Here is a 72,089-nt window from a genome sequence, read left to right on the forward strand (position 1 = left end):
ACATAGTGTTCGAGTAAATTACGAGATAATGATTACATACAATATTAACAGATGACTGTTTTCACGGGTCCTGGGAGGGTCCTGCAAGCGTTCTCTTCCTCTATATGATGAGGGACACATTTTAAATTTTCAAAAGTAATGTTTTCTTATATGAGAGCCATAAAATGGTTTTCAGACCAACTTAACAAAAAGTTTTCATACATAGCTACAATCGAACCTGGAAAATCATGGAACAACAATTATAATGACTATACAGGAAAAAGCTTCTGAGGAGCCATTAGGGACCATTTTAAGAAGAACTATTATTACAAATAACACAGGCCTACAGAAAAAATTTTTTTCTTGGTGCCTAAAATTTTAGAGCTGATTTTAACTATGTGTGAGGCGCTGAATCCAATAATGTAAGCAGTTTTTTTCTATCAGCTCTACTTTGGTAGATACAGGTTACTGTACCAGTAGTGTTATTTACGTTACAATGTATGTGGAAGAAATATTACAATCCAAAATAAATATGTAAATTATAAATGATGTAACCACTATTTCTGCATGCTTCTTGCAATAGTATACAAAATAAGCAAAAGAAATACAAATATTCTCGTAATAACAAGTTTGAATATGATCTTATAAACTCTGCAACTCAAATAAATCCTACTGTGCTCTATAGAGATTTCTATTTGGAAGAACGGCGCTCTTTTCTCATTAGTGCTGCTATCTGTCGGTACTAAACGGAAACTAGTCATATAGTAGTTCCAGGAACGTCCACTAGATTGCATTGGTATTCTACTTGGCTAGTGGATCGTAGTTGTTGTCTTGCAGGTGGAGTGACATGTTGGAACATGTGAGTTTTGTTCTGAAATCATAACTTGTATCGCGTATACTAAGGCTTTATATTTAACATCCGTGTTAGTGGCCTGAACATAAAATGAGTTCAAGTCGAAGAAGTTGTGTTAACCATCCTGATGTGTTTTGCTACATATGTGGTGAGTACACATTTAAAGATAATAGAAAACATATCAGTGACTTTGTAAAAAAAAGCATATCATGCATATTTTGGTGTACGCCTAGGGGACCAAGATAAAACGTGGGCTCCACATATTGTGTGTAAAATGTGTACTGAACACTTGCGACAGTGGACAACTGGAAAAAGAAAAAGTCTTAAGTTTGGTGTTCCAATGGTTTGGAGGGAACCCACAAACCATGTTGATGACTGTTATTTCTGCCTGGTAAATGTTACGGGTATGAATAGAAATAACCGGAACAAGTGGACATATCCTGATCTGCCTTCAGCAAGACGTCCAGTTGTTCATTCCGATGAAATACCAATCCCAACGTTTCACCACTTGCCAGAGCTTTGTGAGACTGAAAACGAACGTAGTGAACATTCTTGTGACATGGATGATGGAAGTGACAGTGATTATGAGGGAATGTCAACAATTCCTCAACAGTTTAATCAAGATGAGCTAAATGATCTAGTTAGGGACCTTAATCTTTTAAAAGAATCGTCTGAATTACTTGCTTCCAGATTGAAGGAGAAAAACGTACTAGAACAAGGAACTAAAATCACATTCTACCGAACAAGGGAAAAGGAGTTTTTACCATTTTTCACTGAAGACACAAATCTCGTATTCTGTCACGATGTTAGAGGTCTCCTAGAACACATGGGTCTTCCAGAATACAATCCAGATGATTGGCGCCTGTTTATTGATAGCTCCAAGCGAAGTTTAAAATGCGTCCTTCTACACAATGGCAATAAATATGGCTCAATTCCAATCGCTCATTCAACACGACAGAAAGAAGAATATGAAGCAATTGCTTTGGTTATGGAAAAAATTAAATATCAGGACCATCAGTGGGTGATTTGTGTGGATTTAAAGATGGTGAACTTTCTTCTTGGACAGCAAAGTGGCTACACAAAATATCCTTGTTTTCTATGTCTGTGGGATAGCAGAGACAAAGCAAACCATTGGTCAAAAAAAGAGTGGCCGCAGAGAGACGGCATGGTTGTTGGTAAGAACAATATTATTAACATGCCTATTGTTGAGTGTGACAAAATCATTTTGCCACCTCTACATCTCAAGCTCGGTTTGATGAAGCAGTTTGTAAAGGCGCTAAATAAGGACGGGCTGTGCTTTGCTTACATGGGAAACAAGCTACCTCAGATCAGCACAGAAAAATTAAAAGCTGGAATATTTGATGGTCCCCAAATAAGACAACTCATGAAAGATCCGGCTTTCGTGGAGTCCATGAATGAGACTGAACGTAGAGCTTGGACCTCATTTGTAGAAGTTATCAAGAATTTCCTTGGCAATAATAAAGCTGATAACTATGTTGAGCTAGTGAACCAGATGCTTAATGCATTCCAAAAACTTGGATGTAATAAGAGTATCAAAATTCATTACCTGCACAGCCATTTGGACCGTTTCCCAGACAACGTAGGCAGTCTGAGTGAAGAACAAGGTGAAAGATTTCACCAAGATATTAAAACAATGGAGGACCGCTACCAAGGAAGATGGGATGCCCATATGATGGCAGATTACTGCTGGAACCTAAAAAGAGACTGTGCAAAGAAACATTCAAGGATGTCACGAAAACGAAGCTTCCGAAGTGTTGAATAGATCGTTTTGAACAAATTATTTGATTTTTTATTCATAAAAACTATTATAAAATGTAGTTACAGAGTTATTATGTACTTGATGTTTGTGTTTATATGGTTTTCATTATTTTCAAAGTGTTCCAAATAACAGATTTAAATGTTATAGTTTTCTTTTCACTTACAGTAAAACAGCACCTATGCAATTTTCAACGTTGTAGCAGGTCAGTCTTGCAATTCCTATATCTCAAAAACTAAAGCTGTTAGGGGAAAACTAACGCCATATTTGGATTCAGCGTCCCAATTCTACTTCAAATCAGCTAAGAAACACCCGGCACCAAAACCACTGTAAGCCAGTGATAATACGAATGAAATAAAAAAAGACTTGGGGCCAATCTCCACATGGGGGCAGGGTCCTGAAACCATTTGGTGGCATTCTCTGCTTTTTCGTACATTCCAGGGGCACATCTTAACAACACATTTATCATGTATAAAAAACATTAAAAGCTTCTGGGAGCCATAGGATGTCCCTGGATGCTACGGAGCCCTTCTGTAAAACAGGGGCACTCTTCTGAAGCCATGGACCATACTTGTAGGGACATGAAAGTTCATAATCCTTAACCCAATGTCATTCAACCTTCCAGGAAACAGTGAGACCATATTATACGGCCAACTAATTTACACTACAAGACTTTCTCTTCCTTGTAAAACGTTTCAAAATCATTAGTACATACTACTTAACTAACAGCTTTGTCGGTATCTTTTGATATATACGATTCTGAAAATTTTACTGTGAAATTTGTCTTCAGTCTGCCTTATTAGGATACCAATATTTTTAATCGCAATGTAGAGAAAATAAAATTTTAGATAATCCCTATATATATAATATATACCCATATATAATGTATTTTTGTTTTCAGGATTACTTTACGTCATATATCCAAAACTAAGCAAAACCTTGAGTTGCTTATAAGTTTAACGTCCCTTTCAGCGGCGATGCTATATGAGATACTTGTTAACATGGAATCCGAACCACATGAGCTCCCGCCGGGAATCTAACCAGCGTCTGCCACGCCAAAGGCGCGTACGCTAACCGCTTAGCCACGAAGGAGCTCCGAAGCAAATTTGTATGTAGTTTTAATTACTATACAGAGAATAGTAGAAAGAACATACAAAGAAATAAGGATCACACGCAAATTCAATGTCCACCCTCCACATAGCTGACGTCATCTTCAAGAGCGAGGTGACAGGTACAAAACGGAATTGAATTAAATTTAATTACAGCAAACTGGCATCTTGGCTTATGCTGTTGGAAAAAATGATGCAAGTTAGCTGCCAGGTCAGGGTTATTTTAATATAGGTACCATCCCGATATCGACTCGTAGATGAAAAGAGTGTACCGTCATTTTCCTATGTCAAATGAATAGTGTCAGGAGAAAGTACTGCAACGCGCAGAAAAAGATAACAAACTCATATTTTACTCGTCAGTCCTTTATCTTATATTTTTCAACAATTCGCTTAAAAGAAAAAATAGGGCATGACTTCAACGGTCAGTTGTGACAACAAAATACATTAATGTTGATAGTGCATTTTCCAACAATTTTATAATAGACTTTTATGTCTGAAACACAAATAAAAATATCGTATAATGCACCTTACTGTTTTGTCTTTTGTTGGTTCACCTAGAAAATCAAATCTAAGCGTTGTGATAGCAAGTAAAACTGTTGAAAGTTATATTAAAGTAATATACAATAGGAATATTGGTGAAGGTTACAAGCATATTATTTGAAGTGCGGGGATTCAAGAGGTCCCAATCCTTCCACGATCCCCCGCGCCGAGTCAAGGAGTTTTCGAAGTCTGTTCTTGTTGAATATTAACTTCTTACATAATGTAACGTTTGTCATGCCGTCAAGTCTAGGAAACATAGTAGTGGCTAAAATTCCGCTCAAGTTGTTTTTCCTCAGATGCAAGTAGATGTGGGATGGTACATTTACAACAGGCCAAACGGTTGTTTCTAATTCGTTCTATTCTATTGAGTGTAAGGAATGTAATCTCTCTCTAGACTTCAGAAAGTATATTTAGGGTGCAGTCTATCACGCAAATAGAAATAGGGAAATAATTGACAAAAGTGAAAGTGGGTTATGCTGCAAATTATTTTAGAAATTATTGTAAATAAAGCATAAATTCAATCATATATGTACTACGTATTAAAATAAATATGAAAAAGACGCCCCTATAAATTAGCCCTAATGCGAATTGAATTTCTCTACCCTCCTCCCGTATTAAATCTATGTTATATTTATATACAAAATATTAGGTTAATAAAATATCAAAACTCGATACACTCCACGTAGGTATAATACATTTACAATTTTTTCTGTTGAGTGACAAATTTCCAATTTAAAAAATGTTGACAAAATTATTGATACACAAGCATATATCCTATATCATAGTGTAATAGATCAAGGATACGAACATACGAAAAGTGTTGTTACTATCAACATTTTCTATTGTCAGACGAAGCCATGAATTCAGAGTTCTTAAGGTAGAAAATAAATAAATAAAAATTTTCTAGCTTTACATACCATAATTATAAACTTTGGACTAAAAGGAACGACTGAATGAAGAAAGTGAATTATTATGAAGAGTGCTGGGATGAGAGTATAGGAGCTCCCTGAGTAAACATATGGACACCGTGTTGTCCGCCAAAAATTCACATGGTCTGGGCTCGAACCAGGCTCCTTTCGCTCTAGAAGTGAATACTTTACCACAGAGCCACCTTATCCCATCCCTCATAAATCAATATGAATCATTATATGATATATAAATGATATGATAAGTACAGAGGAAGTGTTTACACCACTTACTCAAAACTAATCGTGGGTACGCTATTGATAAAGCATGCAAGCAAATTGAAATATTTTTAAGGGTAACAAGAAAATTAATCGTTCTGAGGTGAATTTTCAGGACACTTGTCCATCCAAATAGCAGAATACTACGTATTTCCTTTTTCGTTTGCCTTGACCTCATATATAGTCATTTATTTATATTTCTGTTTGAAGTATTTTACGGAAGTGGTGGAAGGTAATTTTCTCTCAATGAAATGCGGGAACGATCGAGTCGAAGGCAAGGTCAATGGTCTTTGGGGATGTTGGTTTATTACACATGTCCACCGCCCGCTCCTAAACGTACTCGTACAATTGAAAATGGACTAAAAGGAACGACTGAATGAAGAAAGTGAATTATTATGAAGAGTGCTGGGATGAGAGTGTAGGAGCACCCTGAGTAAACACATGGACACCGTGTTGTCTGCCAAAAATTCACATGTTCTGGGCTCGAACTATTCAAACAGAAAGAAAAATAAAAAAGTGGCTACCTGGCTTGTCATAAACATGTCGGAGTACTTTTAGGATACCTCTGACTGTGTAGAAAATGCGCCCAGATGAATTTGATATATCAACTCTGTGGTGAAAACTCGTTTGTCCTCTTGGTTAAGAAAGGGAATATTTGTTTCTCTCTTTTTCACCTACACGCTATGAAACGATATCATTACTATTGATGATACTACTACTACTACTACTACTACTACTACTACTACTACTACTACTACTACTAATAATAATAATAATAATAATAATAATAATAGAACATGTATAAACATATCTGAATATGTAACAAGATGGACTGGCGTGAATTTTTAAACCAACCCTCGTATTATTCCAACATCAATTCTTGGAAATGAAATGCGACTAATCAACAGTTAGAGAAGAACAATGCTCGGGAATTTTTCACCCAAAAGGTACCTCACTTATCCAGACAGCTCTGCTTCCTCCCGTCAGCCCATATTAAGAAGAAAAATTTTGCTACCCTCGAGAGAAACGCCCACGCATAAGTCCTTATGATGATGACAGAGTTTTACGTGACAATGTGAAGTCTATCAATAATCGTCGATTGTACAACTTATTCGAACAACCAATGTTTTTAATGTGATTTTTATTAACTTATGAACCATTCATTATATATTATTAACATTGTAATAATGCAAAAACTTCATGTTTTCTACGAACTATATTTTAGTTTTGTCAGTGTATTCTTGCGCTATTAACTGGCAACTGTTCGACGCATGAAGAGAAGCGTGTGTGTTTTCCTAGCCACCATGTGAAGCACAAGGTACAAAGTTTCTGTCTTCACTTAAAGTATAGACATACGTAAAGTTTCAGTGTCTAACTTCCAAAATAATGTAAAATAATTTGTGGAACACAACGTTCGAATTTAAACAAACAAATTAGTGTCTTTTCACATACTAGTGAATAATGAAAACCACATAATCATACTACTCCAATTCACAAGTCGCAATGTCAAGGAGAGCATCAATTTCTGCAAAACGACACGGACTGATTAAACAAACTCTCATGTGGAATTAATCAATTGAGTTGAATACTTTATAATAGTGCTACACCAAATTTGTATATTTAACAGTGGTGATACTGTGAAATCAACTATGTCTTTTATTGTATTATGGTAATGAACATCTTCACAGTTAAAATCAACGAAGAAACTTCTCTTTGATTCGTCGTGCATTGCAGAAATGAAACCATCGAGCTGTTATCTTCAAGTAGCAATGCAAACGAAATCTTCCTTATGAACGTGTATGGATGTTCGTTGTTACGTCCGTCTATATCGTCGTGCGCGTTTATAGATCGTCGCGAAATCGCGCATTAGGGCCAATTTATCGTTGAACAAAATATTATTTACAATTTGCAAATGTTATTATTCTTGAATCATATGTAATCCGTACAGTGAAAGTGAATGATAATATAATGTTCGATTACAATTCTTGTTATTTTTTTTAAAAAAATGAAGATAGTGTTAACCAAATGTGTTTAATAAGTTATTTTTTTCTTTTAGCGGTTCAAATGTGTACAAGTTAAAGTGTATGCGGCATAAAGTGTTTGCCAGAAGGTAAGGTATCAATAAGCGGTGAAGGGCAAATATTACTTTCGTCTCCCACTATCCATCTGGCGTAAATCATCGCATGGCCGTCCTACCTTGCACTTTTTTTACAGGTATTGACCAGTGTATCTTGAAGCTGACGCAGCAGCGACGGTGGGTATACGGCAAATGTCTCTAGTTAGTGTAACGCCCGAATCCTAGGACCGTGGAGGAGTGAAGATACTTGTTTATTGCCAGTCTCTTACGTCACTTTACCAATTTGTGCATTTGAATGATGTTGTAAAGGAGACTTTGAGAGATCCAAGGTTCGAATCCCAATATTATTATTATTATTAGTCGGTCTTCTCGAACTGGAACAAGCAAGTATCGAACCCCATTCCCTTACATCTGGCGCTTCGAACACGGACATCCGGAACTCGAACCCAGGACCGGCACTCCCCTTATATCTGACGCACCGAACAAAGACAGATGCTTTAGTGGGAAGAAAGCGAATTTTTGATCTTCACTGTTTTATATTCAATGCCACCCCAGTGATTTTTGTGTTGTGTTTTGTTGTATAATATTTTACAATGTCAAGTCATAACGAAATGGAAACACTGCTTGAAGCAGTACAAAAGTTGTCCGCAGATTTAGCTAACACTAACCAAGTGATAAAAGATAATCATAATGAGTTAGTCAAACAAGGTAATAGTGTAAAAGCAGAAATTATAGAGTTACGTGAAAAACATGAATTTTCAACTCAGGAACTTACGAATGGTATACAGAGAGTAGAAGCTGAGTGCAATGCCTTTAAAGTAGAAATTAAAGTTGAAATTGAAAATTTGAAACATGAAGTTAGGGATTTCAAGGCGGAAGTAAATGATCGCTTTAATGAAATGAAAATTCAAACGAACAATCAGCTGATCGAGACACGGAATGAGTTGTCATTAGTTATCCAGCAGGTTGAAGCCCAAAGTTGTAGTTCACTAACTCAAATGAAGCATGATTTTCAACAGATTTCTAACACGTATGAGTGTAAAATCTCACTCTCTAAAATCTAAAATCTCAATCTTGAGGAGAAAATACGTAGCAACCGAAATTCATTGGTAGACATTGAAAGTAAAATTCAAGCTCACCAAGCACAGGTAGTCCAGTGCATGCAAAAGGTAACTGTAAATGAAAGTAGTGTAAATAATTGCGGCATGGAAATTGATCGTATTAATCAATCGTTACTTTTTCTCAAAAATACAGTAGATCGTTGTAACAACAGTGTAGTAGAATTAACAAATGATAGGGAAAAAGAATCAAAACAGTATGTTCAGATCCAGAGTACTGTTTTGGAGGTTAAAAATGAAATTGGTAACCTCAAACAAGAACTGCAAATGTTACAAGCTCAACTAACCTTGACACAGAAACAAATTTTGAACTTGCACGTAGAATCTAGACCTAGTAGCATTGCTAATACTCGTAGTGTAACTAATTCACTATACAGTAGTGTAGCTAGCACCTCATCAACTCGAAGTTCCACTAGTCGTAGTAGCAGTAGCGGCACTAACACAAGTTATGAAGCTAATAGTAAACCAAAATCTAAAAGCAAAAACCGTAGTCGCATTCATCACAGAAAACCAGTTCAGATTACGAATGCTAGGCCCATTAAGCGTAGTGATATTGAATCATTTGAAAAGTTCTTAGGACACGAAAGTGAAATTACAGCTTCAAACTTCTTGGAACTGTTTGAGAAAAATGTTAAATTAATGCAAATTCCTGAAGAGCAGTATTTAGATATTTTAGATTTTTTGATGCAAGGATCTTCCAAATCTTGGTTCCTTACTCGTAAACCTGACTTTAGATCATATAGTGATTTTGTTTGTGCTTTCAAGCAACAGTTCGAATCTCCGCAAGTCGTAGCTGGCAAAATGTCAGTATTGCAATCCAAAAGGTACGACCCCAAAGCTGACGGTACAGTTTACCAATTCGTAGCAGATCGCTACCATAAAATTCGAGAATTGAATGAAAATGTTAGTGAAGCTTTTATTTTGAATACAATTAAATTGTTATTGCCTAATTATTTTCAGAAACAATTGGTTTTGTTACCATCTTTGGATTTGCAAACTATGTTAAATGTTGTTCAAAATCTTGAAACATTGTCAAAAAACAGTGACAATTTTAGAACAAATAGTGGATTTCTTAAGAAACAGATTCGTGTAAATCAGGTTAATGTCCAAGAAAATGAAAGTAATGAACATAACCTTAGAGAATCACAACATAAAAGCAAAAACAAAGGTAAAAAGCAACCCCACAGCAAAGGTAAAAATCAACATCTTAAAAATAAGAACAAACCTAGGAACATTCATTCTCAGCGTAACCCTGAAAACGATAATCAGTATGATAGGCAAGAAGGTATACATTACACTGAGACTAGGCGCGCTGATGATGGTGGGCATACGCCTCAACCATTTCCAACTTTTTATTCTGGTAACCAACCACCTTTCATTTCAAATTTTAATCAACCTCGTACCTTCCCTCCTCCTACATCATCAGGTAATCAGAGTAGACAAACACCGTTAAACTAGAAACGCTCTGCCGAGAGAGTGCTTCTGGTAGAGCTTATGAAAACTTTAGTAATAGTCACGATTTTAGTAACGAAGATGCACTCACCCCAATTTTTCTGTGGAATATGTAACGTTGAGTAAAAACATTAATAATGTTGTTAATTGGAACTTAGATATTTCTGAAGATGAAATAGAAATTGATGAAAATGTAAGTAAGGGTAATAACACTCGCACTGCAGAAATTTTTTGTAAAGTATTAGATACTCAGTTGAAAGCATTGTGCGATACAGGGGCATCAGCATCCCTTATCAGTTTTGATGCATGGATACGTATTTCTTCCGTAATTTCACATCCGCAATTAAAACCTGCACCACATATTCTCTTGGTAGATTATTCTGGTAAAAGAAAAAAGCAGGTTAAGGGTGAAGTAAATATTTGTGTGGAAATAGAACACTTGATGTTCGACATAAGAGTTCTGGTAGTAGATGAATTAAACACAGAATGCTTGTTAGGTCGTAATTTCCTCACAGTCGCCCATGCGATGATAGATTTTTCGAAAAACGTAATTACTTTTTCTGACGGAAAAGAAACTGTTGTTGTTCCCATGCTCATTGAAAAAATACATAATAAAGAAAATAGTTGTTGTCAACCTAAGAAGATTTTGACTTATGCTGATCGAATAAATAAACCTCTTAATACTGAGTTTAGTATTTCTGTAGAAAATATTAACTTGTCAGATGACAGTTCGGAGTTCGAACCCAATCATGACTATACATCTTCAGCATGTCCTGTAATTAATAACTTGGTTTCACAAAAAGGTAAATTAGAACAAGAGTGCAGTGGCGGCGTAAGGAAAACTGGGGCCCGGGGCCAGTGAACTAGGTTGGTGCCCCTTTCGTGATTCATTTACATAATCATTCTTTCTCTTTGCTCCTCCCCATTTCCCGTTGGTGTGTGTGTTTAGATCATTATAATCTGGGATATATTAAACAAATAGGGCTGACATTCAGCATCCCTGTCTATTTTTTTAAATGCTTAGAACCGCCTTCAGGCTGGTATCTACAAATAAAACTGGACCACGATTATCATTGAATATTTTTTTCCTTTTTATTCCTTTTTATTCATTTTAAACAAAGGACACGATAGAAAAATGATGAGGAATACAAGCAGGCCGGTAGCCAGCCCAAAAATGTACGGGGGCCCGATCCAGTAATATTATAGTTCATCACCATATTATAGTTCATTTGCAAGCCTTCCGTGAAAATTTTAGGGGGGGCAGCAAAAAACTAGGGGGGCGGCCCTTCTAGATACGGGGCTGGATACAAGTGTAACGGAAACTACAACCCACAACAGAAATAACAATCTTAAGAACAAACAAAACGTAACAATCAAGAATCCAGAATTTATCCTACACTTATACTATCGTAGTATCAACGCGTACTGATAATACAGTTAACAGACAAATTTACGTACAAAACGTAACAATGAGCTATTGCAAAAATTGCAAATAATAATATGACTGATGCGATTTTTAAATGTAAGCTCTATGTTTTCTAGAATACTTTTGTTCGGTTCTCGCTTTGATGTTTCTCCTGCGCAAATTTTCACATGGTTAAGTTTATTCATGGTTTCTCCCTTTGACTGAATTTACATTATATGGGTTTTATTTTATTAATTTTTCTTCTTACAATTAGCTCCATTCACTTTAACATTCGGTTTCTTTCCAGTGATAATGTACGATCTATTTAGTCCCGCTGCTTTTGCCGAAATATCAATGAATAGTTAAGCACTAGAATATTTCTCTCCTGATTGTCTTTTTTACTATTGTTTCCAGATTTCGCACTTGTTTTATATTTAATAATTCAGTCATGTTTATGTTCTGTCACTATGACTATTTCCATTACCATTTACTAACATACTTAGTATTAGAATATATTATAACAAACAAAATCCTGAATATATTGAATAATTGGTGATATTATAGATTAAATATGTGAGCACAGAATTCTACTATGGGTTATCCCATCCTACTTTTCATTACCAGTCAATTGACAAATCTTGACAGTTTTTTTATTACTCTTTTGGTACTTTTGGGGGCGCGGTGGCTCAGTGGTAGAGTTCACCTCCGGTGCTTGGGGTCCCGGACTTTGTGGTGGACAAACATCGTGCTGGTGGGTTTTGCTCCCGTTTCTTCCCACTTTCTTCATTCCACCTTTTCATTCATTTCTCACCATCACCGTCCCCTTTAGCCTAACCGGCATAACCGTGGGACGTAAAACAAAGATTTCATTTTCTTTTGGTTTCTTTTGGTTCTTTTCTTTCTTTGTATTTTTATTACCTTTACTTGAAACATGAAACTACTTTCGACAGTAGTTCCATTACCATATTAGCATATGTTCCACCAACATTCAGAATGATACCTTCCATGCTTTGCTAGCAGCGAAAGTCTCAACTATATTATCAAAATTCACTGGATGCTATTTCATTTTCGATAGAAAGAATGTCTAGATTCTTGAATCTTTCCTGATATTGTGGAACGCAAGTATGATTTTATCAATTTCATTTTGGTGAAAAACCTTTCACATGATGCGACAGGTACGGGCAGTGTTATCAAAATCTGAAGAACAATTCCCAAACTTTAGTAAATTTCAAGCCCCATTGAAGATACATATTTCAGGATACTTTGTGGTGAAAAGTCAAGTTGTTCTTTAGCTTTTTGAGCACACCTTAGTGAACGGATTAAATCCTTACAATCCTGAAATAATAATAAGCCATCCAGGTCATTCGAGTAGAACAAAACCAAATCAGAACAACATGCTTTTAGTCTTTCCTCACTCTCATAATCTCGCTGATGCACAAAGTTGGCGATAGAACATAGGAATCCAAATCTGTCGTTCAAGTCATGCATCTGAGTGAAATGATCATTTGTTGTCTCATCTCATCTAAAATTTCATTGATAGAGAGCTTCACTTCGGCCTATGAGTTCAGGGGTTCATTCTTTGCTTCTCCAGGCATACATCTCCTTCTACTGTGTGTACCCACAATTATGTTCCATGCCCTGCAACTTCTTTCAGTTGTGATTTCCTTGTCCAGCTCAAGTCTCCAGATATTAATGGTGTTAACCAGGCTCTGTAACTGAATAAGATTTTGATTGAAACTCATATCCTGAGATTGAAGGCATTTTTGAATCCGATCAATATATGAGAGATTTGCAGACCAGAAATATAGTAAAGCGATGAAGTTAAATGACTGGGTGTTTGTAAGAAGAAGACCAGCATCTCTTGTAGTATCAAGCGTTTCAATCGAAGTGTCACGCAGATCTTCCAATGGATCAATTACTTCATCCAATTGACTAGAAATGCCTTTAAAGCTTCTGCTTTTGATCTCCATCTAGTGTCATTTTCACGTTTCAGACCAATCTTTACGTGATTTTGCAGCACATTCCATCGGTGAGTAGATCTAGAGAAGAATACCAACAAACGTTCCATTGCTCTCAACAAAGTCACCGACAGAACGTTAACGTGCGCAGCATGTAAGCCACAAGGTTCAATGAGTTATTGTTACAAGGAACGAAAATGGCCAAAGGACTTATATTCCGTATGGAAGTTTGAACTCCAGAATATTGCCCGGCCATTGTAACCTGATTATCACAAGACTGGTCTCTGGAATCTTAATACCAAGCCCATCACATTGAAGTTTCTTCTTCAGTATTTCAGCAGAAATACTCTAAGCAGTCTTTCTTTCGACAGAAATGAAATCAATAAATGCTTCCCGAACTTGGAACAGAATCACGTTGTATGTCAACAAATCGAATGATTTGTGACAAGTGCTCCATATGAAAACAATCAGGAGTTAAATATAATGCTGAAGTATTTTGATTATTTGAACACTTGTTTTCTTATTGAACATTTTCTTCACTCTAAATTTGTGGGTTGAAATGTTAATTCATACGCCAAAAAACAAGAGCAGAAATGGGGAAACCATGTAAGCAAAAGGGTTTCGCTCGCTGAAAATTCGACTTGTAAAGGACAAAAGAATAAAGACAGAACGAAAACAAGTGAATCAGCGACTATAGCGTCTGCACCAAAGAGCTTTTAATTAGGAACAGAATGCTAGTACCCTAATAAAGCATTATATACGTTGATCTCTTCTTTCTACCCTTCTCTTGAACTGATATACGAATAAATAAATAAATAAACAGTGATAGTTTGGGAAGCAGGCCAGCAGACGAGGCCCCATTACTTGCATCATAAGACCTTAGAATGTAAATAACACAATATACTTTGACTTTCATTATATTTTAATCTACACTCAGCTTTTCCTTTAAATTTCTCTGAGGTCATTGAACAGAGTGAAACTTTTATTTTAATCATATTTTAATCCACATACATTTTTTCCTTTAAATTTCTTTGGGGCCCCAAGAGAGTAAAACTTTTATTTTATTTATTTTTCACCTACATTCAACTTTAAAAAAAAAATCTTGGGGGCCCCAGAAAGTGAAACGTCTATTTTATTTTTTCGCCTGCATTCAGCCTTTTCCTTTAAAATTGTTTGGGGGGCCACCAAGAGTATGAAACATTTACTTTATTTTTCACCTATATTCAGAGCTTTTTCCTTTAAATTTCTTTGGGAGCCTCCAAGATAATGAAACTTTATTTTATTTATTTTTAATTTACATTCAGTTTTCCTTTAAATTTCTTTCGGGTCCCAAAGAGAGTGAGGCTCGAAGTTTATAGTTTGTTTAGCTTATACGGAAATCCAGCACTGATTAGCTTTATTAGACAGATATTTCTGTTGTTTCATCCGTTGTTTGGCGTAATATTGATTGACAATTAATTCCGTTTACATTTAGGGAAGGTGTGGATTACAAACCTTGACGGCCCTTGTACGGCTCATGCTAACAAGGTTCCTTAGTAATTATTTTTTACCTACCGTCGGGGGCCCCCACAAAGTGGGGCCCGGGGCGGAGGCACCGCTCGCCCCGCCCTTACGCCGCCACTGCAAGAGTGGATCCGTGTTTTACATGAACGAGATCAGGCGTATTCACAGTTGAGAAAAGAGTCGAAAGATTTTCGAATAAAAGATCTTAACATAAATCAAGCAGTAGAAGAAAATTTTTTACTCGAATACTATGGTTTACAAATGTCAGAAATTGATAATGAGATTCAAAATGCTCATGGTAATAGCCAAAGTAAACAGGAAAGTTGTGGGGATAAGGTATCAAATGATAATGTTATTTTTGAAAATGTGTGTGCTGTAGCAACAATAAACGAAGTTAGGGAAAAATTCATTCCTCAAATTGTAATTTTGTTAAATTATTCAATTTCAAGTAGCTTAGGTGTAAGCCCTGCCAGCTTGCATTTGAATGTAAAACCTTCTGAATCAGTATTTAAGCATTTTGGTATTGTGGTTACTGAAAAGGACGCAGATGAATATGTTTTGTGGGATAATAAATTAGTTATGGCAGATCTGAAAAGAACTGAAATAATTCGTAAAAGAAATGTTAAGCATAACCTGAAACAAGAAAGTAAATATAAGGTAAAGGAAAATGATTTAGTTTTCTTGAAGCAAACAAATTTGAGTTCAGCCATAGACAAAAGAATCTCAAAATTTCTTTATCTGTACAAAGGTCCCCTGTTGTGTTCTAAAAAGGTCTCAGAAAAGGTTTTTGAGTTAACGGATCCACTCTCCGGTAAATGTTTAGGATTACATTCAGTTGATAGGTTAAAAGTCTGGAAACCTACTAAAGAAACAAAGAGCATTTGGCTTAATTTAGCTACTAAACACTGTGGTACCAAAAGTGATGAAATCCTAAAAGAACAGAGTAAAAGCTCAGAGTTGAATAGTTGTATCGAAGAAGTGACATATGATTCCATCAATGCTGTAATGGTAAATCTTTCAAACCAATGTGATTCCAAAATTAACTCCAATAGAATTGCCAAAATCCTTGATGAAGTTTTAGAATTAGATTCATATTTAAAATATCTCACTGAATCATCATGGTGTTACGTACATAACTTAGAGTTTGCATTGACAAATTTTATTAATCCTCTCGTTTTGTTTAATTAGCATTCTGGTAAGATCACAGTGATCAATTTGGAATGACTGACTCCTACTGATGTGGTGGGCTACCGCAGCCTTGTTTTCCAACTAAACACGCCTACGTGGTGAACCACTGAGTCACAAGCGGGAGAATTAGAAAAAAAATCACAGAATCAATGTTCAAATGCAAATGTGAGATTAGTAAAATGAATACTTACATGATAATTGTTAGCAACTATTGTTGCATTCACTGTGTATTAATCTTTTCGTTGAATACGAAAATATTTCAAGTAGTACTTGAAGACATTGAAGCAAAGGTCCCTCCACTATTATGGGTTATTCATATTATGTAATGCCCGGAGTAGGCAATTTTCTTATTAGTCCCCTCTATATTATTTTTAAATTTTAACCAAACGTTCTATCTTTTCACTTTGCTTCGGGGATGGAAACATGTTAATTAATAATTGGGGTAGGGTCTTGTGAATTTAATGCAGGCAGTATATTTTCATATACTTCGAGCGTGACGAGCTCGCATATGCCTAGTTTATTTCATTTCATAGTAAATGAAATATTTTTAGTGTTATATTTACTTATGTGCTTTTACCATGTAATTTTAATAAAATATGAATTTGTTTGCACTATATCATATGTTTTAGTTGTGTTGAATTATTTTGAATATTCTTGATAAATATTTTGTGTTAATATGTCAATGAAAGTACATTTTTGAATTTTATGAATAATGTTGATGTTTTGATTGTAATAAATTTTCTACACATATAGTAGGAAGGAGTATTTTATCTTTATGAAAAATAAAATCATGATAAGTTGAATTATTTGATGATATATGCTATTTTTGAGTGATATTATGTGTTTTATCTTAGAATTAAGAAGTATTATTGCAGAATCTTAAATCAATTTTACTATTTTAAACTTATTGGTATATTACTTATATTTTACTGTGCATTCTTAAATATGGCATTGAATACAATACCTTACCAAACCTAACATGTTATTAAATATGATGTTTATTCATTATTGCATTGAATATATTAATATGTTTGTGTAATTTGATTTGTATTTTGAAAACATTATGAAGTACAATCCTGAATAGTATTTTGAATTACAAATAACTATTGATTTATATTCAAAAATTGAAATTATATTTCTGTTTACATTTCAAGGAATAATTGAAATAAATGAAAAATATAAACAAATAATAAAAATGAAAGGACTCAAAAGACATTTACGAAATGGCCCTCGCGTTATCGTAAATGGCCCTCACGTTCGTTATTCTTCGAATTTCGCGATTATGTGCGTTCGAGTGAAGCTATAAACTGTTATTCTTCAGTGAAAACGAACTTCAAATGATATTAACCCTCTATGGACTAATGGAATGCTGTGATTGCTGTTGTGTTGCAATGTGGTTAGGAAGATTTGGATTCCAGGGTTCTTGCCCACTTCTGTAATACCTTCAGTGGACAGTCCGTTCGGCGCCATCTGTAACAAGATGGATTGGCGTGAATTTTTAAACCAACCCTCGTATTATTCCAACATCAATTCTTGGAAATGAAATGCGACTAATCAACAGTTAGAGAAGAACAATGCTCGGGAATTTTTCACCCAAAAGGTACCTCACTTATCCAGACAGCTCTGCTTCCTCCCGTCAGCCCATATTAAGAAGAAAAATTTTGCTACCCTCGAGAGAAACGCCCACGCATAAGTCCTTATGATGATGACAGAGTTTTACGTGACAATGTGAAGTCTATCAATAATCGTCGATTGTACAACTTATTCGAACAACCAATGTTTTTAATGTGATTTTTATTAACTTATGAACCATTCATTATATATTATTAACATTGTAATAATGCAAAAACTTCATGTTTTCTACGAACTATATTTTAGTTTTGTCAGTGTATTCTTGCGCTATTAACTGGCAACTGTTCGACACATGAAGAGAAGCGTGTGTGTTTTCCTAGCCACCATGTGAAGCACAAGGTACCAAGTTTCTGTCTTCACTTAAAGTATAGACATACGTAAAGTTTCAGTGTCTAACTTCCAAAATAATGTAAAATAATTTGTGGAACACAACGTTCGAATTTAAACAAACAAATTAGTGTCTTTTCACATACTAGTGAATAATGAAAACCACATAATCATACTACTCCAATTCACAAGTCGCAATGTCAAGGAGAGCATCAATTTCTGCAAAACGACACGGACTGATTAAACAAACTCTCATGTGGAATTAATCAATTGAGTTGAATACTTTATAATAGTGCTACACCAAATTTGTATATTTAACAGTGGTGATACTGTGAAATCAACTATGTCTTTTATTGTATTATGGTAATGAACATCTTCACAGTTAAAATCAACGAAGAAACTTCTCTTTGATTCGTCGTGCATTGCAGAAATGAAACCATCGAGCTGTTATCTTCAAGTAGCAATGCAAACGAAATCTTCCTTATGAACGTGTATGGATGTTCGTTGTTACGTCCGTCTATATCGTCGTGCGCGTTTATAGATCGTCGCGAAATCGCGCATTAGGGCCAATTTATCGTTGAACAAAATATTATTTACAATTTGCAAATGTTATTATTCTTGAATCATATGTAATCCGTACAGTGAAAGTGAATGATAATATAATGTTCGATTACAATTCTTGTTATTTTTTTTAAAAAAATGAAGATAGTGTTAACCAAATGTGTTTAATAAGTTATTTTTTTCTTTTAGCGGTTCAAATGTGTACAAGTTAAAGTGTATGCGGCATAAAGTGTTTGCCAGAAGGTAAGGTATCAATAAGCGGTGAAGGGCAAATATTACTTTCGTCTCCCACTATCCATCTGGCGTAAATCATCGCATGGCCGTCCTACCTTGCACTTTTTTACAGGTATTGACCAGTGTATCTTGAAGCTGACGCAGCAGCGACGGTGGGTAAACGGCAAATGTCTCTAGTTAGTGTAACGCCCGAATCCTAGGACCGTGGAGGAGTGAAGATACTTGTTTATTGCCAGTCTCTTACGTCACTTTACCAATTTGTGCATTTGAATGATGTTGTAAAGGAGACTTTGAGAGATCCAAGGTTCGAATCCCAATATTATTATTATTATTATTAGTCGGTCTTCTCGAACTGGAACAAGCAAGTATCGAACCCCATTCCCTTACATCTGGCGCTTCGAACACGGACATCCGGAACTCGAACCCAGGACCGGAACTCCCCTTATAAATACTAAAAAATATATTATTTGTTTACTGGTTAACTGCCGGTTTCAGTCATCGAGAAGTCTAGGAGGCAACGAAGGACATCGTTCACGAGGTTCTGGATTTGAGTTTCGGAGGAGCAACTATTCGGGCTCAAGCCAAAAATTGTTATAAGTTACAAGGTGCCAGCCAAGCATGTTCAAAACTGATCGTCCCGGGTTTAGGGTTGTCAATGACTCGAGCGGCTCGGCTCACTATCTAGCCCGACCGAAAAATGAGCCGAACAAACAGCTCACCCAACCGAGTAGGTTCGAGCCCGCAGAAGCTGATCTAAAAAGTTCGCTTTCAAAAGCTTTTAGTATCCATTCTTATATTAAACGTACACAGCACTACAGGCAAAATGATTGTTTTATGATTTTAGTGTTTAAATCCTTAGATAGTGCCTTGATTTGTTAACATTTTCATTGGAGAAAATATATACCAATGACAATTAACCAACAATTTCTTTTCTCTTATTGAACTCTGCTGGCCTGTTGGATTTAACAGTAAAAGCGTTTAATCAGTATGAATGTGGGAAACAACGACACACTGAGGTTTTCCTAGGCTTCACAGGGTAAGCGTTAAATTCATAAATGATCATAAATGTAATTGATTAGAAATTGAGTAATTTTGAATATGGGCACATTAAAAACAAAATGATAAAATATTTCTTTGATATCAAAATATAATTTGACAGAAACATGAAATATCTTGTCTAGAGTTCAATCAGCTGATTAAGTTACTTTTAAAATGTAACGCGTTATTTTGTCACCAACTTTTCCTTATATAAAGTATATGACGCAAATTACACAAGTTGATAGTTGTTATTAATATCATTCACGTTCAAGTAATGCTGCCTCTTTGCTGTCAAATGGCGAATATACTTGCCTTCTATATGTGCGGTCCCGGGTCTATTCTTGGCGAGTTTGCTTGCCTCAGTTTTAACAAGCAGTAAGACCAAATTTATTAATCTTTTAGTCGATTTTCTGTATGTATAGAAAGCTTTAAAAGTTAAGGAGACGATTTAGGGTAACAGCGTCATACCCAAAGGAGCGGCAAGGAACCCATCGCCCCACCCACCTGAACCAATGAAAACTACTAAACACTGATTCAATCCGTTTATTTTTCAAGATAGTTATACGAGAAATATATCGAGTTGGAGATTCACACCTGACTGTACAAGAACTGAGTTTGTAATAGTCTTCTTTACAGTCAAACCAAGGATTTCTTTAAACGAGAATCCAGATACAAGAAACCCACTGAACCGGATATACAGTAATTTCCCAAAGCCTATAACTGACCTCTAGCGAACAAAATTCGATCCATTTTATCGAATCATAGCAGGTTTCTTTGTAATTTGTGTCTGCCATGTTGGATCCGCCATTTTGATTTGTCAACATTTGATGTCAGATTCGTATTCAGCTACCTTCCAAACCTACACATACACCACGTCTCGAAACAATTACGTCATAGCTTTTTATTTTATCCACGTTATTTTGTGTTTCTCAGCAAGCCTTGTTCTGAACTTTAAATGGCCGCCACGCCCCCTAGAGGCCCCATTCAAGCGAGATATTCCACATGTAAAGTATACTCGCTGTGTTCTTTCCAACGATATATACCACATGCAGATCCCCGCGTACCACTTCATGTACTTCCCTAGTAAGTTAATACGTGTGTGGAAAATAAATTATATAAAATGCCATTAGCCGATCAGTACTGGGCTGTATAGCCACTTTTGAGCCACCCTGTATTGTTATTATGCTCACGATATTTGAGGCTGTCTCATTATAAAAATCTGTTGTTTCTCGTTATCGAGATGAGACGAGATGCGAGCAGTGTTCCCTCTCATGAGCAACACTAAAAATATTGTACATTACTGCTTACATTTCTCATGGCTGTCGCTTTCCAGTCTAGTCAGGCCATGATTTCAAAACGAGTTAAAACGAGCGAGCCATTTATCAAACTCGACTCGACTCGAAACTCAACTTCAAAAACAGTGATTCGACTCGAGAAAATTACCTTTGTCTCGACTCGTAACTCGACTCGAATTGGAGTCGAGTCGAGTTTTAGCTCTACTCGTGCCCATCCCTAGACAAAATCAAAAGGTAAGTGGGCTACACTAGGACACTATTTTTGATATATTCAGAATAACAATGTAGTTTTTCGTAGGTCAGAGGTAAGGGGCTGTTTGCCAACTTCAAGGGAGAGAAAAAGCCCCTCGAAAGTATACCTGGAAGAAGATTTAACTAACGGATAAATCAAGTATACTGTCCTAGCGCATTTTATGTATCGTTATGTAACATGTACAACACCTCGTGTTCTATTCATTTTTGTTGCTTCTGTGCACTGAAGTATCATATTCCACAGAATTACATATTACGAGGAGGAAACCATTTAATGCAGCTTACGTTTGTCCAATATGTATTCACGCAATATTTTGGAATTCCTGTCATGTGGAGAATCCCTTATACACTCGTTCATCATATATGATCTTTGCATTTTTGAATACTACAGATGGTGATCAGAAAAATGGAAACACCTGAACGAAATTGCAACTTACCACATTAATATGGTGTCGGGCCACCTTTCGCCTTCAGAATAGCCTTGATGCGACGTGGAATGGAGGCATAGAGGTCGTGAATGGTAGCAAGTGGAATTTTACACCATTCCTCGTGCAGGGCATCGGCCAGTTTTGTGAGAGAATATGGAGGTGGAAATCGTCGCCGGAGTCGTGTTTCCAAGACGGATCCCAGATGTTCAATTATGTTGAAATCTGGGGATTGGGCGGGCCAGGGGAGGTGTTGAACTTCATCCCGATGTTCCTCAAGCCACGCTGCAACAACGCCAGCTGTATGGATAGGTGCATTATCATCCTGGAAGATGGCGTCATTGTCCGGGAACAACATACGGACCATAGGATGCAAGTGGTCTCCTAAAATTGCGACATAATCGTTGGCAGTGATTCCTCCGCTAAGTGTGACCACAGGACCCAATGAAAACCATGATATGGCGGCCCACAGCATCTATTAACCTAATCTAACCAAATATAAATAGAAAATCGCAAAAAAACACAATTAAAAGCCTGCCCCCCCAAAGCTAAACAATAGCCTAAGATTTTTATGACGGACTATTTATTCTTAATCAGTGCCCCAAACTTACAAAAGTTACTCGAAAATTAACTGAATTAGACGAAATTTAAGCATCAGAACAATAAATAGAATATAGATTCATACCTATTTACTGAACAAAAAAGGAACCATGAAAATAAGGTTTATTTAGGAATAGCAATAAAGGAGGGAAATGAGACAGAAGTAACTGTGAATAGTCATTCCATTCATTTCTACAACCTTGTTCATTATAGTTACTACCAGCAGGTGCCACCATAAAACTCACATATACGTTCATGTAACCTAACAACTGAATCAAGAAATATAAACAATTGACCAATGATATTCACCTTTATATTTGATCGCTTATAATGGTTGCGAAAGTTTTACCTAACTTATTTGACCAATTTACCGTCAAAGAAGAGTTTGATACAATATTTGATAGAAAAGTTTGACGATGTATAAGAGTCTTTAGAGATAGTTATGGTAGTGTGCGAAGGTCACATACCACATCCATTGTAACAAATGGTAATTCATTACCCTGGGACAAGCCTGCCACAGAAAAATTATAAAAAATGGGACACAATATGAAGTGTCGTAGTGTGCGAGAGGCCTAAGTGTTTAGGACTGGTGGGTAATTTATCCATTTTTCTCACATGGTTTTTGACATAAACATTGTTTAGATTAAAGTCTTAGTTCTGTTTCCTACTCGTGTAACATATTTGTAGTGCTGGTTTAGCGGGAAATCATGGATGTCTATTGGCAACACTGATATGCAAGTTCTGCTGTTCCGCCATATTTAGTGGACATGTGTGCCGTAGTGTAAAGAGGGAGAATTGTTACTGCTCATTGGACCGAAGTTAACGGCACTACATATCTACGAGCTCATCACTAGAGGAAATGGCATAATTATAAGCATGAATCAAAATGAGGAGCAGGTAAATACTGGGAAATTGAACCTACACCCACTACACGTTTTTGGACCTATCAGCTATCATCCAAGCTGGACTCAAGCTCATCCTATATTACACACTAGTCTAAGAATTCAAACCGCCGACTATCAATTAAAAAAAAAAAAAAAAAAAACCGCCGGGGCCTTAGAGACACTCCACTGTGCTATTGTCAAAACAAAGTTGTAACCTCGGATCACCTATGCCTGTTTTTTCATACAGTACTATCGACCAGTATTTCTTACTTCCTTGCACTCCCTGTTTTTATACAGTCCAATTCAGTGGTCATCTTCTTCAGCTCGTAAATTGTATTGACCGGTAAGCAATCTACACAAGCCTCCTCTAATTTCATCAGTGCCACGATTCCTTAACGTACATTACTCAATTACTAAACGATACCGTACGCGCCATTTTTCTTAATACTTTCCCTCTTTTTAAACTATCTTTACAAACGAACGTAAATGGGTGAACGTTCGCTTATCCTCTCCCTCGTGGTTCCCACTACCCCACAAAAAAACAGGAAAAAGTAGATCCGGTATATAAGGAAATTGATCAACCAACAGACATTTTTTTATATTTTCTTTTTATTGAAATATCTTATTTGAACAAAATATTTGGCTTCATATCGTAAGTTCTTATAATATTGCAGCAATTAGAGAAACCCCAGTGCAAGTTTTAGCACCCAGTCATTTCGACACAGTAAACAGTGAGTAATTACGAAAGGCTCAACATTTTTTATTCCAAAAAAAAAACATTATATATACAGTCATAACTAATTGGTTTCTGTGACTAATCTATGTGCACGAATCCTAGTCTGCTTTGTCTTTTTCAAATTGTGATTAGAATTTTTGCTTTACAAAATAACATTTTAGTGTGCAGTCCCTGTTCTGGTAAACATACAATCTAGATATATTCATTATTACGAATTTCACAGTTTTTAATTTAGTATTTCTTAAGGGACAAGTTGCATTAATGGGTAGAGACTTAGCTCGAGGACAAAATGGCAGGATTCTGTTTTGAGCTTTAATAAAGAAAGGAACTAACCTACCTACATCATTATGCACGTTCCAGCATTCTTCAAGCAATGACGTTAGAACGACAGTGCGAAAAACAAACAAACCTCTTATAAGTACCGGGAAGCAGCGCACGTGCTATCTAACGGAGTCTGAACAGAAACGCAGCAGGGGTGCATTCATAAGTAGAAGGAGGTTAGCGATCGTGATTATCGGGGATACTGAAATAACATTATATATAAAGACACAACTCTTAGGTGTGCCAGAGTTTTGTGACACTTCTATTTTTACATATCGTCAGTACGAACAATTCGTACACTAGTTTTATATAATATTTCACTTCATCTACACTTCCTTATGCGATATTACATGTGAAAGAACATACATTTCGTTTTATACTTCTACGTTGTTATATATGTGAAAGGTAAGATTTTGATACATTGGCCTTCTTAAGTAAGATAACATATTTCTTCATTTAATTTTACAAATCTATGTTTACTAAAATTTGACTGGAGCAATTTTAAAAAGAATGAGCACAAAATGCCCCATGCAGAGGCGTTCTGAGCATTGTATTAAGAGCTTCTCTAACGCATTATGCTAACTTCCGTATTTGGAAACATGTTCGTAAAGTTAACAGCGATGTATAGCGGAAAATGTAAATCTAAATATTATTCATTGGAACAAATCAAGATTTTAGAAACTTATTCTTACTTACGCTGATTTCCGCAATTGTGTTTAGACAATTCTGTTGAGAAGTCGTTAGCCTAAGCTCACTTCCATGTTTCTCTCTACGGAAATTAGCATAGGTCGCTAGGTTCTTAATACAACGCTAGAAACGACTTTAAATAAGATCCAATATATGTAATGTGTTATTTACTTAAAGAACATGTAGTGAATATCGAATCGAATCAGGCAGGAGGTACGGTGGCTCAGTGGTAAACCGCTTACCTCTGGTGCGTGGGGTCCCTGGTGCAATTCCGGACCAAGTATGTTGTGGTGGATAACATATGAATGGTTTTCCTCGTAATATTCCCATTTCATCCCATATTCTGATTCTGGTTCTAGTGCAGTTTTGGCCCTTAACATATTGAAAAATCTGCAGGTAAGATTCAATACTTTGCACAAAAAGGCATGTTTATAAGGAACAAATTTCTGCAGGCATCAGAATTAAATACAACCCTGTTAGAGATTTAAAGTGTAGGGTTGCTAGTGTAAAATCATTAAAAGTGCTTTGGGACGGATGAAATTAGTGAGTGTTTATAAAGATGACCCTATTAGATTTTATTTTCTACCGGCGGTATAATTCTGCACAATGCACAGAACCTGTATTTTATGTTACGTAGCGAAATGATACTGGTCTGAAAACCATGAGAATTGCTATTGAAACTCTTGTATCATTGCCAAAACCTACTTCGTTTCACGAACCCGTTTACGCGCATACACATCATCGCTGACGTGCCTGCCAGTTTCAGTTATCTACCGCGCGAGCGTACCAGTTTCATTCAGCACTGGCTCGGTTAGATAGCATTCGTACATTTTAGTGGCCACCTGTATAGCTTAGTTTGTGTTTTTCGCACTGTAGATTTTATGCCACACATCCTAAACTCGTATTTATCACAAAATCCGAAACCGTTGGTAAATTTTCAGCAATTACTTCTGGTGACCTAAGTGAATTTTATCTATGTGAAGTCAGGTATTTTCATGTGGCTATTGGGAGCCTTTTAGGGAACAATAAGAATGAAATAAATGAAAGAATTATTACTTTGCAACAGTTCTTCCTAGTGATCCGTCAAAAGTAAACCAGTGCGCTCATTCCACCAACTCTTCCATCATCATCCATTTATCTTAATAATTCGTCTTCTTTAGCGTAAAAGACATAAGGGACGTTAAGCTATAATATGAAACTAACCATATTCGTTTCAATACATATTACATTCTTTAAAAAAACTGCAACACATTCATAAATAAAAGAAAAAGAAAATCCTGGAACAAATATCAATCATTGTATTCAAAGTAGTGTCCCTTGGTACGACAGGCCCATATTCCTTGGTAAGACCTACATGTTAGAGGTAAAACCCTTCTCTGTGTCTCTTAGGCTCCCTGCTATGCTCTTGCCCTGAATCATTTAGATAGCATTTTTACTTTATAGATGCAACCTAGTACAAGTTGGTTGGTGCTTAATGCACTATAATTCTTTTTGGCGTACATCCACACACTGTATTTGTACTCAACCGTCGTAAAGTCAATCTGCTCCTATTAATGGAGTTTCTCCTTTAAGAAACACCTTCTAAGTCAGCAAGAATACGTGTAATGCTGTAAGTACTTCATTTTGCACCAATTCAAGTATTCAGTCATTAAATGGTTAGCACGCAGGAAAAAAAGTATTTTCGTATGTGTTTTGCAACTTATAATTTCCAAGCAACATCCTGTCTTTGATAGGGGACTGCACCCCCAAACACCCCCCGAAAGGTTTACGTACGTAATACTTAGTAGTATCTGAGTAGTACGCGGTTTGCAACACATAAGTCTTCGAGGGTACTAATATTGCGCAGTGTGTATGAATACGGATGTAGAAAAGAGCAATGAAAAGATGGAAATGAGAAATATTTCTGATTAATAGTGAATAGGTGAAACCTGAAACCTGAAATGAAACACGGGTAATTGTTGGTAAAGTATAATAAAGTAAGTATAGAGAATTAGTAATACAACGTTGAAAATATTTCTATTTGTCTTATCCGGGCCGCTATCTGCGACAGTTGAGTTATTATTTTTTCTAGACTTGCGGGGACGTTTTTTCAATGGCTATCAAAATCGAGGGCTATATTTTCCGGGGTCATTTTCACTTAAAACTCTTCGCTTGTATACATACATATATATTTTTCTTTCTTAATAGGTAGAGAATTGCATACAGAATCATAATATACCTCCGAGCTTGTATCAAAAAATGCTTACTCATGCATAATCATATATCAATCTGTTGTATGTAGATATTACAAACATGAATTGTGTATATACATATTTCAGTTCAAGGCAGGGGGAAGATGATGGGGGCGAGAGTTCATGCGTAGGAAGTAGTTCCGGAAAGAAAGTCAGAATGCGCGTAAACGAAGGTTTGTTTAGGAATACAACTATTTCTCAATTTACCGAGCATTTGTTGTTATTCAGTTGTGTTCGCTTTGTGCAATACCAAAGAAATACATCTACCGAATAAGCTCGTTTCCAGAAATTAATGGTACATCTTTGTGAAATTTTAAACACCTAATAGATATTTCAGCAATCTCCATTCGAATCGAATGATTTGGAGGGTTGCAACAGAACTACATACAATTTTGTCGTGTGTATTTGTTGTTCAGTGTTCAATTTGGTTGCCTTTCAATCGTAGTTATTTGTTGTATACTATTATATCTTGATATGATTTTTGCAGCGTCTAAAGATATGTATATTTGACATATATTTTATTTCGTCTAAATAAATTTTTTAACGCAAATAATGATGTAAGTAGTCGGAATTATGAAAGGTATTATAGCTTCGTATAGTACATATATTGATTTAACAAAGTGTCCATGTTGTTGTATAGATATAATACTACTCATTATTTTGGCGGAGGAACAGTAGCGATGGAATTTGATACATTCCTCTTTCATGTGCAAATTACCATTCTTGCGACACAAAAATTCAGAGCTACAGTAATCCAAAGGTAACATGTAGTGAACTTCATGTACAGGTTGATGGTCCTTTTTGTTTTGGTCCTACTTGCTTTATACGCGTATAGTAACTGTCCAGAGACTTACTACCTCTCCTATGACGTGAGTACTCCAGCTACCTTCTACTCACAGCCTGGAAAATTAGCATTAAGAACCACTTAGCACGTATTCGTGCACGTTTTACCCACTTGACTGTTACCTTTATTGACGGACACTAACATGAATGAAAGTAATTATTTTTACGTTCACCGCCTTACTAATTGTGTACTACAGAGTTGCGAAGGTAATACTTTAGATATCATGAAGATACTATTTTTTATGAAGAAACGCGACCTTCAAATGTTCTATTAATGTAAATATCGAAGTCGTAATCTACATGTTCTAGGTCCATTTTTATACGATGAAACCGTACAGAAAACTAATTTACTTCCACCACATATGACTACATATTGTTTCTTGAAATCTTTTTAATTTACTAAAAAATCAAGTGTAGCTGAAATTTTAGTGTACCGCTAGAAGTAATTCTTGAAGATCGAAATCAACATTAACAGACGAAACCATATTCAGAAAGAAGTTAAATGTCAAGTAAAAGCCGGGAACTCGTGTTATTATTAAGTTCAAAATGTATTACGAATTCTGTCGAGGAATTTGAAGTTCCAAATATATAAAACTATAATCATAACTGTTGTTCTGTATATTTGCGAAATATGGTCGCTTACTCTGAGGGAAGAACGAAGATTGAAAGTGTTTCAGAACAAGATCTAAAGACGAATATTCGGACCCAAGAGAAGCATGAATGGTGAATGGCGGAAAGTTCATAATGGGAACTGCATAATTTAAACCGCTTACTAAATATTTTTAGGGTCATGAAATCTAGGGGGCTTAGATGGGCGTGTCATGTAGCCAGAGGGGAAGACACTAAGAATGCTTTCAAAGCTTTAACTGGCAATCTAATCGGAAAACGACCATTAGAAAGATCTAGGCGCAAATGAGAGGATAATATTAACACGAATCCCAAGAAGTAGGAACACAAAGTAGAAACTTCGTCCAGTAAGTTAAGGATAGAAGTCAGTGTAGAGCTTTTGAGAACGTGGCATTGAACCTCCGGGCCCCATATGTCATAGAGTAGGTTAGTTACTAATAATTTTGGAAAACATACCATTCGACATGGGTTCACAAAGTTTAGGTTAATGTTTCCCGAACACTTTCTCTTAGTGTCTTTTCTTTCGTACTACGTGACGGTAAACCTAAAAGCATTACACAAACTAACTATACATAATGTGTAAAAGCAAATAAATATCTGAAAATTCATATGTTTCAGTAACGTTCATTCCTTCTTGAATATACTTTCTTGTACTTCTTGTATGTATGTGTGTCTGTGCATGGTTACTGTTGAACCTTTAAAATTTGATTATACTAAAAACGTAGAATATCATGTCGATTAATGTCAATACTTTGAGAAATATATAGAGGGCACTACATTCGTCGACACTCAAAAATTGATTTGCATAAAACTAGATATCCCCTATAACTTTCAAGCTGAAGAAAACGAATTTGAGTTTTAGTTTAGAACGGCTTCCAATTTGAGAATGATGCTAGTAATAATGTTCCAAACACATTCACTCGAAACATAATGAACATTTAAACCCTAGACTTCGTATCTTAATTATCTAACATTCATGCTACTTGCATCATCTTCGTGACTTTTTCCTTTGTTGGATGCCTCACACTTGTATATTGATGCAGATTTTTCGAAGATTTCCAGAAAACTTTGTTGTTTTGGAATCTAAGTTCCCTAATCAAAATCCTAACATCAAGTTCCTGTACCAGATTAAGTCAATTTGACATTACTATATTTTGCCTAGCATCACTCACGTGCCGTTAGTAGAAAAGAGTACAACATTTCATTTAAAATACATGGAACAAAAATGTGGAAAGAAAATTTTAACTGATTATTTATAGTAATTCGTAATGTAGACAATATCCTTTTGTAGTGATTGAAGCAATACAGTAGAAACTATCGAAGCAACCGAAACTTCGATTGAGGGCTAAATTCTGAATGTTTTGTATTTATGAATGTTTTTTCTTGTGGACCTTATAGAACATATTTACTCAGATATTCACACTGAAAGCACGTACAACTTAAACTGAACTGATAGGGGGAAGTTGTCGATCATGCAGAGAAAAGAAATGAAATGAAATCTTTGAGTTTTACGTCCCATAGTTATGCCGGTTAGGCTAAAGGAGACGGTGATGATGAGTAATGAATGAAATGGTGGAATAAAGAAAGTGGGAGGAAACGGGAGAACCCCGAGGAAACCCACGCACACGGTGTTTGTTCACCACAAAGTTCACTCGATAATGCAGAGATTTCGAAGGGGGTCGCAGGAAAAACAAGTTTGGCAATTTGGTATAGAATTTTTTTTTTTTTTTCAAGTTATAATGCGAACAGGGATAGAACAAAATTATGTTTCTCCTTTCACACTGAAATTTTGATCGAAAATATTCCAGGTATTAGGCAAAATCAAAGACTTTTTAAATTTTTTTCAACAATGTTGATATATTGCTCATTTTACTATTCCTACAAGACATTTTAAATTTCGACGTTTGTACCACCAAAGTGATCTACCTGGATACTCCATTAGCACAGCGGTTTCCAAACTCTAGCGGTGAAGGCTTTTCAGAAACAAGTTTTTTGTTGAACCCCAAAAATGTAGTTTTCTTTATGTTGTGAATTGAAAATGGATTATCGGTATTAACAGTAAAATATTTACCAATAAAATAACAATACGCTTTCTATTCATTGATTTATTAGAAACAATATTTAAAAAGTTCTGGGTACAATATTAATTATTATTAAAATTCATAAATGGCCTAACTCTGTAAGAGTTAGTTTGTTTCAATATTTGCAATACGTCACACGTACATTGCAAATTAATGTAAACAATGTATTTACTTTTTGCACCAGTTTGTCAATATTTGGGTTCACAGCAGTGAGTTCAAAACATTTCATTTCCCGCATCCGAATATTTTATCTAGTTTTTGTAGACGTGTACCTTGAAAAGACCGGTTCATGAATTACATAGTACAAATAGTAGCAAAAGTAATTTACATTTTGAGCTTTATATTGAAATATCGTCCCTAACTAAACCAAAAATTCTGGAAGTGCTTTCTTTTTCAATAATGTCCGAATTCATGTCTATTGGAGCCTCCCATTTTGCTGCAGTCACGGGTGCTGATTATGACATCACTGAAAATAGATTTGCAATCAGCTCAAGATTGTTTTGAATCTATTCATAAATATCCCTTGTAAAGTGTGAATCCAAATCTTGAAGCAAATTTTTATGATGATGTGCCGAATTCGTTTATTTTGTAAATAGAATTCCTGGTAGGTAACATAATTTCACAACCGTTCCTCTTCAATCTAATAATCTTGCTAGCGTTTTTTTTTTTTTTTTAACATTCAGACGTATAGAAACGTCTGTTCCATAGCTCAAGTAAACGGGACACGACTGAATCTCTTGACTACCACCGTACTTTTATATCTAATAACGACGACTTGTATATATTTCGCATATCTTCAGACAGTATTTTGAGCAGTCTAACCTGCAAAGGTCGTATCTTAACGAAGTTCATAATTTCGAGCGCGTTGTCTAGTGTCTTCTTTAATACAACTGGGATTTTATCATTGCAAGGGTATCGGTGTAATACATATGTCTACTGGCGTAGTTTTTTGAAATTTATGGATGCTTGTAACAACGTCAGCAACATAATCTACGATGGCCTTTGCGCCATCTGTGAACAAGTGAATCCAATTTTCGTATCAAGTATTTGTATGGTATTCAGTGAAGGCATCAAGTAAGAAAAAGATGACTATCACTTCTAAAAGATGGAGGTGATTTGCAGATCTGAATTCACAAAATTGATATCGTGCAGATATCATTAACACAAATAATCCGTCAACTATCGTGGTTTCATGAAGTTCTTGCGCATATTTCATTTGAATAATACGGGTTTTTGTTTAAACATTGGTAGATCCTGGGGATTCAATTACGTCCAGTGTTATTTTTTAAGAGCACAGTGGAGATCAAATGTGTGGCTGTCCCTGCAACACGCACATTAGTACTTTCACTAATAGAAGTTTTTTTGAAAGGAGTTTCAGTAAAATTGTAAGATTTAGCAGCAATATTCAAGTCATAATTAACAAAGTGGAATTTTTTTTAGTCCTTCCTCCTCACATGTCTTCACGTAAAATACACATTTTATGTGATTTGCATGGAGTTTGTCACGGTTTGTTTTCAACTAACTTGCAATGTTGTTCGTGAAGTCAAGATGAGTTAGGAAATATCGTCTAAACTTGTTACAGAACAGAGCTGTTTGGTAAAATTGTTACGTATCTCACATACTGGACGTCTTAACTAACACTGTGAATCCTATTTTAAATATGAATGGTAATACTTTTGTTTTTATTTGCTTTTCCTACTTCTTCACTAACCATCATAGAGCCAGAAGCAAGATGACGTATAGCGTATTCTGAACTCTAGCCCAACGAATTTGTACTATCTTCAGGGCTCTCAGCTGTCCTATTTTCTTATTTTTTTCCTATAATTGGAAACTTTTTGTATATATGTAATATGTTTCAATCTTGTCCTTTATTTCCTATGCTTTAAATGATTGAATTATTAAAAATACAAGCCAAGGGCAGTTCTAGTAGTGATTTAAATTGCTACATAACAGCAATATGCTAAATTCGCCTTAGCATTTGTTTCTGAGGAAATAATCCTCATCATTACTCTCTTTAGTTTGATTTTTCCTATCCTCCCATGTCCACTTTTTTCCTCTTTGTTTCGTATGTGCTTATTCTTCCTCAATGAAGCTTACCTGGAGAACCTTGTCATGCTCCATTCTCTTATAACGCTAGCTGTGTTAGTATTTTCTTTAAGCTTTGTACAGCAGTGTTGACTAGGGATTGAAGTGTGCTGGTATTCACCAGCATATCCCAACACTTTACAGTATTGCTGTATATATTATTCAGGATTTCTAAGCGTCCTGGAAAACCTGGAAATAAAAGTGTCTCGTGGAAACGCCCTGGAAAACTGATGGAGAGGAGAAAAATTGTAAAAATCCTGGAAAAGTGCTGGAAATTATTTATGAACTAGAAATGTCCTTAAATTTATGTTGTTTAACAGTTGTTCGAAGTGTATATTTAATTTTCAGTGCTATGATGAATGAAATTCTATTACATTTATTATTTCAGAGTGAAATACGTTGATCAAATAATTCAGTGTTTAATTAGATTCAAGTATTTTATTATAGAAAAATAAATTAACTGTCTTTAGTTTTTTCATTAGAAGGATATGAAGTTATGTAAAATAATGTCAAAATAAAGTTCATCCGTAAATAAAAGAACTAAAGGGATAGTAGCAAAGTACAAAAACAGTTAATATCTTTGCGTGCATTAATTAAATTTACGTATTGAAATTATATATGATTAACGACATGTAAAAAGTGTTAAATGACGTGGTAATCCTATAAAGAAAAGTAAACTTTTTCTTTTGAGGTAGTGCGAATATGTTCTGAATTCTGCGAATATTGGAGCTGGATTTTTAGTGTTTTTACTATTTTCAATATCAAATAGTCGTCCATTTAGTGATGGATACACTTCTTACAATACATTTATATTTTTTATGTGCTTCAGAACATAATATTCAATTGTATAAACCAAAGTGTCCTATATTTTTTGACTGTTCTGCTGGGAGGTCTATATCTTCTTAAAATAAAATTACCCCTTTGAATGAATACTTGTTGAGGCCTAACTACAAGCCTGTCTTAACTGTATCCGTTTCAGGCATAGTTACTTTTCAACGACAGTTTAGATGCTAACAACTTCAGTAACAAAAAGTAAACTAGGTACAATATTTATAATTTTTACGTATCTCGAGATTTTAAATGCAAAAACTAAATAATGACACTCCCTACACGATATATAAAACATAAAGGTTTCCAAGGTTATCGAAAAAGTTGAACTTTCTAAGCAAGTTAATTCGAGATAAGCCACTCTGACTAGTAGGTATATAATTTCAATTATTTCTGTCTAGATAGCTAGCTAGAACCCTAATTATGACCACAAAGCGTTTTTTGCTTGATGTAAGTAGTTTCGTTTTTCCCATTAGATGAAATTAGATTTCTGTTTTACATTTTGGTTCAGCAGCTAACAATTGTTGCAAGCTTCATAACTGCCGGGGAAGGAATCCCAATGCTGCAGGCAACAGTTGGGGAAAGTCTGCATCAGGAGATTTCCCGTCTGCTAGGTATAAATCTTAGTGAAATATTTTCAGATATCCAAACCATGGACCAAAGCTGTTTTCTTTATCTCCAATATCTAGATATCATTTTGAAACGTCATTAATAAATGCTTGAATTAGCGTTCATATAAATATTTACGTTCTAAAAATAACGTGCTAATTGTTTTACGTTAAACAAAAATGAGTCTGTTTTGTAAATGCAATAAATCCGCAAAATAATCCAATTATCATGTGTTCTTCGAGGCACGTACACTTTTCAAATTTTGTTTTTGTAGAAGTAAATGTGAAAGACGTCACAGTACTTAACTCTATTATACCAAACATTTATAAAAATTAGCTTACTTTTATGGCAACTTCATAGGAAGTGTTGATTTCAATTCTTTCTTGATTTTTGAATATTGTACTTTTGAATCTTAATAGTCGCTTTCAAACAGATAAATGTTAAAATATATTTTAACCGTGAAACTCGTGTATCATTGCATTTCCCTGAATCCTATTCATGCATCAGTATATAAAAAACGTCTCGTAGTTCTAGTATTTGCTTCTCATTCGACTGTTGTAAATAGTGAACTTATTCTAAGTAAAATACGTTATTGTTATTTACAATATTGTGGTATTTTCAACGAGATACTTTATATTTACTCTAAAATAAAAACCTTATTTTTGTTAGTAAATCATACATGTAAGTTGGTTGCTACTTATTGAGCTGAACGGTATATTACTGCATATATTGTAATGATTTTTGAATTTCAGCGTTGTTTACGGAAATAAATATTGTCAAAGCAGTTTTTGCGATTCTACCCTAACTTCATTCTTTCGAGTTCTTCTGTTTTTGATCATGGATGTCCAGTCACGAAAATGCACGTGGGTTTTTCATAAGACTATTTTTGAGATATAGAAAATTTTAAAGCAGTACTTGACATCACCTAGTCTTATCCTAAAAATTACATTGAAGTTTTTTTTTTTTTTTTTTTTTTTTTTTTTTTTTTTTTTTTTACATATGAATTATAAATTTAGATAATCTACTTAAATTGGCTGGATGTTACGTGCAAAATATCTACTTGTTAAGTGGAAAATTTTAAATAATTTTTTATATGATAGTACGTGCAATTACACTGCAGTGCAGTATCAAGCCTGCGCAACAATGTGCGAACTTTCTTTTGTTGTGCAGCAGAAAATTCCTGCAAGCAAGTTGAATAATAGATCCATGAGAAACAGCTTTATATTTACTTGATTATATATACGAGTACATGCTCGAGTCAGAAATGTATGATGCGAATGCCTTACATTACTGAAGAATCGATTTACTGCTCTAGTGTTCTTGTATGGTTATTTGTTGCTATTTCAGAACTTATACCGTAGTAATATATTTAAAGTATATACTTTTTCCCAAGAACGAAATTTGTAATTCAGATCGAGTGCTGTTGTTTAAAGCAGTCGTGTGATTTCCTCTATTTCAAAACTTACAGTGTATATTTGGTGTAAAGACTTACGTTGCATATTTTGTTGATCTCATTTTATATGGTCTCCAAAGTAAATGCTTTGTAAGATGTATTCAGTGGCAAGTAACTGAGTCATTTAGTATATTTTCTTTTGCGTTGATAGTTAATTCTAATACATCTAATCTAGTATGATTTTATTTGCAGATTGATTTTGGACAACTGCTTTGCCGATGAAGTTGAGAAGATTTTTCATGAGTAGTTCTGTTTGTAAAAGATACATAAAAGAAGGAAGTTGGTTTTGATAATAGTTATTTACTAGGGTAATGGTGAAGCTAAGTGCTGTTATTCACGTAATATAAGAAATATCTCAATCGAGTATGGGGAGTAGAGATGAAAATTCTAGTTCTTGTAAATACTCCACAAATTATATCGAAGTGGAAGCAGAAGAGTATGATGATTCCAATTATGTTACAATCTTAACATTTGATTATATTGATGAATCGTATGAAAAGGGCAATCTAGACCCTGATGATTCTGCAGTAGATCCACTTGCCATTTCACAATTGCCAATCACTACTGCAGTTGGCAGCAAAGGCAAAATTTCTAAGGAAGATCGAAGGATATCCTGTAAACTATGCGGGAAAGAGTTTCGACACAAAGGGCACTTAAATGGTCACATGCCAATTCATTCAAAACGTAAACGGTATAAGTGTGTTCAGTGTAATAAAAGATTTAAGCATAAATTTTCATTTAATTCTCACATGAAAGTTCATAATAACCGTAAAATATTTGCATGTCCACACTGTAAAAAATGTTATGGTTATCAATGTGCATTACGTGAGCATGTGAGGAGTCATTTTCCTGAAAATTACGTACCTTGTTCAGTATGTGGCAAAAAGTATCATCGTAAAAGAGATTTAGAGGGGCACGTGAAACGCACTCACCCAAAGGAAGGTCCATTTGTTTGTTCTGTATGTGGTAAAGTATTTGCTGTGGAAAGCAGTTGGACGACGCATGTAAAAATTCATGAAAATCAAAATGCACCTACCTGTGATGTTTCTGAACCCAAGACAATCCTTTCAAGGAGTAGTAGAAAAACCTTGCCAACTAAGCAGATAAAGACTTTCTCCACAAAAATTTCATTGAGGTCTGAGATAGAAGCTCACAACAACGACAAGAAATTTGGATGTGCACACTGCGAGAAACGCTATAAATCTAAAGGGGCTCTAGATGAGCATGAAAGGAGTCATTTTCCCGAAAATTTCATATCTTGTCCTGTATGTGGTAAACAATATCACCGTAAGAGAGATATAGAAGTGCACATAAAATGTAGTCACTCACACGAGAGGCCATTTGTTTGTTCCTTATGTGGTAAAGGGTTTCCTGTGAAAAGCAGTTTGACCTCACACTTAAAAAGGTATCCAAATCACAATTCCAACCCTACTTGTTCAAAAAGTGGTAAAGCTATATCAGCAAAGCAGATGAGGGCAGTGTCTGGAAAAGATAATAGTAGCGTTAACAAAAACACATTCGTTTGTAAACATTGTGATCGACATTTCAAAGACAGAAGGAATTTGCTAAAACATCAAAGGACTCATAAGAACTCAAGTAAGAGAATATATGATTGTCCTAAATGTGATAAAACATTGTCTACTGAAAATAGTTTTTCTATACATCTAAAATCACATGAAGATAATAAATCTTACGATTGCACAGTGTATGATGTGCAATGTCAAAAGAACAATGATGTATGTGATGAAAGTGTAGATAGTGGTGAAAACCCATATGAGTGTCCTGTTTGTGGAAAACTATTTAGTCGTAAAAGTGTAATGAACGTTCATGTCAAAACTCATTCTGAACAAAAGAAGTCTGTTTCTTGTGTCCTCTGTTTACAAGAGTTTCCGAACGTATCTTATTTAAAGAAACATATATTAGTGCATTTTTAAGACTACTAAATTTTATGCACAGTGTCTGACAAGTTTGTAGTAAATTATATCTCTAATTAAGGCTCATTATTAGTGTTAATATATATTTTACATAGCAGACGTTAGTGGTTAGCGAGGAAAAATATTTTTGTAGTAAGGGAATACATTTATGAGGTAGCGGTAAGCTTGTACACAAGAGGCTGGTAGTAAATTCTCGGTAAATTTGCTGGGACAACTCAGTAAATATAGTAAACGATAACGCTTTCGGAATTAAATAAGTTCATCGAATCGATCAGTCACGCATTCTTGTTTCTTATATATTAGTAAAAATGGGAACATTTAATATTTAACAACAGGTGAGGGCATCGTTCCGTATTTGATATCTGTGTAGTAACCGACGTGGATATGTCTAGAATTTACTTTGTCGTCCTTGAGTATTTTGAAAGTGTGCTATAAAGGCTGAACTACCACGCGGTTGACACAAGCAACATTATTCAATTGTTATTGGCAACAACAGCCAATTGTCAATGTATTTATTTATTTATTCTTGTAGCAAACTGTTTTTCGAATTGGAAACTGTTCACAAAATGGGCACCATTTAATTGAGAAATGTACACTTAAACTCTAGTTGTCTTAAGACAGAAATTACTGCAGAGAAAAGAACGAAAATAAAAGTAATACAGGAATATTTTACTTGGCGCACTGAATGGAAATATCCCCATGCCGAGCAGGGCATTCGGAACTTGTAATAAAAATATAAAGTAATGCATCGTTGAAAGTGACACGGGAATATACAACTTCGTTTCGTCTGCGGCGCCCTTTAAGTAAGGGAATACATTTATGAGGTAGCGGTAAGCTTGTACACAAGAGGCTGGTAGTAAATTCTCGGTAAATTTGCTGGGACAACTCAGTAAATATAGTAAACGATAACGCTTTCGGAATTAAATAAGTTCATCAAATCGATCAGTCACGCATTCTTGTTTCTTATATATTAGTAAAAATGGGAACATTTAATATTTAACAACAGGTGAGGGCATCGTTCCCTATTTGATATCTGTGTAGTAACCGACGTGGATATGTCTAGAATTTACTTTGTCGTCCTTGAGTATTTTCAAAGTGTGCTATAAAGGCTGAACTACCATGCGGTTGACACATGCAACATTATTCAATTGTTATTGGCAACAACAGCCAATTGTCAATGTATTTATTTATTTATTCTTATAGCAAACTGTTTTTCGAATTGGAAACTGTTCACAAAATGGGCACCATTTAATTGAGAAATGTACACGTAAACTCCAGTTGTCTTAAGACAGAAATTACTGCAGAGAAAAGAACGAAACTAAAAGTAATACAGGAATATTTTATTTGGCGCACTGAATGGAAATATCCCCATGCCGAGCAGGGCATTCGGAACTTGTAATAAGAATATAAAGTAATGCATCGTTGAAAGTGACACGGGAATATACAACTTCGTTTCGTCTGTGGCGCCCTTTAAATGTAAGTTATGATTACGGAAATTATGCCCCACAAGAAAAACTTCCACGAATATTGTTTGTTTTTATCATCTAATAGATGTTGGATTAAATCGCATACCTTAATATTAAAATAAATTATGTCTTTGTAAAACTAATTTCTTGTTTTCTGCCATGGTTCCAAAACGGATTTCGGGGAGGGGCAGTTGATCAATCAGAGCGATCAATTCGATACTCTTTCTAACGTTTTCATACCTTATATTCTTTTTTTCTCTCTCTCTTTCTTATCTACTGTCGTTTTTGGTTTGAAGTATTAGACGTTGTCTTGAATTTAGAAGAAATGACAATTAGATACTGACAATTTTGTAAAGAGTGCTCTACATGGAGAACACTTCCGTACGAAAGTTCTGTTTTTCCACAAATTTTGCCATTGTGTAAAATAATAATAATAATAATAATTTGCTACTTAAAAATTCTGATGAGTTCATTCAAAAAAAATGTGCAGCAAGCAGAGACTTAATTATATGAAACTTCTGATACTTTCTTATTTCACTTTTTTCATACTTTTATCTCCAAGCTTTTGTGTTTTATAAACGTTGCGCCTTTAGTCTGAAACACCCGGTATATATACGAATTTGTAGGACAATTTAGATGAATGTAACCGAATTTATAGCCGATAAGACGAAATGAGACATGAGTGGAATGATATTCATACGTTAGTTAATGTCTCGGAACTAATAACAACCCAATTCTACACATGTTTGAAACGAATAATAGTAAATAAGATTTGAATTGATTTGTAAAATTATACACACATTTGTATACACTTAACAAATGTGCAAAATTGGTGGTCTCTTTCTACATTTTGATGTATGATATGCTGATCTTATTAGTAACATTTACGGAGCAAAAAATAGAGTTATACCTGAGAAAATACAAAGGCGGTCTCAACAAGTACGACGGATTTATTATGTTTAATATATATTTCTTTAAAGAAAAATGAGTAGAATATTTTTTACAACATTATAACTTGTTAATGTTCCGATTTAAGAATGCTAAAGTTCTGCATAACATGTCTTGTGCTTCGATTAGTAACACTACTTTAAAAATATTGTGTGGTGTGGATTTTGGCAGGTGGAGTGACAGGATTGCATTTCAAGACCAGGATGGAAATGTTGTGACAGTTAATGAAGACCAGTGTCGCAATATCCTTAAGAGTTTTTTTTCTTTTTTTTTTTAAATTTGACTTACTTGATACGAAGCGCAAAATGTTTGAAGATGATGCTACTATGAAACGATTGTTTTGCTCCGTGATTGGTTTCCTGGGCCAAACTCTCTTTTGAGGTGATTAACGAACTGAATAATTACTTTACGTGACCGTCCTTCCTGCTGTTTCCCGATGAGGCTTTTGAAATCTAAAAGGTCTGCGTAAGCAACCCCTGAACAATGATGATTCAAAATAGAAAAAAAAAAAAAAAAAAAAGGTGATGAACTACATTAAGAGAGAGAGATTTGTGCAAAAATAATCGTAAATTTCCTACAGAGAAGAACGTCCTGCAGAGTAAATCGCTGGGAGCATACCCTAGGTGTCATGTTTGTCTTAAATCGTAATATTTATCCGTTGGAGTGATGTAAAAATAATATTTACTCCTTTGTAGATAAATAAGACTTCATTGAGCAAGATAATTGTGTTGATTTTAATGCGATACTCGTATGACATGGAGATAACTCATTGCTGCATATACTCACATAAGAGAAAAAGTGAAAAAGAGTATCTTTATTCGATGAATAGCCCTGTAAAAGAAATTCAGATAAATAGATATATTTTTATTCATAAACAAACGTGATTTGAAAGATCTCCTTTCCCTTATGAGGACAACGTCCAAGTGTTAAAGCTAAATTTTTGTGAGTGACCGTTTTTCCTGATGCCAAAAATAATTGTTTGCGTAAAGAAGTTACTGTATCAATCACAAATTCATTTTTATTGTGTAGGGAAGAGTATAACCTTGTGTGTAACTCATTTCATAATGATTATGAGGTACGTGTATCCTGCTCATAAATTGAAACCAAGGATGGGATCTATGCAGTGATGTAATGCTATTTTTTAGGTGGGTATACGCTCCATCCCCTCGTTACACACACATATTATATATATATATATATATATATATATATACCGGTTGTTTCATTACTAGTAGTCTTTGCTATTAGTCAATATTATTAAGATTAAGTGCGTTTGCACACGGCAACGATAATATCGGTGGAAGCACCGATAATGTCGCCGGTGAAATCGACTTCAATGTATTCAAATCGTAGCTTGCACACGCCACCTATATTATCGGCCGATCCTCTGACACGCAGATGCTGTCGGCCAAGCCCCCGATACTGTCGGCGCACCGATTTTGTCGGGAGCAATGTTTTCTTATGATTGGATGCACACGCCACTGATAATGTCGGCCGGCCAGCGGGTTAGATGAAGAGAGTGAGTGACAAGGCGCTGTGTATTTTTGTTTCGTTTCTGGTCTTTGGAATTTTGTGATTTCCATTTTTTCTATTGCAATTGTATATTATTATTATTATCTTGTCCTATAAACAACTTCGGAACAGCTTGTTATTTTTTTTACAGTCTCTGTTTTGGAGTAGCTAATTCCCTTTATTAAATAAATATAAAATGTGGGAAGTCTGAAGAGTACTGGTTTCCCTCTAAATAGCTATTACCAAATAGATTATAGGAAATTTAGATTACAATTTCTTGATTGTTTTCCACTCCTTTTTTATTTTTGTTGTTTTACTCTTTGATGGTATATTTTTTAATCTATTAATCCTTTTAAATTTTAATACATTCTGGAAATTAATTTAAGCGTAATTTTCAAAGTTTGATACACTGTGAACATAAGCATATGGAAAAAATCCTGATTATTATTACTTTCTTTTATTTTCATCAGAATTATGTGCAGATCACTTTTCCCTGTTCCATTCAATAAGCAATGATTGAATAGAATATTTGTTGACAAGTCAAAGTAGAATTATTATTATTTTGAAACGAAACCAGCACAATCAAACACTCTTTCCAAAGCTCCAAGGACAATTTACTCATTTGGCATTTTCTTGATTGTAATCTCAACAATAGGAATGTGACTTCATGCTTCACTTGTTGCAGATTTTTTTCTCTCATTTCCAAAACTGTCCCAAATCTCCCCTTTTTAAAAATAATTTGTGGAATGGCAATTGAAAACAAAGACCAAAGCTATGTATCCAAGTTTTCCCTCTCCCCTTTGTATCGCGATCGACCTCCTGACAGAGTACTGCAGTTTAGCTACAGTGACTGAATGAAAAGGTTGTGTATTATTGCATTCGTATCTTTCTAGTTTTGCTTAGAATTTTAGAGATGGCAGGAATTTTTCCATTCGATATTTTAACCCTTATTGAACTTGTGGAATGTAGACCTAGCATATAGGATAAGATAACAGACTTTTCAAGGAAAGTTTGGAAAACAAAAAAACATGGCAAAAAGTTTATGCAAGCCTTGCCCAGGATTTTGAGTTCATGGACAAAAAGAAACGAGAAACGACAGGTATGTATGCAACAGCGCAAATCTGTCTTCAACTTTGGAGGGGGGGGGCGGGTAAGATCGTTCCCATATTATATATATAGCGATGTTCAAACTATTTCTGTAGTCGAGAAACAATGCTGTGGAGGATGAGGGGAGCAGTGTTGTCTTCAACATTGGGAAGCGGACAGATTTGAGGCGTATTCTGAGTGGACATTAATTTCATCTCACTTTCTTTTCTGGCGATCGAACACAATCAAATTTCTCTCCCAAAAAACACATTTCAAATCGGATTATTTGGGGGGACAATCTCCCCAGTTCCAAGATTAGAGGGGACATGTCCCCTTCATCCCCCCGGGATTTGCTTCAGTGTATGTATGGAGCAATGTAAAACAGAATTACTAATTCGAATCTCATCATTTAATCTACTATGACATTAATGTTAATTGCATGGAAAACAAAATAATATACATGCATACAATATTTAACAGTGTTCCAACAAAAATTAAAACTAATACACTTTGCAATGTATAGCAGCATCAATTCTCATTGAAACGAAAATAATATGTTTACAACATCTATTTAAAACGGCACTGTTAAATCTAAACATGTTTAGGCATAGGGCTACTTTTTCTAAGTTTTGCATCGTCCTCCACAGCTCTTCAGAACAGTTTTTGTAGTCCTTTTTTTTAAAATAATTTTCCCAATTATTATTTTTTATTTGTTTTCATATATAGAGAAGATTTCTTTGTGTGTGTGTCGCTGACTTCGCTCATCACCGGCAACGATATTGTCAGGGCTTCCACCGATATTGTCGGCGACGTGTGCAAAGTACGCCGACACCGACACCGATATTATCGGGGCTTCCACCGATATCGTTGCCGTGTGCAAACGCACTTAAAGTTCAAAGTTCATAAGTTATGAAATATCTTTGCTTATAGACAAGTCACTCTGACTCTCTGCGCTTATCGGTTGCATAACAAGCAGGATATGTATATGAAATAAGAAGAGAAGACTGAATGGAGAGCTGTTTTGGAGAACAGTTACCGAACCACTTAACCTATCAACCAGAGGCTAAGAAAAAGATTACCTATAGTGTTATAGATTAACTAAGACCTTATTTAGCTCTCTGCGTTAAGTAGGTCAGGCTGTAGAAATGGTTGTACTTGTATGACTGATAACTATAAGAAAAAAAAATGACTTGGATCGATGTTGTTCTCGCCACCTTGCTCAATCCTTTGGCCCTATCTATCACTATGGCATTTTCAAAGGATGTATTTAGTGTATTTAAGATTGAAATTTTGAATTTTAACATTGTAAATCGGTCGCGAACCACAGCCTACTGGCTGCTGTGATTGTCAGGGCCATAACCAAGAAGAGACTAATCGCCCTCAGTCTGTAATTTGTCCGTCCTGCAGCTTACAAACTCTCTCCCAAATTTTGTTTAGTGGTTATTCTTTTACACGGAGAATGAATTTAGCTTTCTTTTGTTGGATCATAATTGCATTAAAATAGAAAAAGTTTAATTTTGGTTTCGTTGGCGCATAACCGTTTTAGAATTAATAGGTTGAGTGACCCAGCAGCCTAAGTGCCAACAGCAATAATGTCGAAATTAGTATCCGTATTAATATTAATATCGTCCTTATTGCTTTTTGTACTTAGGATACTGTGTCACTCAACTATTCAATTATATAAAATAACAGCTATGTCCCAATGAACAATAATTAATGACTTGAAGTGTTAGTAGCTAAGTATAAGGAATGGACAAATGAACAATACAATAATACATACGAATACAAGCTGTTTTCATAAACTACCGCACCTAGAACTTTGAATTTTTAGATGTCTCGGAAACGCAGAAATAAACTTTGGTTATACCACTGTCATAAGTTCAAATCTAGTCTTTGTTGCAATCTTCAGACACAAAGCTTTCTTTTGCTCTAGATGCCAATTTCAAGACAAGTTTAAACCGAATTAAACATATGACACCTGCGGCAGCGTTATGATAGAATATTTTTTGTGTTTGTAACTTGGTCCGGTAGTTTTTTTTCAATTAAACGTTTAGTTTTTTTTATCAAAAGGGATTTAAAAGAGCCGCTTTGACCAAACAACAAATAGGCACCTTGGAGAACATTTGCGAGGCCAATTTATGGTTGAATTAAGTCCTGATACCAGTGCCGAAGATACTAGGTAGAGTCGTATACTATCGGTATACCCATCTAAAACTTTAGTCCAATAATTTCTTTCGATTCAAGGTTTAGGTTTCCCGTCAGGAGCGATTTTTAAAAAATCACAAACGACAGTCTTTCCGAGAGAAATAGCTAAAGTAGTAGTGGATTCGATTCCCGCTGCCAACCATTCTGACGGGGGTTTTCCTCAGTCCTACCATGGAAATGACGGGATAGTACCTACTAAACAGGCCCTGGGCGATACCTTTCCAAATCCATTTCATTATTATTGTTGTTAAATATGCAATATAAAATAGGCTCTGAGCTGTGTCTGGTAATTGTTAACTAAATAAAATAAGTATGCACCCTGGAAAAAAAGGAAAAGTAGATAAAGAAAAAATGTTCTCCTTAAAGTATCTACTAAAAGAAATAAAAGTTGCAAACTAAGTTTCATTAGTTTTATTAAAACCGAGGAAGCAAATAAGAAAACCCAGAAGTCTAGCTCTTCTAGTTAGATTACAATTTTCGTGGTCAGACATTTTTTCAGATGTTGAAAGGTGTTTAGAGTATACTGTAAGACAAAAGGATTTGAAAAGCATGATGTCTGGACTTATAAGCTGATGTACTATTCCAGCATTCACTTAATCTGTCAAAAGCTTGGAAAGACCAGCAAGAATGGCTGGCTATCGATCTTTTTTAGAGTAGAATTACTCCAACAGTTGTTTCCAGCGAAATTCAACCCTGGGGCAGTTCACAAAGATTATTTCAGTAATAATAATAATAAATCGTTCAAGAGGGTGTGAAAAAGCTTTTGTAGGTTATCTATCCTAAGAGAGATTTTTCTTCACTCGCACAAGGCAAATGTCGGAATAGTTCTTAACTTACAGGCCCCAAGTACTCCCCTATCTAATGCCTTTAACGAAGGACGTTATGCATCTGACATCATCATCAAGCCGGAGATGCCATAACCCTTATAATGTGAAATAAATATTTATTTTTCTTCACTATTTCTCGATGTATTTGTTTTCACATTTTCGTCAATGGAATTTACACAGTTATTGCCTCTTTTCTTTTTAACCAATTTGCTAACACCTTCTTGGACATCTTGCAAATCGCGAAGCAAGTCTTAATTCGTCAACCCACAAAGAAAGTTTAAATCTTTTGGGATTTCCACTTTTTGAGGTAAATTTCAGACTGTCACTGAAACAGTTACTGCTTCCTTACTAACGTAGGATTATGGTTCATACCTTGTTTTTCTCGGAATGGAGCATCATCCTTTCCAACGATACCACTCGCTTGTCCGTATTATACACCAGAAACGAGAAAACTGGGTAAAACCAGGAGCGTTTTAGATTTTTTTAAAACTTTTACGTTCATATATATATATATATATATATTCAAATAATTTAATGCGTCATTACTACTTGTCCTATCATCGTGGTTGAAATGCCATTTTCTTCAGTATTACGCACCCTTTGCAACGATACCATCAAGTGTCCGTATCGTACACCCGAACTGGGAAATTCGGGGAAAACCGGATTTTTTTTTAAATCAGCCCCTCGGAACATTTCCCCACTCTGGTCCGGCCTGGGTTCACGTAGGAATCTGAAAATCTCTTGGGAAATACGTTATTTACACAATGCGTGTGCAAAATACCAATCTGATATCTTGAAAACAAAGAACATTTTTTTTGAAAATCTGAACGTGATCCATTTATAGATTTACAGGGTGGCCCAAAAGTAGGTAGGTATACAACCCTGCATTGATTAAATATGACAGTTTATTAAGATAATGAGGTTATTTGCTTCGGTCTATTCCGACTTTAGCGTATAAGTGAAAAGAAATCATAAACAAACAATAAACTAGCCTAAGTTAAACCTGTATGGATAATAATAAGTAAATTATATAAAATGCAATAAGTCGATCAGTAAGCTAGTCTATATACCCACTTTTGGGCCACCCTATATATACGTATATTCTAAAAATTGCTACATTACTATGTAATCTAGGATTATGGTTCAAACGTCATTTTCTTCAGTATTACACATTCTTTCCAACGGTACCTTCCACATGTCCGTATCCACACATGAATCCGAAAATTCGGAAAAAAAGGATTTTTTTCTGAAAAATCACCCTCTTGGAATATTGCGGGCCCGGGTTCAGGCAGGGGGTCGACCCCCTGGAAATCTAGTTAATATTACCTTGATCTTGAAGTACTCAAGTATATATATTGAACTTAGAAGGAGTTTCCGGAGACAGGATCGTATGTTCGCTCCGTAGCACTTCACGATAATTCCTGTTTTCAAAGTTTCAAACGTTGAAAGAATCAAGCAAGTTATCCTTAATCGTTCCCATATAAAATGAAGAGCCACATCTTTTAATACTTCTGCAGTGGTTTCCTTTGTGAAGCAGAATAAAAGTGTTTTTCTGACTCATTTGTCTGACCTTTGCAGCAATCGGAAAAGTATGAGCATTTAACAGACATTGATGTTAAAAATAACCCAAGAATTCTGTTTGTGAAGGCAATAATGTCACCGACTCCTCTGCAACTGTTTTCCCTCTGGCTGTGGCATGGTGATCCTGAATGACCCCGCCTCCTTTTAAACCAAGAATCTTGATGGATTACAGAGAGGGGAAGGGGTCGAAAAGACAAAACTGCAAATGGAGCAGCAGGGACAATGATTCTAATGGAATCAAACATTGTCTTCCTTGTTCTTAGTAGCGTTCTCAGCAGCAAGAAATTGAGCTTTTTTTTCCCTTTGAGACCACGCGGTTTAAAAGTACAATGTTATTTTTAGCGGGGAGGATGGAGATTGACCCTTTTCAAGGAGAGAAAGGTTTAGTTTTGCATAGTTGGTTGTACGCAGTTATTGCAAATCCGTGTTTCTGTGTGTCATATAGGCGGTTTTCGTTTTCAAAATTTGAAAATTGCTCGGGAGTGTCGGAAAGTGATAAATGTTTGTGGTTTCCGATCTCTGGTCTCTTTCAGAATTAAGTGGGTGTTATCCCCTTAGTTTATAATTTATTTAATATCTCATGTGTAGGTGAGTGAATTAGAAAGAATTGCTTTTTAAAATTAATCATTCATAAGCATAAGCAAATGAAACTCGATGTTTTTCTAAAAGAGTAAGTGTCCTCAAAATTGAAATTGAAGTGATATTCTGTGTGTTGAAAGTCTGAGCGAAGAAAGAAAGAGTTACCGGAGGGCAATATGGTTAGCGTACCTTCTACCCAAATGTCCCATTGTGCGACTTTATTAGGTGAGAAGACGTCCTGTGACCCAAAGAACATTGGCAATTATGTAGACTTAAATTTGCAGTCAAGTTTGTCTGACACTGGTCGATATGAAATATTGATGTCGCCGTGGCACCCGACCGAAACATATGATTTTAAACAAAACGCTATGCCAGGAAAACGCCCCTTTTTGTAAGTGGCTTATTGAATTTCCGTGGCTAGCATATTCTAGAAAGTTGCGTGGGGGATTGTGCAAGCAGTGTGTTCTTTTTCGATCTCCGGTAAAAAGAGGATTGCAAGTTTCTTTTATATTAACACCATTTAGAAAATACAATGATATTTTTGCATCTGCTCGACAACACGAACAATCTGAATGGCATCGGGCGTCGTCAGAACGTGCTCCGTTATTTTCGAATGTTATGTCTACGAAAAGTTTGCCCGTTAATTTGAAAATTGATGAAGCTGCTCGGAAGCAAGTTGAGGAAAACCGAAAAAAAAAACTGTCATCAATCATTGAGACAATTGACTTTTGTGCAACACATGATTTGTCTTTACGAGGAAAAAATGTTAAATCTGGCAATTTCTGCGATCCTCTTTAATTTGAAGTAGATTCAGGAGATATAACATTAAAGCAACACTTTCAACGTGCTGCTCAAAATGCAAAATACTTATCTGTGCAGACTCAAAATGAATTGATATCAGTTGCAGGCAACACTTTATATGAACAGTATATAAAGCCTGATATTGTTTCTTCCCACTACTATAGTGTGCTTGCAGATGAGGCAGCTGATATTGGGGGTGTTTCTCTAGGTATTCGATTTTATGACACTGTTGAAAATCAGATGCGAGAAGATTTCGTAGATTTTATTCCATTAGGAGAGTTAAACGCCGCATATATTGCTAGAATAATTCTAAAAGCATTCGAAGAACGTGGATTATCTCAGTGTGAACTTGTAGGGCAGGGTTTTGATGGTTGTTCCACCATGGCTGGATGTAGTAACGGTGTACAAAGCATTATCAGACGACAATTCCCAAAACCGTTTTTTTACCATTGTGCATCACACAAGCTTAATCTTGTCGTTAAGAAGCGATGTTCCGTTTCTTACATACAGTCGATTTTTACATACAGAAACACAGTGGATACTATCAAAGAAATCACAATTTTCTTTCGCGAGAGCCCATTAAGAAGGAAAAATATTCCTAATATCCCACTTCTTTCTGAAACCCGCTGGACTTCCAAATACAGCAGCATCAGAAAACTTTCTTAACATTTCATAGAAATAGTGTGTGCGTTAGAAGAACTGTCAATAAATTCTACAGTTTCTGAATCGAGAAGCAATGCTTATCGTCTTTTTTGTGTAGGAACAACAGGAGCCTTTATTGTTTCTTTGTCAGTTATCAGTCAATATTCCTCGTACCTTGAGCCAGTAGCACAAATTTTGCAAGGAGTTCAGTTGAGCTTAATGGCGGGAAATCACACATTTCGGAGTTGTTTTGTATGTTCAAAGAACAGAGAGATACAGCTGAAGTTACATTTGATTCGATCTTCGAAACGTGTATTCGTGTTGCTGATGAACTGAATATTCAGCTGTCAGTTCCCAGACTTGCATCTCGACAAGTTCAACGTGCTAATCCTCCATACACAAATGTGGAAGAATATTATCGGTGAACCATATTTGTACCGTACATATATTCTTTGTTACAGTCGCTAAATAATAGATTTTCGGAAGAACATAGTCCAGGCTTTTCTTTTTTTCACACTGCATCCCCGTGAAATAAAAAAAAAATACCTCTAAACTACAATTCATGAAGATGATGGATGAAATAAATGAAATTTATGAATTTGACAATTTCCTTCCTCAATCTCAATGCTGATACGATTTATGGAAACAGAAATCTAGATGATGACAGTTTAGAGAATCTCTCTCTTTTTGATTTGATGGATCACGCCACGTTTTATCCGGCAATAAAGCGAGGAATACAAGTAATGGGTACCCTCTTCGTTACAACATGTAGTGTTGAGAGAAGTTTTAGCACCCTAAGACGTGTGAAAACGTGGTTAAGGTCAACTATCTCTGAAGAAAGATTGACAGGATTGTGTATGATGAGTCTCCATCAGGAACTTAAAAATAAAAGTAAAACACAATTCATATCAGACGTGTTGGATGCTTTTGGGAAAGAACCAAGACGTATGCAATTCTTGTTCAAGAAGTAGACTTATATGACACATAATAATGCTTACCTATATAGAGAGATTTTTTATGTGCACTTTCCTTTATATTGTGTGTTCGCTTTTTTTATAAATATAATTTGTTCTGTGTTTTGTAAAGTGGTTACGGAAGAAAAAATATTTTGTGCATTTTGTGTGAACTTTATGAAACAAGACAAGGAATTTCTACCTGGTGGCATAGTTATTTACGAACACGAAGATGATGATGATTTTATATTATAAAATCAGCTCTTTTCCTGTTTGGTAAATAAAACCGTAATATTTTCGTAAATACATTTTTGCATGTGTTATTTTTTAAAATTTCTATTTATGTGAAACGATTACGTTCTGATTTTCATGTATTTATCTAGATCCCGAGAGCAGTCTCGTTGTTGCATGACTTCGCAAAGGACTGATAAATAAACATCAAGAAACACAGTACTGTTATAAAGTTTTCTCTTTTTGGGTTGGTTTATTCTGAGTTTAGTGTCCCTTACAGCCCCGAGGGTGAGATGTGGACCTAAAGCTTCATATGGAATGCAAACTTCATGAGCTCAACTTCTACCAGGAATCTAACTCGAATCTCCCATACCAAAGGCACGTACGGTAGCAACACAGTTCGAACATGCATTCTTTCTTTCTCTCTCTCTCTCCTTGATTAAACGTCTGAGATGCTGAAAACAGGAATTATTATAAAGTGTTAAGAAAGGAACATACGATTCTGTCTTCGGAAAGTTCTTCTAAAGTCAACATAGTATACCACATGCCGTAAACGCCGGTGGGCCACTGATGGGCTGCCTGCAACACGTCGCTAAGAAGTGGTGGCCCGGAAGCGACGCTGGCGTGCGACCCAGAGTCCGTTTTTCCAATTGTACTGGTGGGTGGCCCACCAGCGACAGAAATCGGTGGGACAATCGCGAGCGGACCGCTTATATATTTTTGTTATGTTACAGTTGCATGGCCCACCAGCGACGCGTTGCTAGAAATTGGTGGGTCAGTGGCGACGCTCGCGGGCAGCCCGGTTTCCGTTTTCCCAATTTTACTGTTGGGTGGCCCATCAGTGACAGAAATCGGCGGTCCCGCCGCGACGAAACGTCTGTGTTCCACCAATTAGCAGATGCTTTTTCTGCCAACATGGAACACCGCATTTTGTAGCCCAAAAATTGCCTGATGTGACTGAATTATTGTAACCATAGCTTAGAATGAAAAGAAGTAATTGCTTGTTCTTGAAGTAATGGGTATTCAAATGCACTTTCTCTCATTTTTATTCATAGAGGTTTCACAGCAGTGGCTCAAAATCTGCAGGAATATCATTTGCTTTATTCCGTTTCTGCAGATTTTGAGTCAAAATCTCTATGAATAAAAATGGGAGAAAGTGCATTTGAATAAACATTTACAAGCATAAAGCAATTACAGTAAGAACAAGCAATTTTCTTTTTATTCTTACTATAGCTATTGTTAAAAAATTTAATCACATCAGGCATTTTGGGCTACAAAGTACAGTATTCTGTGTTGGTCGAAGCCTCTTGCTAATTGGTGAAAAATTAAGGAGGCGGACAAATGGCGAGTGGGACGAGGACGTGGACAACAAACTGACGAACGAGTTTTGACAATTAACGATAAACAAAGAATTTCACATAATTTGAGGCAAAATATAATTCAATTATTATTTATACTATTCAGGATATTGGGGAATTGTTGGACACCAATTAAAAAGATCCAATAAAGACAAGAGGGAACCTATAGGCGTTCCTCCGTCTATCCTGCATCTTTCTATCTCCCGAATGTATTTTTTAATCTAAAATATAATTCGTCACTGTCGATAAAAATGTCAACCGAGAATGTTAAAATTGTCAGACATGGTGAATTCCACAAGGTTATATTTTGCTTTTATTGTCTGATGGTTCTTCTTCTTCTTTTTTTGTTTTACTTTTGCGCTATTATTTTTGAATGGAAAGTTTCAACAATTAAACTTCCTGAACTGATCTTGGTTGAAGCAACAAATAAGTAAAAAATACATCAAGGAGATAAGAATTAAGACATATGTTGTCAAGCAGAGTTTAAAAATAAACCCTTTCCACTAGTGACATACATCATTCGATTTTAGATTTAAAATATACATGTTGGTAAGCTATTACCTGTTGGAATGTTTGACTGTAGGGACTTTAAACCCATATAACTCGAGAAATATAATTGTTAGAGATTTGTGCCCATGGAGACTTTTTACCTATAAATCAAGACCTTTCGTTTGTGCATACAGGGTTCCCACTTATTTGGCAAGCACGAATTCCCTTACTTTTGCAGGTTTTCCAGGGCACAATTTATAAATTTCCAGGGCTATACATAATATAAAAAAAGGAACTGTATTTCTTCGGACCAGAAATATACTGTGCATGTACATTTGTATTCGTCGTTTAAACGCCGCAACATCATTTTAAAAAAAGAAATGTTAAACTACTCGCTCGTCTTGCGATGAACTAGAAGAAATTCCTGCTTAGCATTATAGAAGGTTAAAAATTTGATTTGAAAGTTATAAACTCACATTGAAATTCCCTGACTTTTACAGGTGTTATCAGATTTTCATAAAATTCCCTGACTTTTCACGGGTAAGGTGAATTCCCTGACTTTTCCCGGTTTTTCAGGTGGGTGAGAACCGAGGCATAGTTAGAAATAATGAACTGACCGAGAGCCATTTTCCATAAGAAAAGGGCAGGGTCCTTTACGACTGAAAAAATAACACGAGATTTACGGGTGTAGAACGTGCATATGCCTATCTGGCTTTGCTACGGAAAAGTCGGAAAAATAAATTGTATCTTGAATATATATCGCGCAGTCACTTTGTGCACTACTTTCAACATCACTAATATTGAATTCACTACATTCATTAAATTCGATGTTTCAAACACTGACTTCACGTGCTGATGTACATGTGTTGTTTTCTTGTACGGAATGAAAATCATCTTTGTCACAAACAATGGTACTGTCTGATTCATTATTCCAGAGAGTTCAACACTTGCCACTATATCTTCAAACTGTCGGTTGACCTCACTCCTTATTCTTTTGTATGCAATTGAAGATAAAACACGGTAATCACTTTTAGGCATCTGTACTCAATAGGAGTTTTTTTTCTGTAAAGAAATATAAATGATTCTATTACACATTAACTCTAGATTTCACTAGGGATAGTTTTGCAGCAAAATTTCGTGCAAGATCAGTTATTTGTAATTTCTGTGTATTAGAAGTTTTTCTTTAAATCATCCAAGGGAATAAAAGTTGATCCAAACAAGTTTGAAACCCACACTTCAGCCAGCAGAACTCGCAGCAAGTGCTGCAGACTCTTTGTCATCTATTTTTGTACCCTGAGATAAGTAGAAAACCGGAGATGGGGCTTTTAAATGAGTATTTAGAAAATCAGGAATATAAGAGAACAAATAGGATAGGATGCCGTTACACGGACGTATACATATACGGAAAGATGGGAGTCCACATCGGGATAAAAACTAACACTTGTAAAATCTCAATTACGAAGAAATGAAAAATAATGTTAAAAAGGGTTGGCAAATTGGATAAGTGCCCTCATTTGTTACACCATGTACCCTTTCAATTCATGGTGCCACTGCACAGTGGTCCAGAAACCCTCAAACCTGGCCAAAATTACCTTTTCATGCTAAAAGTTGAAATCTTGTTTTTTTCGTTGCAGAAATGTTATGCTAAAAATAGGACAGAATGTTGGAAGAACATGTATAATAATGTATTTGCACATACTTGTACAACGAGAATAATATTTTTCCACATGAAATAAAGCATAACAACAGCTTATGATTTTTACACATAAAGGTTATTCTGATTCATCCTCAGATGACAGCTGTTAATGAATGCGAAATAAGAAGACAAAATGTTTTACTAAGAATTTTACTAATATATTTGCACAATGAGAATAATATTTTTGCACGTGAAATAAAGAATAACTGAACAGCCCACGGTCTTTTACGACCTCCATTTTAGAAGTGAATTTATTACCTTTTATGAGCACTTTTTAGGGGGTGTACTCGTTCTCTTTTATGACCACATTTTAGGGGGTGAACTCGTTCCCTTTTATGAGCATATTTTCCAACCCCTATTAACACATAGCATAACAAGGGTATACTCGTTCTCTTTTATGAGCATTTTTTCAACATAGCAGACAATGAACAGAGTACGTAACATAACAAGGGTGTATTCATTCTCTTTTATGAGCATATTTTTCAACCCCTATTTTAACATAGTAGATAACATATAAGATTACGAACACATAGAAGAGCAGATAACACATAGCACTATTTTAACATAGCAGATAACATATAAGATTACGAACACATAGCAGAACATAAGACTACCTAACATAACAAGGGTGTATTCATTCCCTTTTATGAGCATATTTTTCAACCCCTATTTTAACATAGGAGAAATTACACTGAGACTATGAACACACAGCAGAGCATAAGACTATGTAACATAGAAGAGCTAATACAAGAGTATGGCTTATTTTCCAACCCTTATTTTAACATAGCAGAAATTACACTGAGACTATGAACACATAGCAGAGCATAAGACTACGTAACACACAACAACCTCCATTTTAGGGGTGGACTCGTTCTCTTTCATGAGCATATTTTCCAACCCCTACGAACACATAGCAGAGGTGTATTCGTTTTCAACCCCTTAGCATAAGAGTATGTAACATAGCAGTTACGAACACATAGCAGAGCAGATAATAAACACAACAACCTCCATTTTAGGGGTGTATTCATTCCCTTTTATGAGCATATTTTCCAACCCTTATTTTAACATAGCAGAGACTACGAAACATATCGGACATAGCACAGGGGGTGTATTCATTTTCTCCACCCTAATTGAACATAGCAGAAATTACACTGAGACTACGAACACACAGCAGACCAGAGAATACATTTTAAGGGGTGTACTCGTTCTCTTTTATAATTACTTTTGCAACCCCTATTTTACCATAGCAGAAATTACATAAGATTTTTCTCAACCCTATTTTAAGACAATGAATACCTATGTAACATAGCGATTCGATACGCTCTTTGAACCGATTTGGATGAAACTCGGCGTATGGGGGTTTTCGACCATGCTGAGTACGAATATCATACTTATTTTTACCTGGGCCCTATAGTTTATGTGGCATACGCCCTTTGTATGACACTTAAAACCTAATCACACGTAAACGAAGCAACATATTGAGGTGGTGTTTCCACATTTAGCAATAGGTCATCAGGTACTACATGTCCCAAAATTAGTGGTCATCGAGGTCAAAGGTCAAAATACTTAAAACCCAATAACTCGAAAACGAAGCAACGTTTTGAGATGGTGTTTCCACATTTAGTAATTGGTCATCAACTACTACAAGTTCCAAAAATAATGACCATCGACGTCAAAGGTCAAAATACTTAAAACCTAATAACTCGAAAGCGGAGCCAAATATTGAGGTGGTGTTTCCACATTTAGTAATTGGTCATCAACTACTACAAGTTCCAAAAATAATAACCATCGAGGTCAAAGGTCAAAATACTTAAAACCTAATAACTCGAAAACGGAGCCAAATATTGAGGTGGTGTTTCCACATTTAGTAATTGGTCATCAGGTACCACATGTCCCAAAATAATGATCATCGAGGTCAAAGTTCAACCTACTTAAAACCTAATAACTCGAAAATTGATCCACATATTGAGGTGCCGTTTCCACATTTAGTAATTGGTCATCAACTACTACAAGTTCCAAAAATAATGACCATCGAGGTCAAAGGTCAAAATACTTAAAACCTAATAACTCGAAAACGGAGCCAAATATTGAGGTGGTGTTTCCACATTTAGTAATTGGTCATCAGGTATCACATGTCCCAAAATAATGATCATCGACGTCAAAGGTCAAAATACTTAAAACCTAATAACTCGAAAACGGAGCCAAATATTGAGGTGCTGTTTCCAAATCTAGTAATTGGTCATCAACTACCACAAGTTTCAAAAATAATGGTCATCGAGGTCAAAGGTCAATCTCGTAAGTGAAACCACATATTGAGATAACGTTGTGTGATCTATTCAATTTTGTACAAAGCAGAAAAAAAGTGAAGAAGGAATAAATTTGAGTGGCTTATTTACTTTTGTATTAATGAGAAAGAAATCAAAGGAACACAATTTTAACTAGCGCAAAATTTCTGTACCTTTTTAGGCTATTCAAATGGATTAACAAGAAAGCAAGCAAAGATATGCCATATTAACTAGCTGAGAATTATATGTCATCTTGTATTATTTAAGCAAAACAAAGGGCTAAATTTGAGAAAGCGAACATGGACCATTTTACTCAAATTTGGATGGAGTATTCATCTTTGTATGAACCAGAAAAAATGAAGGTCCGTTTTAACTAGTTCAATATTTCTGTACAATTATGTACTACTCAAATAAACGAAATTTTATTTTTGTATCAATCACAAGAAAATCAAAGAAGGGTCATTTTATACCTTTTTGTGCTACTCAAATAATAGAGGGAACAAATTTAAGTGGTTTATTTTATTTTTTGTACCAATCAGAAGAAAAGCAAAGATATGCCATTTTAACTATTTAAACATACGAGAGGATAAATTTGAGTGACCTATTCAATTTTGTACCAACGAGAAATACCATTTTGTACTACTACAATAAACGAAGGAATACCAGTAGAAAAGAAGCGAAGATTAGGTTAATTATTTTCTTTTGTACTAACTGGAAAAGAGAAGAAGAGCTACTTTAACTAGCTCAGAATTTATATACATTTTCTACTAATCAAATATACGAAAGAATAAATTTAAGTGACCTATTCAATTTTGTACCAATGAGAAAAGTCATTTAACTGGCTCAGAATTTGAGTGGTCTATTTAGTTTTATACCAACCTAAGAAGAAGGGCGAAGAAGGACTATTTTATAATTTTACTACTCAAATAAACAATGGAGTATTTAGTTTTGTACCACCGAGAAAAACAAAGAAATTGTACCAATTGGGAGTATTCAAATAAACAAAGGACTTATAATTTGTGTCAACACAAAATCAATTAAACGAAGTAATGCATTTGAGTGAGCTATTTAATTTGAAAAACCGAAGTTGAGTATTTTATACCATTTTGTATTATTTCAACAAACAAAGGAATAAATTTATATTAACCAGAAAAAAGCAAAAAAAAGAACCATTTTAACTAGCTGCGAATTTTATATTATTTTAAACTAGTCTAATAAACGAAGGCATAAATATGAGTGATCTATTTAGCTTTGTACGAACCAGAAAAAAGTGAAGAAGGTTAATTTTATACCTTTTGGTGCTATTCAAATAATCGAGGGAACAAATTTGGGTGGTCTATTTTATTTTTGTACTCATTCGAAAAAAAGCGAAAAAGGACCATTTTATACATTTTTTTACCATTCCTATTTCCTTTTGTTCCAACGAGAACCATTTATAACAGGCTTAGATTTTTATGCCTTTTTTTGTAATATTTCTACCAAGCAGAAAAAAGGTACCCAAATAAACAAAGGAAGAAAGTTGTAATAACCACAAAAAGCGAAGAAATGCCATTTTTAACTAGCTCAGAATTTCTAGACCATGTTGTACTATTTAAACAAAGGGATAAATTTGAGTGGTTATTCAATTTTGTAGCAAGAAGAGAAAAGGAAAGAACTAACATTTTGTACTAATCAAATAAATGAAGGAATATTTAGTTTTGTACCAAGCAAAATAAGAAAAAGGAGTGAAGAACGAATAAAATTTGGATGGACTATTTTCTTATGTACCAACAAAAAAGAGAAACCGAAGGAGGAATAAATTTGGGTGACCTATTCAGTTTTGTACTACTAAAATAAGAAAACGGAGAAGGGCCATTTTATTTAATTTTGTAGTACTCAAATATACAAAGGTATAAATCTGTGTAACCCATTCAGTTTTGTACTAAGCAGAAAATTTGTTGGTTTTTTTTTAGAAAGACCATTTTATCTTTTGTATTCAGATTTTCCGGCTACTTTTTGCGCTCTACAAAGAGAGATCATTTTATGTGCCTTTTGTAAGGAAGGAACAAATTTGAAGGAGGCTCATTTTAACTAATCCTGCTGCGAGTAGATCAATGTGGCATTATTGCGACTTTCATTTTCGAATACATACGGATTAAACCACTATGGCAAAAAATACTACTCTCTTCTTATGCTTATTTGGAGCAGACTTAAGAGGACCAACAATTAGAAACCCACTAGTACAGGGCGTCGATTCAGTAAAACCCGTTATGCTTTAGAAAACAAATTCTTTCTTCTACGGTCTTCGGCATGCATTTTAGACCAAGAGCAGCAAGATTAATATTTGTATTCCCCTGCTGGATAGAAATTCGATACTTGGAAATTGACCCAATAAGCATCTGTTAACTTTATCCATATCTGTAAAATATTCTTTTGTGTAAAATTGGATCCACTCATCAGTATAGTAGTTAAAGATAATTGCTTCCAATCTCGTAATACCCTGTAAAGGCTTGTCTGAACAATGAACAAAATCAATTAGATAGTTGTAAATTTTAATGGAAGAATTACCTGTATTCCATCTAAGACAATCTACACCCACAGAATCATCGTTGTTACAAATAGTGTTAATATTCTTGTCCTTCCATTCAAAAATTATAATACCTGCAAAATCTTGTGTAATATTCTGTTTGTAGATGTTCTGAAATTTTTCTATTGGCACATCTGCTAATTCCATCCTAGTACTTCTTACTTATATCTCCCAAATACTTTTGCACAATTTGTGGTACACCTCTTCCCCATTTAATTTAGCCTTAAATCTGAGAAATTAGATGGTATAAATGTGTTCGCAACATAATCCCCAAGTACATTGTCATAGAATGGTGGTGTAATTGTTATCGAGTAAGTTTTTTCTTTACCTAATAACTCTGTCAGAGATCATTATTGCTGGTGGACTAGATAATGTACACTACAATACACCTTTAAAACTCTTGTGCAATGTAACCTATTTAAAAAGTTTTAATGTTCTTGTAAAATCTACTCTCATTCGAAAAATAAACTGCACTATTACAGATTATTATTATTTTATAAGCACAGTGCAATACCGCTATTAATTGGAAATTCTTACACAATGTATCGTTCTTGTAAAACCTACTACTAATCGGGGAATTATTGTTATCGAAGTATAATGTAATACCACCTAAATTCTCTTAAGTCTACTCCAAATAAGCATAAGGAGAAAGTAGTATTTTTTGCCATAATGGATTATTCTGTATGTATAGCTTTATTGTGAGAAAACCCATTTGTTATTCTTTTTCACCAAGTTTCCAAATACTGCGAGGTCCAACAGATAGGTATCAGGAGATACCGCAAGAAGGCCAGTTTTACCACATCGTGTAAAGCAACCAAGTAAATCTGCAATCTGGATACTTGGCCTGAACTCGCACCCATGATTCCAAAACTGTAGTAGCTCATCCAAAGTGTCCTGTGTTCTCCCATAGCGAAAGAAGCGATAATATCTATCCATCAAATAATTCTCTACCACATCGTTATAGTGTGCATTATGCTCAACAAAACATGGCTGTATACCATTATGTAACCGAAAATATCTAATTGTAGACCATTACGTTGTACCACAGGGAAATGAAAAAACAGTAACTCACACAACCAAGTATGTGTTAAAGTTTTAGTCGTTAATACAAAAGTAAAGAAGCCTTGGTACAAAACTAAATATTCTATACCTTCATTTATTTGAATGATTTTTATCCTCGGTGGTACTAAATAGTACAAAATACTCAGTTTGTTACAATGGTACAAAACTAAATTCCTTCACTTTTCGGAGCTGGTACAAAAGAAAATATTCCATTCAAATTTTATTCATTCTTCACTCCTTTTTTGCCCGGTACAAAACTAAATTCCTTCGTTTATTTGAGTAGTGCATTTCCCTACATTTGTTTAAACAGCACACGATAATATAATAAAATGGCATATCTTGTTCGTACATATGCCACTCAAATTCATTTATTCTTCCCTTTGACCTCTAAAATAATAATAATAATGATTTAAAATTTAATTATCCATTTTTTCACACTCTCTCTTTATCTCTACTTAATTAAAAAAACTATCGTTTCTACTACTACAGTATTTACCCATATGGAACTGTTTCAAAATTATCTATTCGTTTTCTTTTACTAGCTGTAACCTCATATATTCTAAGATATGGATAAAGTTAACAGATGCTTATTGGGTCAATTTCCAAGTATCGAATTTCTATCCAGCAGGGGAATACAAATATTAATCTTGCTGCTCTTGGTCTAAAATGCATGCCGAAGACCGTAGAAGAAAGAATTTGTTTTCTAAAGCATAACGGGTTTTACTGAATCGACGCCCTGTACTAGTGGGTTTCTAATTGTTGGTCCTCTTAAGTCTGCTCCAAATAAGCATAAGAAGAGAGTAGTATTTTTTGCCATAGTGGTTTAATCCGTATGTATTCGAAAATGAAAGTCGCAATAATGCCACATTGATCTACTCGCAGCAGGATTAGTTAAAATGAGCCTCCTTCAAATTTGTTCCTTCCTTACAAAAGGCACATAAAATGATCTCTCTTTGTAGAGCGCAAAAAGTAGCCGGAAAATCTGAATACAAAAGATAAAATGGTCTTTCTAAAAAAAACCAACAAATTTTCTGCTTAGTACAAACTGAATGGGTTACACAGATTTATACCTTTGTATATTTGAGTACTACAAAATTAAATAAAATGGCCCTTCTCCGTTTTCTTATTTTAGTAGTACAAAACTGAATAGGTCACCCAAATTTATTCCTCCTTCGGTTTCTCTTTTTTGTTGGTACATAAGAAAATAGTCCATCCAAATTTTATTCGTTCTTCACTCCTTTTTCTTATTTTGCTTGGTACAAAACTAAATATTCCTTCATTTATTTGATTAGTACAAAATGTTAGTTCTTTCCTTTTCTCTTCTTGCTACAAAATTGAATAACCACTCAAATTTATCCCTTTGTTTAAATAGTACAACATGGTCTAGAAATTCTGAGCTAGTTAAAAATGGCATTTCTTCGCTTTTTGTGGTTATTACAACTTTCTTCCTTTGTTTATTTGGGTACCTTTTTTCTGCTTGGTAGAAATATTACAAAAAAAGGCATAAAAATCTAAGCCTGTTATAAATGGTTCTCGTTGGAACAAAAGGAAATAGGAATGGTAAAAAAATGTATAAAATGGTCCTTTTTCGCTTTTTTTCGAATGAGTACAAAAATAAAATAGACCACCCAAATTTGTTCCCTCGATTATTTGAATAGCACCAAAAGGTATAAAATTAACCTTCTTCACTTTTTTCTGGTTCGTACAAAGCTAAATAGATCACTCATATTTATGCCTTCGTTTATTAGACTAGTTTAAAATAATATAAAATTCGCAGCTAGTTAAAATGGTTCTTTTTTTTGCTTTTTTCTGGTTAATATAAATTTATTCCTTTGTTTGTTGAAATAATACAAAATGGTATAAAATACTCAACTTCGGTTTTTCAAATTAAATAGCTCACTCAAATGCATTACTTCGTTTAATTGATTTTGTGTTGACACAAATTATAAGTCCTTTGTTTATTTGAATACTCCCAATTGGTACAATTTCTTTGTTTTTCTCGGTGGTACAAAACTAAATACTCCATTGTTTATTTGAGTAGTAAAATTATAAAATAGTCCTTCTTCGCCCTTCTTCTTAGGTTGGTATAAAACTAAATAGACCACTCAAATTCTGAGCCAGTTAAATGACTTTTCTCATTGGTACAAAATTGAATAGGTCACTTAAATTTATTCTTTCGTATATTTGATTAGTAGAAAATGTATATAAATTCTGAGCTAGTTAAAGTAGCTCTTCTTCTCTTTTCCAGTTAGTACAAAAGAAAATAATTAACCTAATCTTCGCTTCTTTTTTACTGGTATTCCTTCGTTTATTGTAGTAGTACAAAATGGTATTTCTCGTTGGTACAAAATTGAATAGGTCACTCAAATTTATCCTTTCGTTTGTTTAAATAGTTAAAATGGCATATCTTTGCTTTTCTTCTGATTGGTACAAAAAATAAAATAGACCACTTAAATTTGTTCCTTCTATTATTTGAGTAGCACAAAAAGGTATAAAATGACCCTTCTTTGATTTTCTTGTGATTGATACAAAAATAAAATTTCGTTTATTTGAGTAGTACATAATTGTACAGAAATATTGAACTAGTTAAAACGGACCTTCTTCATTTTTTTTCTGGTTCATACAAAGATGAATACTCCATCCAAATTTGAGTAAAATGGTCCATGTTCGCTTTCTCAAATTTAGCCCTTTGTTTTGCTTAAATAATACAAGATGACATATAATTCTCAGCTAGTTAATATGGCATATCTTTGCTTGCTTTTTTGTTAATCCATTTGAATAGCCTAAAAAGGTACAGAAACTCTGCCCTAGTTAAAATTGTGTTCCTTTGATTTCTTTCTCATTAATACAAAAGTAAATAAGCCGCACAAATTTATTCCTTCTTCACTTTTTTTCTGCTTTGTACAAAATTGAATAGATCACACAACGTTATCTCAATATGTGGTTTCATTTACGAGATTGACCTTTGACCTCGATGACCATTATTTTTGAAACTTGTGGTAGTTGATGACCAATTACTAGATTTGGAAACAGCACCTCAATATTTGGCTCCGTTTTCGAGTTATTAGGCTTTAAGTATTTTGACCTTTGACCTCGATGGTCATTATTTTTGGAACTTGTAGTAGTTGATGACCAATTACTAAATGTGGAAACAGCACCTCAATACGTTGCTTCGTTTTCGAGTTATTAGCTTTTAAGTAGGTTGACCTTTGACCTCGATGATCAATATTTTGGGACATGTGGTACCTGATGACCAATTACTAAATGTGGAAACACCACCTCAATATTTGGCTCCGGTTTCGGGTTATTAGGATTTAAGTATTTTGACCTTTGACCTCGATGGTCATTATTTTTGGAACTTGTAGTAGTTGATGACCAATTACTAAATGTGGAAACGGCACCTCAATATGTGGATCAATTTTCGAGTTACTAGCTTTTAAGTAGGTTGACCTTTGACCTCGATGATCATTATTTTGGGACATGTGGTAGCTGATGACCAATTACTAAATGTGGAAACACCACCTCAATATTTGGCTCCGTTTTCGAGTTATTAGGTTTTAAGTATTTTGACCTTTGACCTCGATCGTCATTATTTTTGGAACTTGTAGTAGTTGATGACCAATTACTAAATGTGGAAACACCACCTCAATATTTGGCTCCGTTTTCGAGTTATTATGTTTTAAGTATTTTGACCTTTGACCTCGATGGTCATTATTTTTGGAACTTGTAGTAGTTGATGACCAATTACTAAATGTGGAAACACCATCTCAATACGTTGCTTCGTTTTCGAGTTATTGGGTTTTAAGTATTTTGACCTTTGACCTCGATGACCACTAATTTTGGGACATGTAGTACCTGATGACCTATTGCTAAATGTGGAAACACCACCTCAATATGTTGCTTCGTTTACGAGTGATTAGGTTTTAAGTGTCATACAAAGGGCGTATGCCTCATAAACTATAGGACCCAGGTAAAAATAAGTGTGATATTCGTACTCAGCATGGTCGAAAAACCCATATGCCGAGTTTCATCCAAATCGGTTCAAAGAGCGTATCGAATCGCTATGTTACATAGGTGTTCATTGTCTTAAAATAGGGTTGAGAAAAATTTTTATGTAATTTCTGCAATGGTAAAATAGGGGTTGCAAAAGTAATTATAAAAGAGAACGAGTACACCCCTTAAAATGTATTCTCTGGTCTGCTGTGTGTTCGTAGTCTCAGTGTAATTTCTGCTATGTTCAATTAGGGTGGAGAAAATGAATACACCCCCTGTGCTATGTCCGATATGTTTCGTAGTCTCTGCTATGTTAAAATAAGGGTTGGAAAATATGCTCATAAAAGGGAATGAATACACCCCTAAAATGGAGGTGGTTGTGTTTATTATCTGCTCTGCTATGTGTTCGTAACTGCTATGTTACATACTCTTATGCTAAGGGGTTGAAAACGAATACACCTCTGCTATGTGTTCGTAGGGGTTGGAAAATATGCTCATGAAAGAGAACGAGTCCACCCCTAAAATGGAGGTTGTTGTGTGTTACGTAGTCTTATGCTCTGCTATGTGTTCATAGTCTCAGTGTAATTTCTGCTATGTTAAAATAAGGGTTGGAAAATAAGCCATACTCTTGTATTAGCTCTTCTATGTTACATAGTCTTATGCTCTGCTGTGTGTTCATAGTCTCAGTGTAATTTCTCCTATGTTAAAATAGGGGTTGAAAAATATGCTCATAAAAGGGAATGAATACACCCTTGTTAATTAGGTAGTCTTATGTTCTGCTATGTGTTCGTAATCTTATATGTTATCTGCTATGTTAAAATAGTGCTATGTGTTATCTGCTCTTCTATGTGTTCGTAATCTTATATGTTATCTACTATGTTAAAATAGGGGTTGAAAAATATGCTCATAAAAGAGAATAAATACACCCTTGTTATGTTATGTACTCTGTTCATTGTCTGCTATGTTGAAAAAATGCTCATAAAAGAGAACGAGTATACCCTTGTTATGCTATGTGTTAATAGGAGTTGGAAAATATGCTCATAAAAGGGAACGAGTTCACCCCCTAAAATGGAGGTCGTAAAAGACCGTGGGCTCACGGTGTAAGGTGCTCAATTTCTCAGGGGCTCGTGAGTTGGCCTAGGTTGTTCTCATATGTTCCAGACCGATCCATTTTCTACTACTTACGGACTTGCCACTTAACATATGTACAACCAAATTTTCTCCATAAACCTCATGCAAGATTTCACGTAAGCCGGAACCATCCATCAGGGAACCAATTGCTCCTAGAAGGTTCATCAGAGTATGAAATGAGCCCAACAGGAGAACCGTGTCCTTAATACTTGTGTTATGTGCTCTGTTATGCAGAATACGTGAAGCTTTCCAAAACAATGGTTGGTCTAAGGTGATGATTGGTGTGACTTTATATTTTCTCGCAAGATTATTCAGGTACACTAAAGTGGAATAGATGCATGACATATCAAATGGATGGAGGTCAATAATCGGTAAGCAGAGAACAGTGGATTTCCCTGGATAATGGAAGAGATGGATCTGCGTGAATGGCCTGCATCATTCACGACCAGTTTGGTGTGCGTGACGGAAAGTTTCCACAAAATATCCAGGGAGCTTTCGTTCGGTGATGGTGCTGTTACCAGTTCACAGTTGACCTTTTCAAGAATAGCCCTAGCATCAGTGTATGCGTGAATGAGAACACTGGCAAGGGACTTCACATCAGCATCAGAGACGGGCTTCCGAAGAATGATTAGACTGGTAGTAGTGGATGGAGTAATGGCCGCCAACATTTCCATACCATGGAATGTGCCTAAACCACTCAGCGTTTGGAGACTATGGTCTACATTATCCGGTGCAAAGAGAGTCTGGTCTGCTGACATTTCGATCACACGATTACCAAATGCACTTGCAGCACAGCGTTCAAGCCGCTGCACTTCCGCGTATGAAGAGCAAATTCCCAGGTGATGCAGCGTGTCAATCAGGTGTTTCGATCGATAGTGGTGGTGCAGCTGCACAGCAACACCTAACTGCAGAAAAGCTAACGTATCTCTTGGCCTGCCTGCTTGCATCAAACACTGGCCAATCGGTGCTATTTTGGTTTCATTGTCCTTTCCGGCAAAAAGCGTGGCATAGAATAGTTTAAGGCTAGGTGGAATGTACTGAAGGAATTCCTGAATGGTCAAGTCGCTGAGTGAAGGATATGTATCACTTCCAGTTTGTAGTTTGGATTTTATGTCGCTTTTGATCAGTCGAGCTACGGTTTCTATTATTCTATTTTTTCCTTTTCTTCATCATACTCTCGTGGTAAATCACGATATGCCCGTAGAATGTGATTAGCAGTTTCTCGAAGTGTAATGAAGTCGTTTTTTCAACTGTCACTAGAAATTATAATTTTTTCACGGAAGTACTTCATTAGTTGACGCTTCATGTGCCGTCTGTCATATGCAATGTGATCAGTCCCTTCAAGAAATGTGCCCATTTTTGTAACAAGTTCTCCCACCGTTAGTTGCTCATCATCGTGCTCTTCCAAATAACTACAGATGCGCTGAAATGCTCGGATTCTCTCATCATTTGTAGGTCGGCCAGCCCGAAATTTTTTTGACGCTGACTGATTATTGGTGCAGTATTGTTGAGGAATTGCTTTACCTGTTCGGAAGATGATACTACATAATCTGTGATAGACACAATCTGCATGAAGAGCAGATAAGAAATATTCAATTCGACCTCGGACAGTTTGTGACCCGGTATCTTTCCGTTCATTGCAACACTTTAAAATACTGTGTGGCAATGCTTGTGTTTTCACTCGCACATTTTCTGATTTCAACACGTGACGGTCATCAAATAAGACAGGCGTTCCGCAAAACAGACAGCCACTGTCGCTGTTGAAGGACCCATCCGACGAGCGAGTACCTCGTTTCTAAATCGGCGATGACCTTTTTCTTTTTAGGGCAATCGAAATATCTTTTTTTTTTTTTTATCAATGTAACGTTTGCGACAAGAAACATGAACCACCATACTTGTAACGGCAAGAATGTTACTACCGCCAGCCTTACTGGCATTGTTCACTCCTTCAGCTCCCTTTTCTTGAAGTGTGATGAGGTTATCGTCAGGATCTAGGCTTCTGCAGATGATACACAAACGTGTAAGGGAATCAGCCATGGTTTTTCAGTGCCTAGGTTCATGCAAGACTATGATATGTAGAAAAGCTTATGGAACCCCATTTCTAACGACGTATCGTTTGTGCCCCCTATACCCAACAATTATCAGCGTTGCCAGAGCCCAAGAAATGTAAAAGTGTAGATTTTCCCAAGTGTAGATTTTCCCAATTTTTTAAAGGTTTCTTCTTCTTCTTTTTCCACAGGTTGGGCACAGGGGGCACAAACGATATGTCGTTGGCAAGGGGTTTTTATAAGCTTTCCAACGCGGTATGTTTCATGTCTCTGTGACAATTAGGGAGGATGCTAGATCTAAGAAACAGAAGTTAGACCATAGTAAAATATATACAAAGTGACCCTCGGTCCGCGGTTCCGAATTTTTATCTCCTTTACTGTTGAACCTACGTCCTTCATTTTTTTATATTATTGTTACCAATGTCTGGTCTACGCGTAGGAATTTTTCTGCTGGCGTATGAGGTAGTACAGTGTTGCTAGGGTCCAAGAAATATCAATTAAAAAAACAAAAATCCAATTTCTTCTTCTTCTTCTTCTACGGGTTGGGCATGATGGGTACAAAAGTCACTTCGTTGTAATTTGTGGTCTATGAGCGTTCCAACGAGGTATCATTCATGTCTCTGTGTCAATTAAGAGGGCTACTAGAGCCGCCAACGTAAAGGTTTCCGATTTTTTCGAAAAACTATGGTCCGCCATTTTGAAACCGTTTTTGGGGGTGTTCCCGTGGTCCGATTTTGTCGGATTTTGAATATGTTATTCAGTAGTAATTCCTGAATCGAAAACTGTTTAAAAAGCTTGTGTTGCAATTTTGCCCAGGTTGAGGGTAAAATTGCTCTAGATTTCCTGGACTATTTGTTTAACATTTACGATGATCTTTGCTACACATTCATACCACATATACTGATTTCTGATTACCGATTTCCGCTTAATTCATTCCACAAGAACAACCACGACACTAGGCAACAACACCCAAGCCCAAGGCGGGAATCGAAACCACTACCCTCACAACCGTGCGGACAGCAGCCGAACGCGTGTAACCACACCGCCACGGAGGAGACTCCATTCGGGCGACTGAGACGAGAGGAGGGAAGAGGTTTTTTTCTCAGTATTTATATATTTCAATCTATCAAGAGAAGACCGTGCAATAGGTCGCGCATCAATAAAATACATGCTTGAAAGAAATCTACCTGTCCTTTGAGGCCTTGTGCCAGAAGATTTTTTCTTTGAATAGGGCAGTTTTTGAAAAAAAAAAAAAAGGATTGACATTATAAGCTAGTAAATTTGCAAAAGAAAAAATTAAGTTTCCAACATTTAAATTCTCCTCCCACCCCAAAAAAAGGCTTTTTTATTTTAAAAAATAATAATAAAGCAATTTATAATCTCTGTTTTCTGACCTTGGGCTGACATGTAATCTAGTCGGTAAAGCGACCGACTGCCAATCTGGCGACCAGTGTTCCATTCCCGGCGAGAGTAGAAGGAACTTTTCAACTGAGGCTCTAAGTCCTACAGGTTTTCGTCCGCATGATTCTGGTTTCTTATACCGAAAGCTTGCTCCAATATCATTGTGTGTATATTCGTAAGTACTCTTTTCCTATATACAAACATTTGAACGGAGAGCTTAAATGCAATGCAGCGTGAACAAGAACTTTAAGCTTAGAACCAAAGGGTGAATAAAATAGGACAAATGTTACTAGTTTTAAAAATACTAAGCCAGTAACTAATTTTACTGCTCTGAGCTATGCATGTTTTACAGCCGAAAGAGTTAGAAAATACTCGTATACTGCTCAAGTATACCTGACGTTTTCTTTCCCTTCCTCCGTTCCTGTCCACCACACCTTTTAACCACCTTTGGGTAATGTGTAAAATTCGGCGTGTTGTGACATTATATCCTGGGAAGTTTGCGGCGACAACATCTAGAAAATGCAGAGAATTTGATGTAGAAATACAAAACAGGGTCGTCATTTAGGGAGGGCAGGAGAGGCAATTGCCCGCTCCCCAAGAGTTTAAGAAAAGCATATATTTTAGTACTAGTATGTCTACTAATATACTAGTACAAAACGGGAAATTCTTGGTGGTGCTCTTCCCCCCCCAAGCAAAGTCTGAAATGACGCCCCTGGTACAAAAGTGAAGCAAAAATGGCGCACTGTAAAATATTCGTATTAACTAACTAACAGTAAAAGATGATCATTTTTATTTTCGTTCTTTCCAGTGAGCTTTTCAGACAAAATAACACCAGAAATGCAATTGGCTAAAAGTGGTAGAAAATATATTGGGCCTTATGCAGAGTCGTTTTGACGAATGATTAACTTCATACTAAAAGTCTGACTACTGCAGGAAACATATGTTAGTCGAACCCTTTAGTATGGCACTAATCACGCGTGAGAACGACTCTGCATAAGACCCATTGTATTTACGCGCGTATAATGGAACGGATGCTCCTGGGAAAAAATGTTACAATTTGAAAACAATACGTAACACTCCAACTCAGAGCGGGTGATAATATACCAATCACTCTCACCTCAATGTTAAAAAAAGGAATAAAAAATAGAATTTTAAAAAAAGTTTTTATCTAGTGTCTGCAATACATGCACGAAGCACCGGAGTTTTCGCTTACAGTGTCATTGAACGTACTACGTATTAAATAAAAATATAAAGGTAACTACTGATAGCAATGTAAAAACTAAACAAAAGCAATTTCGGCTGTTTGACATTGTGGATCATCTGTTGAAAACGGATATATAAGTAAAACTACTTTGTACGTTTAAAAACACGCTGAAGGAATAAAAAAATCACGAAGAGAATTAAGGATTTTATACTGTGGTGATCTCAAGTGGATTAAATCTCTTTTTAATTTTTCCTCTCCAGCGTGTTTTAACCATTCATTAACGCTTTTCGTATGTATCTTTCTTAAACAGATAACCGATGGTGACCATGTCAAAGAGCCGAAAGTCTTTTTTTTTTTAATGCAATCACTAGTTGGCTTTATGCGTAATACGTTCAGTGCCACCGTAGGCGAAAAATCCAGTGCTTCGTGCATGTGTGGTACGCACTAGATGAGAAGAAGGATAATTGCAAACTGAATATGCTCATTATTAAAAAGAAGAACTGTATAATGACTCAGCAAATCGCAAATATGGAATTCTAAACAAATTAGAAGCTCCGGTAGAAGTAGGAAGTTTTGAGCTCTGTTAATTTAAATTGAAAGAACACAATATCGGAAAGAAGTTAACATTTATCAAAAGTGCTCTGAACACAAAAATAAATAACATTTCATATCTGATTCTCCTGGTGAAAGTGCACCGGATGTGTCACTGCTTTTAACACTCGGTGTTGTATCACCTCGCTACTTGGAGTATTCTGATCATGACTGTTGACGCGAGTGGAGCTTGGAGCCACAGTATTACAGCGAGAACCTGTAAAAAGAAAGAAAGAAGAAAAGCGTTCTGACACCGGAATTTAAAGTGACACAAATGCTGTTACCGCGGTCTATCAATTAAACCCGAAAAAATATATGGGCCTAAGTGGGCTGGGATTTTTTTTTTAACCCGTAAGTACTATGGACCGTCTCTCAGACCGCTGCGACTTTTCATATCATTATATTTTCCACAGTCTCACTACTACAAGTGGATCTTTTCGTCTACCTTCCTGTCTAGCAAATGGTTACGTATTGTGAAGTTCGTGTTATAATTGATCCCCTGTGCGCGGCGCTGGAGGGGTCAAGCGGTCTCACAGACGTACTATAGTAGTTACGTGAGTATTTTGCTGATCAGTTGTCTTTCGTTATCCACTGATTATTAGCAGTTTTGTGTCTTACCGTGTGGCACGTCTTGCACCACACATCAATTAATGACCCAGAGACTGGAAAACCTGAAATAATCACATTTTATAACATGAGTAAAGGCGGAGTGGATACTCTAGACAAAAATGTACAGATTACACATCAAGTCATCGAACAAGACGATAGCCATTGACAATTTTCTTTATGCTGATGGATGTTGCGGGTGGTGTTAATGCGTATGTCTTGCATCAAGTGTACGCTAAGTCCGCAGTGATGACAAGACTTGATTTCATGTAAACGTTGGCAAAAGGACTTGTTAGGCCTCACATAGAACGTAGATTGTTCATCGGACATCTGCCACGAGAGTTGAGTTTTTCAATGAAGAGCATACTACAGCTTGAAAGTGAGTTTCCCACCATCGCGCATAAGGAGTTGAAAAGGAAAACATAGTCTTCTGTCAACTGAGTTGTAAGCGGAAAGCACAGATATTCATTCGTGTCAGCGGTATGGGGTACCGATTTCTTTGCAGTGCAGAAAAATAAGAAATAAGTGCCTAACTGAAGAAAGTGCATGCTGTCAGAAAAGTTAGTGCGGTACTTTCTTTACCGGCAAAACGTATTTATTTTACTTTCTCCATCATTTAAGAACTAAAAATTAGTTTACTTCATTACCTTTTCTCTACAAAAAAAAAAAAAAAAAAAAAGTAAGAGTACAACTATAACAAGTTAAAATTCCGTTTTTTCTCCGTTTTTATTGTATTTTTTATTCTCAGTGCATCTGTAAGAACAGTGTATTTTAAATTAGTGTTATTTTGGCTACATAGAAACGGAGGAAAAAATGAATATTTCAACAATTACAATTTTAGAACAACAATGAAAGCGTTGTTGCAAATTTTGACCATGTTCCTTTTCTCAGTGTTTTAAAAATATAAAGCTTTTTTTACATCGTGAAATTACTATGTTATACTTTTCTATAAGCAACTAAGATATGTAGGATAGCATTTTTAAAAATATACAATGAAACTAC

The 72,089-nt window shown here is 35.5% G+C and overlaps 1 protein-coding gene across 2 annotated transcripts; it reads left to right on the forward strand.

Annotated features, from left to right (window-relative positions):
- Positions 1 to 23,225: 23,225 nt before the first annotated feature.
- Positions 23,226 to 39,382, forward strand: LOC145693478 (uncharacterized). Of its 2 annotated transcripts, none has more exons than XM_081769514.1 (2): positions 23,226 to 23,404; positions 36,085 to 39,382. In XM_081769514.1, the coding sequence occupies exon 2, from the start codon at positions 36,258 to 36,260 to the stop codon at positions 37,824 to 37,826; it is 1,569 nt and encodes a 522-aa protein (XP_081625640.1). In that variant the 5' UTR covers positions 23,226 to 23,404; positions 36,085 to 36,257; the 3' UTR covers positions 37,827 to 39,382. The 2 variants fall into 2 exon arrangements, with proteins under 2 accessions (XP_081625640.1, XP_081625641.1); XM_081769515.1 differs by lacking the exon at positions 23,226 to 23,404 and adding an exon at positions 23,535 to 23,734.
- The last annotated feature ends 32,707 nt before the right edge of the window (positions 39,383 to 72,089 follow it).

This window comes from Thermobia domestica, chromosome 8 (assembly GCF_964235325.1).
Source record: "Thermobia domestica chromosome 8, izTheDome1.hap1.1, whole genome shotgun sequence".
Lineage (NCBI taxonomy): Eukaryota > Metazoa > Arthropoda > Insecta > Zygentoma > Lepismatidae > Thermobia > Thermobia domestica.

What these genes read in the sequence shown, in the direction of transcription:
- LOC145693478 (XM_081769514.1), top strand. Translation starts at nt 36,258, where the DNA reads ATGGGGAGTAGAGATGAAAATTCTAGTTCTTGTAAATACTCCACAAAT.